The sequence below is a fragment of the Lottia gigantea genome (genome assembly GCF_000327385.1).
Source record: "Lottia gigantea unplaced genomic scaffold LOTGIsca_8, whole genome shotgun sequence".
In the NCBI taxonomy this organism is placed as follows: Eukaryota; Metazoa; Mollusca; class Gastropoda; family Lottiidae; genus Lottia; species Lottia gigantea.
In genome coordinates, this window is record NW_008710662.1 from 2,570,060 (window position 1) to 2,640,379 (window position 70,320).

The following is a 70,320-nucleotide window of genomic DNA, read 5'->3' on the forward strand; positions in this document are numbered from 1 at the left end:
TACTACATTGACATAGGTCACCTCTAAGTCACTGCAAATTGCATCAGTGGCAGTTTTGGGCACAGTGCATTTGTGTGAACTCTTTCATACATTTCTATGCACATACATAATAGCCAACTATGATAGACATTATTATAGAGCAATTAACAGTGGCATTTCAGATACGTTATGTGTGGCATATTTAGCCATTTGGTGTCGTTAATATATTGTATCCTTATAAACTGTTGATAAATTTTCGTATGGTCAAATGTACATTTGATATGTGGCATGTGGCTTACTTGTGCAAAAAAAGTTGCAATCAGAACGGCCACAAACAAAGCATCAAGATCAAGTACTAAATACATGTGACAACTAATTTATATATTCAATGTTAAATACTACTCACCTCTTTAGGTCCAAAACTATAAAGTTATATTGATGTAAACTCAAAATACCGCTGCGTCTGTTGATGTTGATAACAAACAGATCACATGACATGATGGGGGCGTGGCAGATCTTGTGTCTGGTTATTACCGTACTTTTAATATGTGTATAAGTATATGATTTATTGATACTTTGAGCTAGTTCGCATGAATAAAAGCTTTTCGGGAACATTAGGATGTAGAACCCACTCCTGGCTTCCGTGTAGGCTACTATCTGCTGATAGAAAGATGGTAATAAAAGGACATCACAATATGACTAGGCTACTCTCCGACTAGAAGTACAAAATTGAATTTTTTCCCGTAATTTATTCCCAAATGTATTCAAAGTAAAATTGTTAATGTTCGATTTTACTAAGACTGATTTCGATTCCATAGATTTCATTGGAAATAAACACTCTTCCCTCCCAGAAATTTCACATGATCCAGAATGACTCTCTCACTTTGGTGAAAATGCCAACAGATGAAAAGAATATTATTTGCATATGTAATTTTTACAAAACAAACTGAGGGGCATTATTGTGTGATTGGAAAGAAACATGCGTATAGAATGGTTCAACAACAAAAAAACGTCACTTTATAGCTCTTATTGTCATTTTATTAATGTGAAATTACAAAATGGTCAATATTGCATGCTGGTGTTACAATGAAAGTCAATGTAAAGTTTAAAACAATAAAACATGTTTATTTAATCTGGTTTTATTGTCATTTTATGCCATTGTATATATATGTGAAATTTACATTCTTGCCTAGTTCACAAGTTGTATTAGAACTGATTGTAAACTATTTCAAGGTCACTGCAACCATAACTTTTTTCATTATGCTATTTAGGATGGTATTCTAAATTGTTAAGACTGACTGCATATTTTATTACAGTAGGTTGAAGGTGTGAATAGATGAGGTGTACACGCTGTCCGGTGCGGTGTACGGTGTGGAATAATCGACACCGTAGAAAAGAGAAGAGACGAATCGTGTCCGGACCCATACCTAGTTTGTTCACTAGTTTCGTTTGTATCGTTTATTCCGCACCGTACACCGCCCCTCGTCTATTCGCGGCTGTGGACTATAGTGGGACGGGGCTCCTTCCCTGGGAATTTTATTAACAAACTTTAAGATACCTCTGTAAATGAAATTAATGTCTGTTAATGGAAGATTTAAAGATGTTCAATCCCTAGGTGATGTCCTTGGTTAGAGCCTCAGTATCAGTTGTGAACCATTCTTTTCCATGACAATTTTTCAATTAATGTCAGTTGTATATCTGAATGGTTCAAGGTCGTTGTTATTATGACTATATCATGTAAATTGAAGTGGTTTAAGTTCATAGCAAAATAACTACTGCATCTGTATATTTCAGTACTTAATAATCATGCACTATAACTTGCTATTCAAATTATGATTAGCTGTAGCCTATATTTCAGTGGCTGAAAATGGCATTGGGCCTACTGCACGACAGAGTTTCTCAACTGGCTTGCAGTGCCAGTCGACAGTGTCGCGCGACATAATTTGAAATAAAAGATAGCTTGCCATCAAGGTAGGTAACATACGCCCACTACAAGTTGTCATAAAAAAGAACAGTCTTTAGTGACTTAAATATGAATTTATTATATTTAATCCAATTTTTTAAAAATCAATAGCAATAACCCAAAATCCCTTCATCGAAAAATCATCGTATTAGAACTTCACTAAATTCTCATCAATATAAATAATCCCAGCAAATTTCATCATAATCGAATAAAGACAATAGGGCAATAACTCAAAAAATGTTCATCGAATAATCGTCAAATTTGAATCAGTCCAAGATCTTATCAATATAATTATATGATCACACCAAGATCCATTAAAATCAATTTCATCGAAATATTGTCAAATTTAAATCAGTCCAAGATCTCATCAATATAAATCATCACATTCAAATCGGATGAAAATCGTAGTGTCTATTAGCTCACAGACAAATTTTTACGCGTTTTTACTAATTCAAGGGCAATAATTTTCAAATTCGAATATATATCATTACACCAAATGTCATTAAAATCAACTAGAAACTGTAGTCTCTAAAGTGCTCACAAGAAATGTCGACGAACAGACGGACAGGGGCAACGGAAACGTCGCATCCACTTCGTAGGCCTATCTGTTGTCAGTGGTCTAAGAAAAATTCATCGTGGAAGTCAAATAGTCAAAGTTAATATCAATTCATTATACCTAGTGACAATTCCTTCAAAGAAGCACGATTTAAAAAAAAAATAGAGACTGACAAAATATGATACGTAGCGTGATTTATTGCTAAAAGTCACTGAAACAACATAAGAATATGGTCCACTGGTACATGCTCCATAGAAATTTTCTGCTGAGACATAGTTGATCACGTGACTTCATTCGTTGGAATATATCCTAGCAGACGACACTTGGAATTCCGATTATCGCTTGGGATTATAAGGAAATTCGGCCGATAAAAAATGGTGACGTTTGGTAATAAGTGAAATCCGCCATTTTGTATTTGTCAAAATATACATTAATACATTTTACCTTGCTTGAAACTACTGGATTCATTCTACTAGCTGATATTGTACAGAAAACCCATGTTTATTAAAACAAACTAATGCGGAGGTCGCGCAAGGTCGCTCATGTAAATTATTAATCCTTTCCGGAAATCCACGAATAATAGGTTACTCGACTGTATATTTACGGACAGACAGGCAAACCGACGGAAAGACAGACAGAGGGGCGACGGCTAATATAGGGTTTATTCTCGTGTGATTACAAACACACACACCAATTTTCGTCAAAATCCATCAAGAAACCAGCTCTCTATCGTGTCCACAAACAATTCAAGAACAAGGGCAATAACTCATAGTAAATATTTTTCGATTCGTCTGATTTGCAATAGGGTTCATCCTTGGGTGATTACAAACACTCACACCAAGTTTCGTGAAAATCCATCAAGAAACCAGCTCTCTATTGTGTCCACAAACAATTCAAGAACAGGGGCAATAACTAACAGTAAATATTTTTCTATTCGTCTGATTTTCGATAGGGTTCATCCGTGGGTGATTACAAACACTCACATCAAGTTTCGTCAAATCCATGAAGACACCAGCTCTCTATCGTGTCCACAAACAATTCAAGAACAAGGGCAATAACTCATAGGAAATATTTTTCGATTCGTCTAATTTTCAATAGGGTTCATCCTTGGGTGATTACAAACACTCACACCAAGTTTCGTCAAAATCCATCAAGAAACCAGCTCTCTATCGTGTCCACAAACAATTCAAGAACAAGGGCAATAACTCATAGTAAATATTTTTCGATTCGTCTGATTTTCAATAGGGTTCAACCTTGGGTGATTACAAACACTGAAGCAAAACTAGTCCTTGTCCTTTCCATCATGTAGGACGCATAACTCCATTCATTTCATTTTTATACGCCCACATGGAAATGATAAAAAGATTTAGTTTTTATCGAAGAAAGGAGTTCATTTAGGAGTTTTTTTGTAACTGAGACGGAATTTCCTTTAAAAACAAACATTAAAACTCAAGTTTCAGAAAACAAAAAGACACGGCCCGGTGTTATCTTCTTTCTTTAAAACCAAGACTTCTAGAAGTCCGAGGTCATTGTTTTTGGACGAAAAGATTCTTGAGATAACATTTCAAAGAATAAGTTACAGGCCGAACTGTCTTCCCCCTGTCGCTCTGTCAAAACATTAGGCTTAAGTAAAGGCTATTTGACCCGAGTTACTATCGAATGTCGGACATGCCCAAAAAGCCGACTAACCCAATTATGTTTACTAGTAAGCCTACCAAGTTGTAAGTAAGTGGACAATGTATTAACAATATGAAGTTTCGTTTCGATTTAAATTTTGTACAATTTGAAGAATTCCATTTTATTTCCGGTTAACACACGTGCGTTGATAAATGTCAACAAACAGTTTATTTTGAAGAAATTAGACAATATTGTGTTGATTTTTAAGCTCTAAAGTTTTACTGTTTTCCATCAACATGGGAAGAAACAAAAGAGTAAGTAAATATTAAGGAAATTATTCTATAAACCTGAGAAATATCTCAAACTTCAAACTCATCTTTGACTTTGGTATCTGTGTAACGATGATAATTGATATTCTGTTCTTGCCTACCTCAGTCCACACACAGTGACACACACTGTTGTCATGCTTTGTTTTATGAATTGCCTTTCTTCATGCAAATAAAGAAATATTTTGCGAAGAAATAAAGAATTTTCTGTGGACTCAAATCTATACTTTTCATTCTTATGGCTATGGCCTGAGATGCTAAAATCTTAAGATAAGAATTACAAATTTTAGCTCACATGTCCTCGTGTTAAAATGGCTACTGGTAAGACAACAAACCTCCCTATCCTTAACGTCTTACCATATTATGAAGAAACTAAACTAAGTGCAAATTTATGCTTCAATTTTTTTTAGGCCAAGTCAGTTAGGAAAACTAAGGCACATCAACAAAAATTACAAGAAGAGGAATATACAAAGACACCCCATTCTATGGTGTTTCATCGTGGTAATGTGGGTAAAGTACTGGAAGAATTAGTTAAGAATATGAGAGATGTTATGGAACCATATACAGCAACAAGTTTGCAAGTATGTTAAAACAAAACTCATTTTAAGTAGATAGTGTTTTGCAATAAGGCATTAAATGATAGAAGACCTTATTAATATGAACTACTAAACTTAGCAATACTGTAGTGTTTATATTAGAGTATTGATAGGGATATAGTTCTCTAACAATCAAAATCCAATCAATTGTTTGATTCCATTCTTACTAAAGGAGGCTTATACACACTTGGTTTACCATCCTGAATACTCTTCTTTGATCTTGTTATTTTGAAGTTATAACATCAAACTCAAATGTATAATTTTACTATTTGTTTTAGGTGAGGAATAAGAATACTTTAAAAGATTTCTTGTCTGTGGCAGGAGCATTAAATGTGACACACTTTATGGTCTTCACCAAAAATGATTTACATACGAATTTGAGAGTATTAAGAACACCTAAAGGACCTACACTGACTTTTCAATTACATAAATTTACATTAACTAAAGATGTGTTATCCTCATTACGTAAACCAGACTTAGATAAGTCAGTGTATAGACATCATCCACTGTTAGTGTTAAATAATTTTGGAGGAGAAGGTATGCAGATGAAGTTAATGTCCACCATGTTTCAAAATATGTTTCCTTCCATCAATGTCAATAAGGTATTTATTTACATGTTGATAATAATATTAATAAAAAATATGTGATTAATTTTTTCTATCAATTTACTTGAGATTGCAGTTAATTTCCATTCATTTCCTTGTCGATGTAATTGACACTCTAGTGCTTGGAATACATAAATATAGTATTTTTATCATTCATAGTCATTAATATTTTTTGGATAGCTTGATTCAATAAACTTAATCACAATAGGACTTGCTGCTTTGACTAGGATAGTATAAATTGAGTGAAGGCAGATGAACAAATGATTATAATGAGGTACGGTAAAGAAGAATTAAATTGATTCTTTCAATCCGTACAGAAAAGAAGAAAACAATAAAAATTTGTTGTGAAAACAAAGATTTTTGATGTTGTAATAAAACATTTGTAGTAATCCACAAATTTATGTCCTCACGTTTATATATTTAATGTTCATTTATTTCCCAAAGAGAATAATTCATGTTATTTGTAGGTTAATTTAAACACTATCAGAAGATGTGTATTAGTTAATTATGATTCAGAAACTAAACTGATAGAATTTAGACATTAGTAAGTAGAAAGTAGTAATAGTGCAAACTCGATCCGGGTTAGATTCAGTGAAACAAAATGTGTAAATGTGATTCTACCTTATTATGCAAATGTGTTTATTTGTCAGTGAGGAGATTGTTTTTTCTATACAGATTATTCAATTTCATTTATCTCATAAATGCTCTACAGAGTTCTGGTACAGCTCTCTTAAGAACTATTTAGGTAATTAAAGTCTTTAATGTATTAAAATAACACCAAGTTGACATGGAAAGATAAACTTGGATGTACTATTTCAGTTCAGTTCGTGCTGCACCAGTAGGTGTCAGTAGGGGTGTCAAGAAATTATTAAAGTCACATATACCAGATTTAAGCAGATATGCTGATGTCAGTGAGTATCTTGCCAAGTAAGTAAAGTTTCCAACTTTTGTCCTTTTTGATGGCTGACATGGGAAAGCATCTTGTAATTGGGAATTGACAATAAACCACATAAGTAACGTGTTCAAGAGGCTGTGCATATTGAAGATATTTGGAAAATAAAAGAGTAGGCTTATTTTGCTATTGTGGCAAAATAACTCAAATTTAGCCTGTATTGCAATCAGCTTCAATTGATTTTGTTTGAGTATTTAATATTATACTGATTGTATATTTCCTATGTCCTTTTATTCAACATGAACTAGTATTTCCTGTGGCTGAATTAAATCTGAATATGTAAGTATATGATTGAGAAATGCATTTGTTATTTTAGGGGCTGTAACTTATCTGAAAGTGAAGCAGAATTTGATGGTCCACACAATGAAGTGACTTTACCACAAAATGTATTTGGACGTGGTAATATGAAATCATCTCAGAGTGCAATTAGGTAAAGACAAATTATTTTAACTTGATTATTTTATGTTCAGTGGTTTTGATACAAACCAAGGCACCCCATTTGCCATACTTCCTTGTGGCCGTGGTAATGCAAGTCAGAGAAATTACATATTCATAGCTAAATGTTGTCCTGCAATCTTTCTAGAAAATCTCAACTAATCATATTAAGCCACTCGTTATTACGCTATGCTCTCGAACGTAAACAAAAGAAAAGTAGCATGTCATTAAAATAAATGTTTTGATTAATATGGACAGAATTAAGTAAGATGTTCAGTAAAGAATTGAACAGATTCTACCCATCTGATTGGTCGGATTTAGCACCAATCTCATTTCCACAAGACAAAGTGTAGTGGGCTTAGTTTAGTATGGGTTAATATGACAATGCCAATCCCGTATATACAATGGTTTTGATAGTACTTCTTGAACTGAAGTCAGTTGTCAAGGCATAGACTGTTATTTAACTGTATTTGCTATTACTGATTTATTAAATCTACAATCAGTGTAGTCAAGATTTTCAGTAAAGTTTCATAAGATAAGCCCATTTAGTTTTAATTTCTTGCAAATTCTTTGACAGAATTGAGCCCTCATTCACTCTATATTATGTTAGATAAACTAGCCTGTAAAACAATAAAAACAATATTGTATGCTAGCCTTATAACATTTCTATGACATTTCTTATTTTTCCCACTTAATTTATTACAATTTCTCTTTCAGATTAAAAGAAATAGGACCCAGGATGACTCTTCAACTTATAATGATAGAGGAAGGTTGTTGTGATGGTAAAGTTTTATTTCATGAATATGTCAAAAAGACAGAAAGAGAATTAAAAGAAATACAAAAATTAAAGAAACAAAAACAGTGAGTTCCTTATTAAGATATACAATATTACATTTTGTATACTTCTCCCTTTGTAGACTTTTTGACTTGACTATGTTGACTTATTATGTTTATACAAAATCATATATACAATATTGCTCTAGCAATGTATGTCTGTTTATTAATTAAAAGGGCAAAAGGAGCAGGTTGAAATTGAAAAATATTTGAATAGCTTTGAAATTGCATATTTCAGATCATTAAAGGAAGCTAGGAGAAAACAACAAGAGATTAATATAGCTAAGAAAGCTGAGCTTAAAGCTCAACATAAAGAGAAATCTTTAGAGGGTATAAGAAGATCAACACAAATGAGGAAAGAAGCTGAATCATTACTTGGTGACATAGGTATGTCTCACTTTCACTTTTGCTGCAAGGCAAGATTAATGCTTATGGAGTAAATAAGGGTTTCTCTTTATTTTCTTGCAAATTGACTTCACCACTTTAATTGACTTTCAGAAATGGCAGAATTAACTTACCCAGATGAATTGGCTTATCCAGGTCAATTTACCCATGGATAGTGACTTATGCACATGAATTAACTTATCTATGTGATTTAACTTGCCCATGGGAAATTCACAATAAATGGTGATATTGATGAAAACTGTATCATTATGAGCACAAATATGTTTCAGATCAAACTAAAAAGAGTAATGATAATGAAGATGATGATGTTGACTATTATGAAAGAGAAGTTGGTGTTAAACCTGCCCCAGGTAACCACAAGTATTTTACTATACTGTTCCTACTGTTGACAGTCTAGTTCTTGCATAGATGATGTTGAAATGTGAAAAAATAAGTACACCCTTGTTTGAAAATTTATTCTTTATTTGTTTACTGTATGTATTAATATAATTTAAGGTTCAATCTCCGTATTGCACAAGTTCTTCGTGAGCTTAATCTAAAGCAAAAAAGTAGTAGATACAATGATTTATTTCATTTGAGCTGAATGATTATTGAAAAATCATAATTATATAAAGTCATCAAAATATTTGCTTTTATGACAGTGTGTCTTCCATTTAGCACCATTAATCTGTTAAACCAGGGTCATTTAACACCCACTATTCACTTTCTCCATGTTTTCAGAACTCTTCAGTGGAGTCAAGAGGAAACATCATGGTGACACCAAAACACATTCTAAAAAATTCAAAAAAGATGAGAAATATTCTAAGAAAGAGAGTCAATATAAAAAGAAAGGAAGACAGAACACTGACAGTAAAACTAAATTTCGAGTGAAAGCTAAAGCTACAAAACCAAATAGGAGACCTACAACTGTTTCTGGTGGAAAAAGAACTACTGTCTTCAGACCAAATAAAAGATCAAATAAAAAGTGAAAATTCCTCAATTTTGTTTTTTGTATTATATAACTTAATTTTATACGCCCACATTGCATTTTGGCATCACCAATGTCTGTTGGTCCATCGTTCCACAATTGCTCATAACCTTTGAAACCTCCACAAAGTTGCCCCATTTTGAAATACCCCAAGTTTCGGGAGTCTGATGCGCTGAATATGCTAGTGAAGCCGAATAGTATCATAGTTCCTATAGCTGTGTACATTATAGAAATGTGGAAAAATAACATTGATAGGCTAATTTGACAATGTCAAAAACAACTGTGTTTAATGTATTTATTAGTGTTGAAAAAAAACTTTACCAGTCTCATGATTTTATTGCAGTAGATAATCATTTTATCTTTAGTTTATTCATCAAAAACTATGGATAATTTAGGTCTTAGAAAGTTCAATATCAATATTAAGGTAAATTTGTCAAAATTTCCCGAGTGAATATACAGCTAGTAATCAGTCGAAAAGAAATAACTCTAAATTACTGAAATATACAGCGAGATAAAATAAGAATAAGCTTGAATTACTGAAATATACAGCTTGTCATAATGAAAATAACCTTGAATCACTGAAATATACAGAGATATAATAAGAATAACCTTGAATCACTGAAATATACAGAGAGATATAATAAAAATAACCTTGAATCACTGAAATATACAGAGAGATATAATAAGAATAACCTTGAATCACTGAAATATACAGAGAGATATAATAAAAATAACCTTGAATCACTGAAATATACAGAGAGATATAATAAGAATAACCTTGAATTACTGAAATATACAGCTTGTCATAATGAAAATAAGCTTGAATCACTGAAACATACAGAGAGATAAAATAAGAATAACATTGAATCACTGAAATATACAGAGAGATATAATAAAAATAACCTTGAATCACTGAAATATACAGAAATATATAATAAGAATAACTTTGAATCACTGAAATATACAGAGAGATATAATAAAAATAACCTTGAATCACTCAGATACACAACAAGATTTAATAGAAATAACATTGAATAACTCAAATATACAGCTTGTCATAATAGAAATAACATTGAATCACTCAAATACACAACAAGATTTAATAGAAATAACATTGAATAACTCAAATATACAGCTTGTCATAATAGAAATAATATTGAATAACTCAAATATACAGCTAGTCATAATAGAAATAACATTGAATTACTCAAATATACAGCTTGTCATAATAGAAATAACATTGAATAACTCAAATATACAGCTTGTCGTAATAGAAATAACATTGAATTACTCAAATATACAGCTTGTCGTAATAGAAATAACATTGAATAACTCAAATATACAGCTTGTCATAATAGAAATAACATTGAATTACTCAAATATACAGCTTGTCATAATAGAAATAACATTGAATAACTCAAATATACAGCTTGTCGTAATAGAAATAACATTGAATAACTCAAATATACAGCTTGTCATAATAGAAATGACATTGAATTACTCAAATATACAGCTTGTCATAATAGAAATAACATTGAATAACTCAAATATACAGCTTGTCGTAATAGAAATAACATTGAATAACTAAAATATACAGCTTGTAATAGAAATAACATTGAATTACTCAAATATACAGCTTGTCATAATAGAAATGACATTGAATTACTCAAATATACAGCTTGTCATAATAGATATAACATTGAATAACTCAAATATACAGCTTGTCATAATAGAAATAACATTGAATAACTCAAATATACAGCTTGTCGTAATAGAAATAACATTGAATAACTCAAATATACAGCTTGTCATAATAGAAATAACATTGAATAACTCAAATATACAGCTTGTCATAATAGAAATAACATTGAATAACGCAAATATACAGCTTGTTATAATAGAAATAACATTGAATAACTCAAATATACAGCTTGTCGTAATAGAAATAACATTGAATAACTCAAATATACAGCTTGTCGTAATAGAAATAACATTGAATAACTCAAATATACAGCTTGTCATAATAGAAATGACATTGAATTACTCAAATATACAGCTTGTCATAATAGAAATAACATTGAATTACTCAAATATACAGCTTGTCATAATAGAAATAACATTGAATAACTCAAATATACAGCTTGTCGTAATAGAAATAACATTGAATAACTCAAATATACAGCTTGTCATAATAGAAATAACATTGAATAACTCAAATATACAGCTTGTCATAATAGAAATAACATTGAATTACTCAAATATACAGCTTGTCGTAATAGAAATAACATTGAATAACTCAAATATACAGCTTGTCGTAATAGAAATAACATTGAATAACTAAAATATACAGCTTGTAATAGAAATAACATTGAATTACTCAAATATACAGCTTGTCATAATATAAATAACATTGAGTAACTCAAATATACAGCTTGTCATAATAGAAATAACATGGAATAACTCAAATATACAGCTTGTCATAATAGAAATAACATTGAATAACTAAAATATACAGCTTGTAATAGAAATAACATTGAATTACTCAAATATACAGCTTGTCATAATAGAAATGACATTGAATTACTCAAATATACAGCTTGTCATAATAGATATAACATTGAATAACTCAAATATACAGCTTGTCATAATAGAAATAACATTGAATAACTCAAATATACAGCTTGTCGTAATAGAAATAACATTGAATAACTAAAATATACAGCTTGTAATAGAAATAACATTGAATTACTCAAATATACAGCTTGTCATAATATAAATAACATTGAGTAACTCAAATATACAGCTTGTCATAATAGAAATAACATGGAATAACTCAAATATACAGCTTGTCATAATAGAAATAACATTGAATAACTCAAATATACAGCTTGTCATAATAGAAATAACATTGAATAACTCAAATATACAGCTTGTCGTAATAGAAATAACATTGAATAACTCAAATATACAGCTTGTCATAATAGAAATAACATTGAATAACTCAAATATACAGCTTGTCATAATAGAAATAACATTGAATTACTCAAATATACAGCTTGTCGTAATAGAAATAACATTGAATAACTCAAATATACAGCTTGTCGTAATAGAAATAACATTGAATAACTAAAATATACAGCTTGTAATAGAAAAAACATTGAATTACTCAAATATACAGCTTGTCATAATAGAAATAACATTGAATAACTCAAATATACAGCAAAACATATTAAAAATAACATGGAATAACTCAGATACGCGCAAGCAAGATATAATAAAAAAGAATTGAATTAAAGCGGCAATGCATATTTTACTATCGGCTATAATCATGTCTGATAACGCATCGGCTTATTTGAAAAGAATAGTGGAGTCGACAACGAGGCCTTTTAAGAGGTATTGTAAAAAGTTGCAGTCTGACAGATTTAAAAGGTCTCCATAATCCGAATAAAATCTCTTGGAATCAATCAAAACGCGACCAGGTCTTAACGCGTGAACCCGCCATCTCCACTTCTTTATTTGGATAAGTTTATTGCGTTAGCATGTGCATGTACAAAACATAATGCTGTAGCATTGACAAAAAGTGAATACAAAAACATTTCTTATACAATATTTACAAATAACTATCCAGTGGATTAAATGATTTAGATACAATTATCGATTTTTATTAGTTTGATTAAATAAAGTTATCTTTTATAATATTGTTCACCTGTTTTCCAAGCATAAAATAAATATTTTGATAGGTATTTTTTATTCTAATTCTATTAAATTTAAATAAAGAGGTCAACTCCAACACCAACGGGATAAATATTAATATCTCAGTTTTCTATATAGCGGGCAACACAAAATAAAATGAAATTCATCTTCTAACATTTTGGAATTACAACATTCGCAAATTCGATCAACTTTTGGTATATTTAAGTATCGTGATAACGTTTCATATTATCTTATATAGAACTTAAGTTTACTGGAATTGTTAGCTTCGGAAAACCACACATGTATAAATTGATCAATTATTTGATTCTTTAGAATTGCAAAATCTGCCAGAGTAACCCGATCTTGATTACTCCATAAATATGAACATCCTAGGTTATCTAAACATTCTTTGATATTTGAAGCCCAGTTCTTGATACCTGTTTCGGTATGTATATAATGCAAACTTAAAACCACTTTTGTTTGTTACCAGCTGTAACTTATAAGTATAATCAGTCTTGTTACTACCTTTTTGAAAAACTATGATTTTTGTTTTATCGGGGTTGATTTCAAGGTTCCATTTCTCACAGTAAGAATAGATTTTGTATTTGAAGCATGGCTTTCGATTTTTCAAATAGAACAGTATCATCTGCATATAACAAATACGTGTTGACTTTAAAAAGATCAATGGAGAAGCCCATGTGCATATATTTTTCGATATTTGAGCATTCATTATTGTACTTTTTAACGTTGGAATATATTGATTTGATGATTTTAACAATTTTCGTATCAATACCTATTTCTTGTAATTTACATAAAAGCAAACATTTCTTAAGATCAATAGATGCACAAAATAGCCGTTCGTTTTGACTCAGTACCGATGATATGATGCCATGTAAAACAAAAATTGCATCTGTAGTGTTCTTTCCTTTTCGAAAACCAAGTGGAAATTCAGGAATTTTATTATTTGTCTCGGCCCATTTGTATTACCCTATTATGTTTGAAAATATTTTAGAAAACACGCTACTAAGATTAATTCCTCTAAAGTTTGAGAATACCTTCTAGCCAAGATTTCGGATATTGTGTAATGTCGAATATATAGTTAAATAATTTAGATATTATTGGTATCAAAAATGTTCCACAATCTAAAAAGAATTCAGGTGGAATTCCGTCGATACCAAGACTTTCCCCCGCTTTAATTTTATAATTGCTTTTCATCCTCGGTTATATTACTATCTAAATCGTTCAAATCATATTAGTCACTATTTACTAGCTTTAAGTTTTCATGTGCATTATTTGTTGGGGCTTTTCCTAAAATTCCCCTTGAAATGATCAAATAATTTGTTTATTGTAAGGTTAGTTCTTGTCTTTTCATTGTTTTGATTTTGAAGACCAGAATTGTTTTGGATTGCGCTTTGCTAACTTTGACACTTTTAAACCTAGACTTTTTTGAATATTTATATTTAGTGATTTTTTTAGTTTCATTGTACTTATCACTTTATGGTACGTTCTCCTATTCTCATCTGATTTATTTCTGTTATAAACATACCGAGATCTATTAAAAGAATGTATAAAATTTACTTCCAAAACATATTGTACATAGTTAAACGCAAAATTGAACCAGCTTTATATTTTCAAATAATTTTTATCGTCGTATCTTACTGAAAATAAGCAGTCGGCATTTTCGACATTCTCATTCGGCCATTTTTATCAATCGGCCATTAGGCCTACGATTTGACCGATTTTTTGTTTTTTCACCTCGAAAATAGGCTATAAATAGGAAGTCGATATCAATATATATCTGTACCGATTTAGTCGTCGGCTATATTGCTGAGTTAGCACGCGCTGATTAGTCACGTGATATTCGAGTATGGTCAGTCGTCATCTTGATCGCTATTTGAGCAGTGGGATTCGCTGTTAACCAACTCCTTCCCACCACCTCCATTAGCCTACCAGTTACGTCATCTTCACTGCTGATGCCACCAATGTTGTCTCTGGGAAAGACATTAATGATAACTCCTGTATGATTTCTAACAGTGTCAGCACTGATGGGTCGCTCATAGTAGTCAATGGTCTTACGAGCAGTCTGTGTCCCTGTGGTGAAACTGCCATGCAAATATTGCCGCAGACGATGTTGTAAACCGGGGACAATCACTGTATGGACGGCCAATAGTGCCGTTGGTTGGTTGGTTGGTGTCGTAACAAATCCAATGTCTTTCAATGGTTCTTACACTACAGTTAAAAGCATTGGCAATTTCTTGGGTACGTTGTCCGGTATTTATTCGTCCAATTGCTTGTTCAAAGTTTTTGGGAGATTAGATGGCACTCATTAGGTATCAGGTAACTTTTATATAGAACCCTAGTACATGTTGCACGTGCATCACTTGCAACTTGCTCCCACTGGCATCTTATTTGTCCCAAGGTTTACAATTACCGTTACACGAATCGGTATACGCTTATGACAGAAAATCCAAAACAAAAATTTTTCTATTCAGTATATAAGTATCGATTTTCCCTCACCCTGAAATTGTGGCAGTTGGAATAGCTCAGTTGTTGGCGAGTTGGATCGTCGTCTGCTTGGTTCCGTGGGTTCGAATCCTCCTTAAGGTAAGAAACATTGTGATGTCGCCCCTATTCACCCCCTGATACCCAAACCTGTATATTAAGTCATTGTAGCCTAAATATTTACTTTAAAAATTCTACTCCGCAGTTCTATTCTATCTGGGCTACGCCATTTAGAGTAGTAAACTAAGACATGTAGGTTTATAGGTGAAGGTTATATGCTAAAACAAATTTTATAAATATAGACCTAATTCAAACTATGTCATTCTTCTCTTATCTGTCTTCAAACACTTGTTTTCAGGTTTTAATGTTATTTACTTCGTTTTGGATAATAAAATGTGAGTATCTCGTTTGTGTTATGCAGGATTCTTTCTATTCTGTCCATTCTGTTTGAAATAATTGAAAGTCGTTTGCATGATGAGATGTTAACAACCTGTTCAGAAGTTCTATTTACAATAAATGGTTTAAGTAACTGTCGTATTAAAGATTTCCAATACATGTGGGAAAATAAATAACCCCTCCAATATCATACTGAGTGCGAGTAAGTTGGTTTCTTAGGTGAGTTGAAGTTGATGCATTTTTTGATAAATCGTTTTTGAATTATAGGCCTAACTTTGTTAAAATTTCTATTTGTTCCAGCGGATTTTAATGATGAAGCTGCGTGTGATCGTCTGAAATTAGATCTCGGTCGAGTATAAAATTGATAATTTGCGAGTAACCTTTTGTCTTAATTAGTCTTTGTTTTAGCCCAACAAATCCTTACCTACCAATTTCCCAGAGAACGTATGAACGTTTCAATATTGTAATGAAAATTTGTTATTTTATTAGAAAATACTATGAATATATTAAGTGAAATTGATGCGTCAACAGTGATAAGCGGTGCAGCTGTTACACTTACAACAGTTGGTGTTTTTACTTACTATATGACGTCAAAACCACAACCTATAAAATTAGCGTTAGATTTAAACAATCAGACCAGAGAAGTAGAGGTTAGTATGTCGTAAAGTCAAGAAATTGACTAATCTGACCAAATTAGACCAAATTTCCGTTTCGTTTTTTATTAGCTTTTATTTCTAATTTAGCCACTTCAGTTAGGACTCGTGAAACCCCGTGTACTGACCGAAAACTTTCCTCTATTTTAATTCGCGGCACGATTGAAATCGTGGTCTTTAATAATGAAGGTCGGTCGTGACAGTCGTAAAAACTTTTAGAACGATTCGAAATCTGGACTGGTTGTAAATTATAGTATCTTAGCAGTTCGTCAGATTGTGGATTGTTGTGAAATATTAAGAATCATCTGATAAAAACCATTAAGAAAGAACATTTGCCTAATTTGTACATGGTCATTTTCAGTTAGTAAGCGCCTTTTTAAATTTGGGTTCCTCCTCCATTCTTCAACGGAATTGGCCTAAGTTGTACAAGGTAATTATTCCAGAGTAGTCGCCTTTTCCTGTTTTCCACCGAGTTCACATAGTAATTAATTGATTATCAATTGGAAGTTAACATTTTACCAACTAATTACAGAGGCTCCGTTATTTTGAGTGTGATTTTGATCCTTTAATTTAGCCTGGTGTCAGGATCTCTGCTTATTTAACAAAAGATTCAGAATTAATGGAATATCTATATGAAGACAGTAAAACATTGTATGAAAGTTTTCAAAGAGGAATTCGTCTCTCAGGTAATTAATTACAATAGAAAAGTTCGAAAACTACCTAGGCTTTAAAGATGGGTTTCCTTATTTTTTTAGTGTCAAATTAAGCAAACTTTTTGACCTTTTTTGATTGGTCATTCATTCATGAACATGTGAGACAAACTGGTATTTTTCCAAGTCATCAGAACACCTCTACTTTCTATTCATATAAATATTAGCATTTCCATTTTCATTTTCATAAATGAACCCATTTTTAAGAAGGCTACATTTTTGATAGTGGCATTTCCATATCAAAAGGTCACTTGATAAGGTTTTGCTGTGTAATTGTTTTATTTATCACGAATAATAGCATTATTTTTAAACATACCATCAAGATTGTTGATGATTTACAAATTTTGGCATTAAAGAATACTAAATATTTAAAACATTGTATAATATACTAGATATTGTAGAATTTGCGGCAAATAGAAGTCATAAATTGTTTATCCGAATTCAAATTATGTAGCCTGAGTTCCACAACTGTCAAATTTAATTTAAGCTTGGTTTGCAGTCAAAATAAGATTTGTTTTCTCACACATTGTAATTTTGATATGATCTTTTGTTATGTAAGTAATGTTATACGTTAATTCGACGAAACTCTTTATTTAAGATAATGGTAATTGTCTTGGAAGTAGAAGTGGTCCTAATAAAGAATATCAATGGTTGTCTTATAAACAGGTATTATTAGAATTGTATTTTTGATTCTACACCATTCTCATCAGCCGTGGTCAGAGCCTGAAATATATATTGTTGTTGTTCTTCAGGGGAGATAAACATTAATAATGTTAATTGATGATATAAATGCTGTTCTGTTTTGAATACAGTCACGTTTTTGTGTTACAATATGATTTTCAACCAATATTGAAAATGTAGCTGTTCTAAATTACAGGTATATGAGCAGGCTTTAAATATCGGTGCAGGGTTAATAAATCTAGGGTTAAAAACCGGTCAAGAGACATTTATTGGTATATATAGTTCTAACAGAAAAGAGGTAAACCATTTTATTGAGTTTTGTGAGAATGTTCATGCAATCATTTTAAGGGATTTAGTTCGTAATTTTCTTTTGATTTGTGGAGCTAATTCCAAATTGCCTCAAAATGACGAATATTAATTACGAGGGAATTCTTAACTTGTGGAGGGTTTGTTCCAACCCTACAACCATACATTACTCAATCTTATCTAAAAGTATTTGATTATAGATATACAAGGTGTTTCGAACTTTGAGCCCTCTCCTCTAAAGCCTAAACTAAAATAGATATGAACAAAAACTAACGTAATTCTGAAAGGGTATTTATTGAAGTTTTAAACTCCCGGTATATTATGCAATTTAGAAAGGTGAAATGCCATGTGTCGTATATACGGGCATAGGTTTGTTATGTACACGGGTGGCTTTTTCGAATGATGTTGAAATATATTTCAAATGCTCACGGTTACGGATACGTCAAAGGGTGGGGATACAAATAATGTTATTATTTCAGTGGACTATCACGGAACAGGGATGCAATGCGTATTCATTGGTAACAGTTCCATTACACAGTATATTAGATTCATCAGCTTGTCAATATATTATCAATCATAGTAAGTTTTATTTATTATATGATACATTAGGAAATCAGCTTGACAATATATTATCATTCATAGTAAGTTTTATTTATTATATGATACATTAGGTTCTTCAGCTTGTCAATATATTATCAATCATAGTAAGTTTTATTATTTGATACATTAGGTTCATCAGCTTGTCAATATATTATCAATCATAGTAAGTTTTATTTATTATATGATACATTAGGTTCTTCAGCTTGTCAATATATTATCAATCATAGTAAGTTTTATTTATTATATGATACATTAGGTTCTTCAGCTTGTCAATATATTATCAATCATAGTAAGTTTTATTTATTATATGATACATTAGGTTCTTCAGCTTGTCAATATATTATCAATCATAGTAAGTTTTATTTATTATATGATACATTAGGTTCATCAGCTTGACAATATATTATCAATCATAGTAAGTTTTATTCATTATATGATACATTAGGTTCTTCAGCTAGTCAATATATTATCAATCATAGTAAGTTTTATTTATTATATGATACATTAGGTTCATCAGCTTGACAATATATTATCATTCATAGTAAGTTGTATTTATTAGGTTCACCAGCTTGTCAATACATCATCAATAAGAGTAAGTATCTGACGGCGAAAAATTTTCTCCACACGTCTATTCATAAATATCTTTTTACTTTTTATTGTAGCAAACATTACAACATTGATATGTGATAAATGTAGTAAAGCAGAATTAATCTTACAAGATACCAAGAATATAAAATGTCTGAAACACATGATAGTAATAGAAAAAATAACAGATAAGATTAAAGAGCTGGCTAAACAAGGGAATATTCACCTACATCAATTTACAGATATACAGGTAAACTTTTTATATACCCGTGAAACATACAATATGAGAAAGAAAATCACGAAATAGAAAGATTCTTAAGAGGTAGGGTGGTAGTGCAATCAATCAACGATCCTGAAAGTATAAATATATATTATTATGTATTTGAGAATACTTGGAGTTAGGTTTTTATTTCAGGAAAACGGTAAAATCAATCCAGTTGAGCCAGTGGTGAGTTTTTTTGTGAATTAATATTCTAATGTGAACCATTCAAATGTTATATTTGAAGAAAAACTAAGTCTTTAATATATGTACATGTAATAAGGTTCATAAAAACTGTTTCTTTGATTTTGATTTTACATATTGTCTGTGGAAGATCGTAAAACCCTAAAAACAATTTGATTTCCTGCAGGGGATTCTGGTAGAGCAAGTAGGATGTGTGGATGCGTCGCTCAGAACAAAATGTCTATCACAAGCACTGGACGTTGTTTTAGTGTAGTATATCCGAGGAAAATTTTTAAATTTTAATACAACAACACTATACAACTGAAAATATTTTGTATTCTTCATTATAGTTACCTAAACCCGATGATTTAGCTACTATATGTTATACTAGTGGTACGACAGGTAACATACAGTCATTTTATTTTACATATACATATTTATTGTCAGTTAAAACAGTTAATCGGAGTTTCACGCTATATGATCTTCAGATTTTATATATTATATGTGTTTTGTAATTTTAGGTGATCCTAAGGGTGTTATGTTAACACATAAAAATTTAGTTTCCAATATATCTGCTATAATAGCTCATGTTAAGGTAATGATATTTATTGAGCCGAATGCTAATTTTTTATCATTATCATTTAACTGTGATTGCGTTTTTTGTCCGATCAAGAATTCCCTACAGTGAGAGGAAATCGTATAAAAAGTGTTACCCCAATTACCGCAATAGTGCCTGTAAACAATAAATCACATTTACCACAAAAGGAGTTATTACCACATTATGGGTTTTCAGCAAAATTATCACATTTACCACAATATGGGTTGTTACCACAAAACATGTTGTATTTGAAATGAAATCATCTTTTTTTATTACTATTCTACTAAGATCGCATGAAAATTATTTTTAGAAATAGCAATTATTAATTCCGAACAGAACGTTGAGTAATGAAGACGGAAGATCCAATTTTTTCCCCGATTAATGAACAGATTCATTGCTTTCAGAGCGTAATAAAATTACGCATGGGAAGGGTTAAGATCGCATGATATTTCTCGAAATTTAACAAACTTTCGGCTTTAAGATATCATTTATATTTTCATGTATGTTGCAGCCAAATGTGGAAATGACTCCAAATGATGTTCATCTATCATACCTTCCTTTAGGTCATATTTTTGAAAGAGGAATGCAGGTAAGAATAATAAACAACCCCAGATACGACATTGTGTTGTATGTTCCATTTAAAGTCATAGACAATTCAAAACATAATTAAAAGCGATCTAATTTAGTATAATTCATGGTATTTGAAACTGCTCGTAAACCGTTCTTGTTCACATACATTTGTTTGATATATTGTACAATTTTCAAAGAACCAGGATAAAGATTTAAGACTATATTATTTAACTGGCCCTTGGAGATGACATCAATCCAAGTAATTGGGTCATCTTTTACATCTTTGTGGCATTACCTAGACATTGTATTATAATTTGATTTGTGGTATACTAGGACCACTAATTATGATTGTCTAAATAATCAAGAAATCTTCTTTGCAATTCAGTTATTAATGTTCATGAATGGGGCACAAATAGGGTTTTATCAAGGTGATAACAAGCTATTAACTGATGATTTACAAGCATTGAGACCAACTATTTTCCCTACAGTACCTCGATTATTAAATAGAATTCACCAAAAGGTAAGGCATTTTAAAGGGCCCTTACCAAAGAGATGTTATATAATAAGTATGTGTAGGCCTATTTTACAATGTCAACCTATTGGGATTGATTGTTTGACCCAATACAGCATGTAGTCTTGTTGTATGTTGTAAAAAGTTGCCTGGACTGGAGACAAAGATGTCACCGCTAATGCTATTACCTCCTGGGGTCGTAATGGAACAAAAGGGTATAGTACCATTTACTTTACTCTAGAATTATCTGGACAGGTCTATTGTTACCTATAAGTACTTACTATAAGATTAACATTTTGGGTATTGTAAATGAGTACTTGGTAACAATAGAAAATAGACTAGTGTCTCCAGATGTCGGCCCAAATTTGGAGTTGGAAAACGTTTGCTGCAATAAGAAATTGGAATGTTCTTATTATGTATGATCAAACGAAATAATAAATAATTTTTGTCATTTTTCAAAATGAAATTTTGTGATAATATTTATCGTATGCGTTTAGATAGCACCATGTTATTTCTTTTTAAATTCAACTTGGTCTATGCGATATGCCCTACCATTGAAATCTTGGATTCATATTTCGCAGAATCGTACCAATTTCTTCATTTTATCACGTTCCTTTAGCAACGGTACGATGATTATACACATTTATCATTATCATCGTACCATTGCTAAAGGAACACTAGTCCTCGTGGCAGTCAAGTTTGGTATAAATATATAATATATTATGTAATATTTCACAGACAAAAATGATAAACGGTTAAATCTCAAGATAGTCCTAGATCTGTATAGGATGGTTTAAAGATAAAAGGGCCTAAATTTAAATTTCCTCGAATTTTGTGTATTGCAAAATTCCAATATAACAGGAGCATCAAGATTTTCTGTCTCTACGCTAGTCTAAAATTGTCAGAAGTAACTGTTATGGTATAGGTAGGCTATGGGGTAGTCTAGTATGTATCATTCTGATTTTAATTCTCACCAAAATGAACACAATCCAGTATAGTTAAAATTAGACCCTACTTCGGTGTCTTGGTTTCTCCGACATCCTCCGAATCCACCGCCTCTCCGACAAGTCTAGATATTCGCTATAATCAGGAAAACACGCTAATAACGTTACATTAATTTAGTTTTAAGTAGGCTGTCATGTGGGCGTAATCAACGCTTTTCATGCCAACGTTTATAAAGTTTTATTTGTGTCTATCGGTCATTTATTAAATGTTATCTATATTTAAGGTTATAAATGAACTAAACAATAGTAAACTGAAATCATGTTTATTAAACTGGGGTTTACAAGCAAAGTCAAAGGAAATTCAAAGGTGAGCTTTGTAATTTCAAGAATACATCTTTACCAAGTATTCAATGTAAAATGCGCAAACTAGTTGCAATATTTACAGCAATAAGATATAAAAAGAGCGGGATAATGCCATTGTCCGGCAAAATTTCCCTCATTGCACCCTGCATGGCGTCGCCCGTCTTCATTAGCCCACAAGGTGCAGAAAAGTAGGACGTAAAATTCCATTCACTTCATTTTTTTTACAGTGATATAATAACAAAGAATAGTATATAACTAACTAGTATTATTAGTATTGTTCTGTATTTACAGTGGTATAATGAGAAGAAATAGTGTATAACTAGTATTATTAGTATTGTTCTGTATTTACAGTGGGAAATTGAGAAGAAATAGTATATAACTAGTATTATTAGTATTGTTCTGTATTTACAGTGGTATAATAAGAAGAAATAGTATATAACTAGTATTATTAGTATTGTTCTGTATTTACAGTGATATAATAAGAAGAAATAGTATATAACTAGTATTATTAGTAGTGTTCTGTATTTACAGTGGTATAATGAGAAGAAATAGTATATAACTAGTATTATTAGTATTGTTCTGTATTTACAGTGGGAAATTGAGAAGAAATAGTATATAACTAGTATTATTAGTAGTGTTCTGTATTTACAGTGGTATAATGAGAAGAAATAGTGTATAACTAGTATTATTAGTATTGTTCTGTATTTACAGTGATATAATAAGAAGAAATAGTATATAACTAGTACTATTAGTGTTGTTCTGTATTTACAGTGATACAAGAAGAAGAAATAGTATATAACTAGTATTATTAGTGTTGTTTTCTATTTACAGTGATACAAGAAGAAGAAATAGTATATAACTAGTATTATTAGTATTATTCTGTATTTACAGTGGTATAATGAGAAGAAATAGTATATAACTAGTATTATTAGTATTGTTTTGTATTTACAGTGGTATAATGAGAAGAAATAGTATATAACTAGTATTATTAGTATTGTTCTGTATTAACAGTAGTATAATAAGAAGAAATAGTATATAACTAGTATTATTAGTATTGTTCTGTATTTACAGTGGTATAATGAGAAGAAATAGTATATAACTAGTATTATTAGTAGTGTTCTGTATTTACAGTGGTATAATGAGAAGAAATAGTATATAACTAGTATTTTTAGTATTGTTCTGTATTTACAGTGGTATAATGAGAAGAAATAGTATATAACTAGTATTATTAGTAGTGTTCTGTATTTACAGTGGTATAATAAGAAGAAATAGTATATAACTAGTATTATTAGTATTGTTCTGTATTTACAGTGGTATAATGAGAAGAAATAGTATATAACTAGTATTATTAGTAGTGTTCTGTATTTACAGTGGTATAATGAGAAGAAATAGTATATAACTAGTATTATTAGTAGTGTTCTGTATTTACAGTGGTATAATAAGAAGAAATAGTATATAACTAGTATTATTAGTATTGTTCTGTATTTACAGTGGTATAATGAGAAGAAATAGTATATAACTAGTATTATTAGTATTGTTCTGTATTTACAGTGGTATAATGAGAAGAAATAGTATATAACTAGTATTTTTAGTATTGTTTTGTATTTACAGTGGTATAATGAGAAGAAATAGTATATAACTAGTATTATTAGTATTGTTCTGTATTTACAGTGGTATAATAAGAAGAAATAGTATATAACTAGTATTATTAGTATTGTTCTGTATTTACAGTAGTATAATAAGAAGAAATAGTATATAACTAGTATTTTTAGTATTGTTCTGTATTTACAGTGGTATAATAAGAAAAAATAGTATATAACTAGTATTATTAGTAGTGTTAGGGTGTATTGAGACGAGTCTCAATGAAAGCACTGGCCTAGGTCACAGAGCAATAGATAAGTCTAGTATTATTAGTATTATTCTGTATTAACAGTGGTATAATAAGAAGAAATAGTATATAACTAGTATTTTTACTATTTTTCTGTATTTACAGTGGTATAATAAGAAGAATAGTATATAACTAGTATTTTTAGTATTGTTCTGTATTTACAGTGGTATAATGAGAAGAAATAGTATATAACTAGTATTATTTGTATTCTTCTGTATTTAAAGTGGTATAATAAGAAGAAATAGTATATGACTAGTATTTTTAGTAGTGTTTTGTATTTACAGTGGTATAATGAGAAGAAATAGTATATAACTAACTAGTATTATTAGTATTATTGTGTATTTACAGTGGTATAATGAGAAGAAATAGTATATAACTAGTATTATTAGTATTGTTCTGTATTTACAGTGGGAAATTGAGAAGAAATAGTATATAACTAGTATTATTAGTATTATTGTGTATTTACAGTGGTATAATGAGAAGAAATAGTATATAACTAGTATTATTAGTATTGTTCTGTATTTACAGTGGGAAATTGAGAAGAAATAGTATATAACTAGTATTATTAGTATTGTTCTGTATTTACAGTGGTATAATGAGAAGAAATAGTATATAACTAGTATTATTAGTATTGTTCTGTATTTACAGTAGTATAATTAGAAGAAATGGTATATAACAAGTATTGTTCTGTATTTACAGTGGTATAATAAGAAGAAATAGTATTTGGGACAAGATATTATTCAATAAGATACAGAATTTACTAGGTGGTAGAATTAAAATGATTATGACTGGTTCAGCACCATTATCAGAAGAAGTGTTAAATTTTGCAAGATGTGCTTTTGGATGTATCGTACGTAGATTTCCATGCTAACACAATTTTATTTGTTAAGGGATATGTTTGTCAAAATATCAATTTTTACCAGCTGATAGACATTATTGCAGCTATCTGTATCACATTTCACAATCAAAATCCGTTGTCAATAGATCGCTTATCATTAGAAAATATACTGTTAAAGTTTAGATTGTTTTCATTTCGAGGATATTATTAAAGGGATTGCAAATAGGTTTTCTTAACTTTTTACTGATAGCATCGATTTGCACGATTCTAATTTCGTGTTAAACATTTTATGACGTCACTATCGCAAAATAACTAATGGCCTTTGCAATAGGCCGACGCCATAATTGGCTTTTTTAAAGTAGCATTCCAACAACCATAGACTTACTTGAAATTGGTGCTTTCAGTGTCCCCGACACCCTTACATGGTTTTAAAAACCTCTTTACAATCCCTTTAATTTGATATATATGTGCATTATGTATTACAAACATATTAATAAGAGATATTAATAACCCTTGGAAATAGATATAATTTATTCTCGTAGTGATACAAACTGATCATCATTGTGTAATTATGAATAATATAGGTTATTGAAAGTTATGGTCAAACAGAAGCATCCTCAGGAATAGCATGCAATATTCCTGGAGAAACAGTTCCAGGTAGGAAATGTTTAGATTTTAGTTAACCTGGACTTAAACAAGCTCAGTGCCAGATATATTTTTTTTACCCCAATTATTTGTTTTCAATTATAAATCACATTTTATACCCCACAAACAATTGAACACATTTGTGCTTATGTTTCACATTTTTTTGTAATGATCCCTTCCATGAATTTAGTCTTATGTGAAGAGGATACCATATCGCAAGTTTTTATCCGTTTTTTCAAAATGAAATGAATGGAGTTTTACGTCCTACTTTTCTGCACCTTGTCGGCTAATGAAGACGGGCAACGCCATGCAGGGTGCCATGAGGGAAATTTTGCCAGGACAGCGGCATTAGCCTGCTCTTTTTCGATTTCCAACTGTTTATGGATCTTTAATGTGCACAGCCTGTAGCACATGGGGCCTCGGTTTATTGTCCCATCCGAACGACTAGACGCTTTTCCATGTCAGCCCCTCTTACCTGCATCACTGACAGGAGGAAATCGGGTTGAAAAATCCGAAGGTATTATCTCGACCTATGCGGGGATTGAACCATGGACCTTCAGGTTAGCGAGCAACCGTCTAATTCACTGAGCCACCGCGGCTCCATCCGTTTTTTTTTTCAAGAGCAATATCAACTATCAGCTACTGAAATAACCTCTGTCTAAAAGGCAATGCTTTGTATATGTATATTTAATGGTGGCTGTTGTTTTTAGGGCATGTTGGTGGACCACTAAAATGTACTAAAATTAAACTGGTTGATGTACCAGAAATGGATTATTATGCTGCGAAAGGAAGTGGTGAGGTTTGTGTTAATGGCATATTTAACCAATTTGAAAGTATTTGGTCAAAATTAGCCTGTGTAAAGTCGAAATTATTTTGCCAGAATGTGTTTTAATCTTGAAATGAATATCAGAGCATAAAAAACGAAACCTATGTACAGTATTAAAATCCACATATTAAATAAGAATAATAACTTGCCATTAGACCTACAAAGTACCCGAATCTGTTCAATATGTTTATTTTGAATTTTTTAGATACTGTTCAAAGGTCACCATATGTTTCAAGGTTATTATAAAAACCCAGAGAAAACAGCTGATACTATAGATAAAGATGGTTGGGTCCATACTGGTGATATTGGTACATGGTTACCGGTCAGTAAGGGTCTTGTTTTCTCCGTAAAAATATAATTTGTTTGTTAACGTTGAAAAGAAACACATTTTTCTCCAAGAAATTTCACCAAAAAATTGTTTTCCTGAAAATTGTGCGCTAAACAAAACAAATTTTGAAGAACAATTTATGTGTGCACATTTTTATATTTTACATCATTCTAGCAGTTCTTTATTTAGGCTGACATTCCAATTCTCTTAAAAAGTATAGAAAAACGTTAAAAATATTGACATAGGCTTACAGAGCTCTTTAAATGATATTACTTTTTTGTAGAATGGTTGCCTGAAAATAGTTGATAGAAAAAAAAATATATTCAAATTAGCTCAGGTAAAATTTACAAATGTGTCCTTTATTATCTAATAGTATAATTATATTCTTTTTTGGGCAATAAAAATATTTTCATGATACTATTACACAGTAAATTGGACTTACCAGGTGCCATGACTAAAGAGTATAATCTGTATATTATACCAGATATATCCATTGAATTAAAAATTTATTAAAAACGCCTCTAAGTATGTATCGAAATTACTTAGTTTTATGGATTATTACTTAGTTTTATGGATTTACTATCGTATAGTGTTGACAACAAGTAAATCCACTGATGAACAAAAACTCATTTCGGCCAGGTTTAAAAATTTAAATTAAGTCTTTAAGCTTTCTAACTGCTATTTTATAAGAATCACTAAGAATGTTTCGTTTGCTTCATATTAAACCGCACAAGGGATTATTTTTATTTGCAAGATAAAATTTACATCTTGTATATTATATAGGGAGAATATATTGCTGCTGAAAAAATAGAAAATATTTATCAAAGAAGTCCATTTGTTGCTCAATTGTTTGTGGATGGAAACAGTTTAAAGGTACGTTTTGTTTGAAATTAGATGTTTATATTGTTCAAATTTCAGATGACACTGAACTAAATTTGGTTATACTTTCTTGTTGTTATTAAATCGAATCAAAATTTCCGCTCCCATGTATTTCGCTCTTCTGTTCAGTTGACCTTCTGTATGTTTGTACATTGATATTTACTTGTAAATACTCTATAGTGAGCATGTCTGGATGAAACTTGGTACAAAATCAATTCAAAAAATACAGTTTATGATGATGTTTTGAAGTTAGTGTTGCTCCTTACTATTTCGAACATGAGTGTAAGTGTGTCCGATCACCTTACGTTTTGAGCCAGGTTTCATGAAATTTAATGAAATTGCACGTTTTATCATGACGACGAGGACGTGGACCATTATGCTTAGGCCTATCTTTAATATTTCCTCCAATAATAAACCAAAAATATAATTAGTATGACAAATGGTTTCTATATAATTTGTAGAGTTGTGTTATGGCTGTGGTTGTATTAGATGAAGAATATATGTCTCAATGGTCCAATAATAATAATAATAATATTACAGATGAGGTAAATTTATGACAGATGGATAACAAACTTAATATACAGAACTACCGTAACATCTTGTTATACTCAATTGTTGCTAATGGTTACTGGAAGTGATCAAAACCACATAATAATCAATATACAATATAACAAACACACCAATTCAAAAGCACATGAACATTACTATAAAGGCAATTGAACCAAAATAGTGGGTTCATATCAAAGTAATAAGTATACCACTTGTCTCAATGCTTTCAATAATTTTCATGAGTAATTTTTTGTATGGGACACTGGATATTTCTGCAATCCATATTGACATAGATTTTGATGCTGTTGAAAAATACAAAACATGATTACATGTATTGTTTTTACCAGGATATAAAGCAAGTAGTATATAAAGATATGATAAGATGTGGTAAAGAAGCACAATTAAAAGGTTTTGAACAGGTAATTAGCCAAACGAATCACAGAGTCTGGGAGGGTAGAAGTAGTATGTCTTTTCGGATATGACGCATTTCACTTCTGCGCATGCGCAGCTTTTTCAATGCGTCATATCCGAAAAGACACAACTGTTAAAATGTATTATAACAGACTCCCGAAACTGTTAAAAATGTACTATAACAGACAAGAATCACTATAATAATACAGTAAAAAATAACCGCATTAAAAATGTCTTAATTTTAAAACACGAAAAAAAAAATTCGAAGGAGACGGTTTCTTCTCTGCGCTAACATCTCTCATCCCCAAAGTGGCCAATTTTGTCTCAAACAACAAATCCCTCATTTCCTCAGAAGCGCAAACTCTTGGATCTGTGGCAAAAGCAGGAGTAAATATAAGCGATGCAGTGAAAAAATCTGACGAACTTAAAGAACTGCAGCTAATAAGAGAACTAAGAAACAAGAGACTAGAACGACAAGCCCTAGAAAAACAAGGAAAAGGGTTTAAAATCATTGGATAAAAAATGGCAAGCAAAAATTACAGATTGGATCCAATGATTTTAAACCCTTTTCCTCAGGAGTAAATATAAGCGATGCAGTGAAAAAATCTGACGAACTTAAAGAACTACAGCTAATAAGAGAACTAAGAAACAAGAGACTAGAACGACAAGGAAAAAGGATTAAAATCATTGGATAAGAAATGGCAAGCAAAAATTACAGATTGGATCCAATCTTTCAATTATATGATCCGATTCAATATTCGTTCAGTGAAAAAATCTGACGAACTTAAAGAACTGCAGCTAATAAGAGAACTAAGAAACAAGAGACTAGAACGACAAGTCCTAGAAAAACAAGGAAAAGGGGTTAAAATCATTGGATAAAAAATGGCAAGCAAAAATTACAGATTGGATCCAATCTTTCAATTATATGATCCGATTCAATATTCGTTCAACAAGAAGAAAGAGGATTATATTATCATCTCACCGACTGTTGGTTCTAAATCTCAATTGAATGATGGTGGTAGAATTACCTTCGAAATAAATTCATTATCGAATTGGTTGCTTCTTTCCGATGCTTATTTCAGATGCGATTTCAAAATTAAAGAAGCCACTCAGAATCAAGTTCCACAAACCAACACAACATTAGAAAACAACTTCTTTCCATCTTTATTTAGCGAGATGGTTTTGGAAGCTGGTTCAAATCCGATAGAAACCATCAAACACCCTGGGAAATTCGACACAATGTTGAAAACAGTTTTATATCCTAAAGATTTCGATTCAGTTTCAGGCTGGATACCCGATGTTGGTGATGGAAATGTTTTAAAAGAACCGGTAAGAAATCTTGCAAATGACGCCGATTTAGCTAGAGTGAGATTTGTTGCTCGAAACACGATAGAAAGAGTAGGACGAGCAATTAATCATGGATTCGAAAAACGAGTACTTCAGTATAATAATGTTGTTGAGAATAATAGGTGGGGTAATTACGTAAATTGGAAATTATATCCTTTATTCGGTCTGTTGGAACATAGAAAAGTTTCCATAGGCTTACCATATAAAATTCATCTACAAAGAGAAATCAACAACGATAAGATATTCTTTGGAGAGAATGGTTTAGATGCAAAATTAAAAATAACGAATCTCCAACTTTACATACCCGTAATAACACCATCAATTGAAGTAGAAACGAGAATATTCAACTCATTAACTAAAGATATTGAAATAGCATTTCTTCGGCGGAACACAATAGGTAGCATGACGATTACGGGAGAATCCACCACGTGGCCAATTACAAACAGCGTCAAACCAGCGAGATATCTAATAGTTGGTTTCAAAAACTTGCCAGACTCTCAGATAAACAACAACATCATTTTCAGAGTGGCAATGAACCAAACTCAAGATCCTTTAATCCATAAAGTTCAAGTAAGATTGAACAACGAAAATTATCCTAACCAACCTTTAACAATTAATCCAACCACAAAGGATTATAATGAATTGTATAAAAATTACAAAAACATGTGTGAATTATTCGGTAATCTACCTCAATTCGAGTATGTAGATTTTGCCCTTAATCATCCAATCTTCTGTTTCGATCTTTCAGCTCATCAAGAAGATCTTTTCAAAACAGGGGTAAACATAAATATTCACATCGATAAAACATCGAGATGTGACCGCCTACTGTTTATTGCTGGAAGAAGCAAAACATTTGATTAAAATATCAGATAGAAGAATGATAAGAATTGAATAAAAAAACACCCTTTAAAAAATGAAACCAGAAACTTTAGTTATGAAAATAATAGAAGCTATGGAAACGAATTCACCGACTCTAATAACTTACAACGGTAAAAAAGTGCATATAACCCAAAAGATTATCGATAAATACAAACATTGCAAAGTCAGAGACGAGACTTGGAAAGAATTGATGAGAATTTAACTAAAAAAGGTGGATTTTTACCTTTCTTACCTTTAATCTTTGCTGGTTTAGCTGCAGCCGGTGCAACTGCTGGTGGAGCTGCTGGGATAGCCAAAGCTGTCAACGATAAGAAAGCTGAAGCCGCTGCAAACGCCGAAGCACGTAGACACAATTTGGCAATGGAAAGAGAAGCACGAGGAGGTTCGGGAGTAGGAGATATATTAGGGACGGTTAAAGAATTCGGACAAAGATTTGGCGAAGAAACCAAGAAAACCGTTAAAGAGGGATTAAGCAAATTAATAGATAAAATCGACACCGGAGAAATGAAGGTCAAACACAAGGGCAACGCCCTATTTTTTAAAAACATACGTTCGGGCGAGGGAATCTTCCTTTCAAAGTATAAAGGCAACGGGGTGATTTTTGGTACGAAAATGTAATAGATAAAAATGGGCAAGAAATTCAAACATTCGGACATATTTCCTAGTAACCCAATGCTCATGTGTATTTGCGGTAGTTCAGGTTCTGGGAAAACTCATCTCACTTTTAACATGTTGACAACACCAAACCTTTTAGATTTCGATTCTCTGTATATCTACACAACAACACCAGAGCAATCGTATTATCAATTCCTCAAAGCTTTGGAATATTTACCAAAGAAAGACGTTCAAGACATATTTCAATATTACGAAGAAAACGAAGAAGAAGTGGAAATAAAAGATATCATAGAAAACTTCATTAAATCAAAGAATCCATCTTTCAATCCAACGGATATAAAAGTTTTTCTTACGAAAAATGTTAATGATCTAGACTTGTCTAATATTGATAGCAATCGAAAGAACTTAATATTGTTTGACGACTGCGTAGCGCAAAGAAATCAAACTGTTCAACAAGAATTCTTCAACAAAGGAAGACATCACAACTGTCACTGCATATACCAATCCCAATCTTTTTACGGGATGGATTCTATGTTCATTAGAAAAAATGCAAATTGTTTTTTATTATTTGAATTAAACGATAAAGGTTTATCTCAAATCATTCAGTCTATAAATCACGGAATGGATAGAGATACATTTAAAAAGGTTTGTAAAGCTCAATGGAGAAACCCAAATGATCATGGATATGTATTTGTAAATACTAGAAAACCTGCGGGAGAAAGAGTTATGATCGATATATGTTAATTTTATTTTTTTAAAAATGACGGATTGGAATAATATTTTAAAAAGAAATAGAGAATATATCAAAGCTAAGAATAAAATAAAGACCCAAGTTGAAAATAACAGATTACAACAACTCGGATTAACGAAAAATCTACAGACTCTATTTCAACCCATATTTAAATCTCAAGAAGATATTAAAAAGAAATTAGCTTTAGAACCCACATCTCATATAGAACCCAAACCGATTGAATATAATGCTATTATAATTAGGACATTAGATGATATAAAACGTCTTTTTTCAAACCCTGACCCAGATTTACCAAAGAGCATTTCACCAATCGTTGATGATGAGGGTTTGTTGTTCAATGGTTTTAGAATAAGATTTAGTGGAAATTCACCACAATTCAAAATCGACACAAAAGACTTTATATTTACATTAACGAGAGGGTTAATAGATTTAATGAATGGCGAGGATGTTGAAATTGCCGATTACAAGGATTTAGTAGCATACTCAAAATTTCTACATGCGATCAGAAACAAGAAGATTGAAAGAAGTTGATTTTTATATAACAAAAGTTATTCCTGAGGAAGAGGAATCAGTTGATTATGCAGAAGATTATCCACCAATCATACAAGAAATAGACGAATTCGATGATATGGCATAACGTTTTTATCCGACGACAATAAAGAATTGCTTAATAGATTAGAAATAATATTAGCGGCCATGAAGGAAGGTCGTCGATCGGACAGACAATACAACGAAGTCAATGCCATATTAAAACGACTTTTGGAGAAAGAAATCATCACTAAAAAAGACTATATAAACGTCATTAAAAATGTCCAATAAAGAACAATTGTTCGTTATCACCTCGAATAAACCAGACATCAAATTGTCTCTAGACTACGAGTATGAACTCGATCGCAATAAACAGTACGAACTGGGATTAAAGTATTTCTCCGTTTACAATTCCATTAGAAACATCAACGAAAAAAACAATCAACTAAAAATATCGACGGATAACGGAGTTACGTTCGAAACCATAAGCTTACTACCGGGGAGCTACGAATACGTAGCCATCAACGAATACCTATCCTAATACGCAGGAACCGTGAACGGCAAAAACAATATCGAATTCGAAGGTAATTTGAATCTGAACAAAATAAAACTGATCTTGAGAAATAACAGTCAAGTCGATTTCAACGTAGAAAATTCGTTGAATACGTTACTGGGGTTCGATAAACGAATATACGCGCAATCGACATTGGCGCCGCACAAGGCCAACATCGAGAACGACATCGACGTGATCAACATTCACTGTAATTTGATCAACGGTGGATTTTTCAACAAGCACAAACGCCAAATCATATACAGCATACCGACTTTTACGGTGCCGATCGGATACAGAATTATAGGGAAACCGTTTCAAACGACCTATTTACCAGTCAATTCTTTCATGATCAAAGATATAAATCTGGAAATCAAAGACGGTAAAAACAGGTTCATAGACTTTGGCAACGAAGAAATTGTCATTCAACTTCATTTAAAACAATCTCCATTCTCTTCTTGAATAGTAAGATAATCGAAATCATCAAATTCATAGTTTTCGTCAAAACTATACTCATCTTTGTCGTTGTAAGGATACATAATTCCTTCACTGTTTGGTGGTTTTCTTTTAACATTATTCAAATAACTTCTAAAAACTTTAGTTTGTTTATCATTTGGAATAACTACTCCATTGGTGAAACTTTTTTCCCATGGTTTATTAAATTCGTTCGACACATCATGTCCGCTTGCTAACTGAACGTAATCTTCTACACTTATCTTATCATTAGAATAACCTTTAAACGTTTTCTTTTCTTTTAAAACACCATCAGAAGTCAAAACGATGTTGTATTTGACTTTTGGTGCTAAATATAAACCAAATAGTTGTGAATATATCTTTCTGAATTGATTTACCATACAAGGAATTACCTAATAATTTCATGCAATTACTACCCACAATATTACCTTCTCGTTTATATTTATTTCTTAAATCTCTCAAAATTAAAATATAATCTCTATAGGGTGGAGTTTTAAAATTTTCTTCGTAAACTATACCATCTAATATTCTAATAATTCGTCCACCGGCTTTCACTATTTCTTGAATATCGACCGATGTTAAAACGTCGTGACAGAAACCATTTCTGAACCTGATTTTGTTACCAGTTTCCTTTTTACCTTCTTTATTCGTGAAAGTGATTTTATCTTCAGCTGGTATCGGTTGGAAGAATATGTTTTTGGGATAGTCAAACCACACTGTTAAAATAGCTGTTCTAGATCTGAATTTTTGTTTGTTGAAGAGTTTTACAAATTCTTTTTCTTCTTCTGGTAGAAACAGTCTTCCACTTTCCGCTCTCGGATATTCACTGTCTAAATCCGACATGGCGGAAGCGTATAAACCGTTAGCATCAAATGCCATTAGTTTAGTACATTCTATTTTTTTAAGTCTCGAATGAACCTCCGTTTTGTCTTTTGTGCTTGCGCTGTATTCTTTGAATAAATCTATTATTCCTTCAGTGTTGCTTTCATTGTATTCTTTTAATATGGCGCAGATCTCATTCATTTTATTCGTTTCAAATGATTTTCGATTTGCCGAAACTCTTCCTCCTTTAATAGATCGTCTGATAAAATATCTTATAAAAGGGTGAGTATGCGAGTAAACTTTTTCTACGTTTTGTTTTTCGGTATGTTTCGCAACCATTCTAGTAGTTTCATACCATTCTTCTTCGAACAATTCTTTATCGTAATGATATAAATAATACCAACCCTTTAAAGATAAAGATGGAGCCGTTAGATTATTGGACATATTCTGGTTTACAACTTCTTTCGTGACTTGGTTGTATTTTATCAAACAAGCTCCCAAACAGAGGGTGTCTCTCTTGGCGTAAGGTTCCCATTCGTGTCTCAATTCCTCACAGTTGTCTTGCGTGTATTTAGCGATATCTACGTCGGCAATCTTTCTCAAATTCGCGGGGAGATTGGAAGAATTTCCCTATGCAACAAACTAGAGGATTCGTGTTGATAGGAACACGTGAAATTAATATGTTGTAAATAATTACCCTTTATTTCTTTCTGTCTTTTCCATTTTTTCTGTAAATCTTCATCCGTGTATGGATTAGATAAAGGAAAAGATAGAATTCCTCTGGGTGTTTTTAAAGGGCAATGCGTTAGTTTTTTTGCATTTTTAAGCACGATCCAGTTGTCGAATCCACTGCCGTTATGAGAAATTAATATTAATCTCTTTCTATCATATTGACCTAAATATTTCAACATTTGATCGATGCAATCTGTACCTACAAATATTTCTACTACATTCATTAGTTTATCATAAAATTCTTCTGGAAGGGGATCTGATGACTTTAAATCTGGAAAGAGATTATTTATTCTGTTTAACATTTTCCTTAGTTTTTCTAAATTAATTAAAGTGCAGGCATAAGGAATTGCTCTTCGACTGTTTTTTTCTGAATACGTTTCGCAATCCCAAGCGAATAACGCATCATCACTCATACTCGAAAGCACGTTTAGTTTGAGGGGTGAAACCTGTGTTACTGCGTTGTCGTCTCTACACGTTTTCCACGCCTGTTCGTAATTGTCTTCTATTTCTTGAATTCCCAAACTTTTTTGGCTTCTTCTAATCAGACAGAAATGCGAGTTGTGTAAGTACAAAACCCAATCTAATTCATCGTGAACGTCTCTGGGATGAAAATGTCTGTTTGGGATTATAAATTTGAAACGAAGTGTTGAATTTCTTGTTGAATTCCTTCATTCTAGCACAAGTCATCACTCCTTTTCTATTTGCTTTTGAAAACCCGTTGATGTATTCTTGAAATTTACACGTTAAATCTTTGTTTAAAACACGATTGACGCATTTGATGAAACAGTGACCATCTGTAAGTATGTAACAATTTTCGCCTTCGTATTCATTAATCTTTTTAAGCAGATCAGTTCCTCCTCTGCCAACTCTCGATCTTTTGATTTCTAGGAAATTGTCTTTCATTAAAATTATTTTTCCTGTAAAATACCAATCGGAAGCATCGGATTTTTTGTCCATATTTGAAAAGATATTGTGAAAAGTTTTGGCATTGAAACCGAGGAGTGACATGTATTGTCTGTGATTCCCTTCCTCGACTATCTCTCCATCTATTTTAATTTGTCCTTTGAATGTTTTAAATTTATCAGAGATAGCCTTGATAACATCGGAAAATAGGGCGTTTTCTATCATTGTTTCATGGTCTGCAAGTTCGATTTTTTTCATATTTTTTTAAGTATATATTTTTAATTATTTCTTTATTTTGACCGCTGATATTTCTGTATGGAATTTGTCCAAAATTTCATTGAATTCTTGTAATTCTTCAACTGTTATGTTCTTGCCTTCTCTCGATCTTTCGAAAAAGATGTACAATTGATTAAGATACATATTCAAGATATCCGTTTTCTTTTTATAATGAGCTTTCTTTTTACTCGTGAAGCCTATAGCAATCAAGCCACAAGATGAAGTTTGAATAGCAGTAAGTGTGGCTAATACAGTTGGGACAAGTACAGGAACCATTAATCCACCAGTCACGGCCGTTGCAAGTGTTGTTCCTATCGTTAGAACTACACTCGCTGTTTTGAAAACAGAATCGATTCTACTCCATGTTTTCCTGCATGTATTGTACTGTCTCAACTTTATTTTCAACTCTTCTTGTTTGTTTATCATGTATTGTTGTCTGCTTTCGAGTTCCATTTTTTAAGTCGTTAAATTAAGTGAATTTCCGATAAAGGGAACCACGGAATATCGTATAGAACGTACTTGTTTGGCCTAGCATTATTATATTTGCGGGTATTAAAAGTAAAAACATTTACGCGTACTAACGACATTTCTTTTTTCGTATGGTCCTCGTTAAGATGATAGGAATATTTTATTTTTTCTTTTTCGATGTTTATCTTGAAATAAAACCACCAGCATGAAGGATGGAGTCGGAACCTTCGGCAAACGTTAAATGTACTATAAACTCTCGTTCTTGTTGACTTTTATGAACATCGATCGAGGTGTATTTTCCACCTAAAACAAAATACAGTTTTACGTATTCAAAGTCTGTTGTTCGTAAAAACTCGTGTCTGCTCGATTCTATTTTTCCGGGTACGTGTAAGCGTCGTGGAATTTTGATTATTTTAGATGATGGTGGATTTTCCGTTTCCAATATCATATCCAAATCTTTGATTCCAATGATATTCATAACATTTTCTACTTCCAATTTAAAGGTGTCTACATATTTACCATTTTTCGTTTCAATTTCCTGATCCCTTTTATCAATCAAACGTATATTCTCTTCCAAATTACCATCATTGAATAATGAAATATGTTTGACGGCCTTACCGGTTTGTTTGAAGACTACTTTATTGACTTTAACCTTCATGGGAAACTCTATTTGAATCAGACAATTACCTCGCTTCCGTTTCGCCGATATCGAATACGTTTTTAGGTTCTCCGGCTACGCTAGAATTCACTTTTATTTCTGATTTGAATCCGTATTTTTCTGATTTATAAATTTCGTCTTTTCCATCAAAGACAGTGTCACTTTCGAATGGAAGATTGAAATAATACGATTTGACCGTGACAATAGCTTCTAATTTGCTCAACTTTCTCTCTTGTCTCAAAAAATCGTCATGAATTCTAGATACTAAAAGATTGACCTGTTCTTTAATATAATTTTGCATATCATCTCGAAATTTATTTTGAAGAAAGTTTTTAATCACACCCACTTCTTTTTCTAATTCGTCCGTGATTTTAGTATCCAAAGCAGTCAATTGTCGTTTCAACGTATCTTTGTCTATGGGAAGTGTGTTAATTATATCTTGAACATCTGATTTTTGCTTCGCGATCTTTTCGTTCAAATTGGATATCGAATTTTGTAACTCGGTTTTGTCCGCGGTCTTGTCTAGTTCTGCTAGCATTTCGCCAAGTTTTCTTTCCAAAGCGGTTAGTTTTCGTTTCAATCTATCCTCGTTTACATTTGGGTTGTCTATTAAACGTTGGACGTCTATTTTTACCTTCGTAATCTCATCGTCTAATTTAGATATTAAATTTTGCAACTGACTTGTTTTATCCACTTGAATAAGACGTTTCAAACTCGTTAACTCTTGTTGTAGTTTGGGTTCGTCCACAAGATTTTTAATATTTCGTCTGAGGTATCTTTTCACGTCATTTATTCTATTTTCAACATGGTCCTTATCTATTTGAATTGCGTTTATTTGATCCAGTAAATATTTCTTGTTCACGGCATCGTTATCGTTTCCTGGAAACTTTAAATTGGTTATTTTGAAATTGTTCATATCGATATCCCCTTGTATAAGGTGTCTCCGATTTGATCCACGAAAAAAGCTTTCGCTTTGTTTATAAACGCCGTAAAACTCATGGGATTTTTAGATTCTAGAGGTAAAGACCCTAATCCAAACTTGTTTGCCATTTTTATTGAGTTAAATTTATTATAATTTCTTCAAACTTTTCTCCCAAACTCAACCGATATAAAACCCAAAGCGACAGTTGTCCACACAGCTTTTGTCCTGGCATTTGAATTTGAAACGTAGAACATTTGATTGGTTTGCTAGTCAATTTCGTTATCTCTTCTGTCGGTTCTAGACCGAAAGAATCAAAGAAATAAAAGTTATTCGAAGAATCTTTGTGTAGAGCAGAGTGATGAACTCCTTTTTGATCCGACGTGTGAATGTTTGTGATGGCGTAAAATTTACCTTTCTTGTATTTCAGTTCATCAATTTCATCTCGCATGCAATAATTAAATGGCGAGACGTTCAACTCCTTGGCCCATTTCACAAGTTGAAAATTTGTGGTCGTGTCTTTTCCGTATTTATCGAGAAATGCATTCATTTTTTAATTTGATTTTTTTAGGTGTTTTTCGAAGTAGGCGGAAAGTATTGCTGAAGACCCAATTGACGAAATATATACGTAGTTTGTGTTTGAAAAAACTTGTATAACATTCTGATAAAACACATTCAGTAATATTTTGAAGATAAATTTACATTTAAATTTAAAAAATCTTAATTTAAGAGAGCGTAAATGCTTGTCGACATCTAAATTTCTTAACCTTTCATCTAAATCTTCATTTTCGAGATTCATTTTTAAAAGTCAGTTTTTTGAAGTTCATTTTGATAAAACCTTCCTCTGATTTGTTCTTTGTCTTGATCGATCAATTCATACGTGGGAGGTGATGTGTTGTTTACTTTATCAACGATGAATATCTCGTTAGTCCAATAGCCGACGTAACCTTTCTGAAACAATGATTTATATTTAAAAATACGAACTCGATCTCCAACTTTGAATTTGGGTTTAATATTCAAATTGCTAATCTCGTTTTCAAAGTTGTTTCGAGTGTTGACGGACTTTATGATATTCGGGTTATTAGAGGATTGGGATGGCGTCACACCTATAGACGAATGTATTTTGTTATTGTATTCGTCGACAACAACCGGTAATATTTTAAGCCATTTTTGAGATTTCAATTCCGTGAATTTCTTGAATAATTTGCTTTTAATAGTTCTGTTGAATCTTTCTATCACTACGGCTTTACCTTCGTTATGCGTGCTGTAAATTTCAAACCCCAGAGATTTCACATTTCTGTTGTAGAATTCGCTTCCTTTATCAACCCACAACTTTAGGGGTCGTCTGTCGGATTGTTTCATTATGGTTTCGAATGCTTGTTTGACAGTCAGACCCGATTTGTTTTTCAAGGGAAAGACCCAAGCATATCTCGTGTATAAGTCGATCACCGTCAAACAATACTTGTACCCTCTCTCGACTGGCATGTTGATTAAATCGGCTGACCAAATTTCATCTTTATCAAAAACTTTGACTTTGAGGTAATGTTTGTTTTTTCGGAATTCTTTGTGAATCTCGTCTGCTATGCCCATACCCAATTTCAATTTTGCCTTCAAGAGTTTTATGATAAGAGCCCTCTGTAATTTCTCTTTGAAAGTGGGATTGGGAATATTTTCGAGTTCGTCTATCATTTGTTTGTCTGCTTGGTGTCTGAATGTTACGTCTTTATTTCTGTACAGTATGTCGTGTTTGAGTGCTGCTGCGTCAACTCTATTAACGGGTTCTTCCCCTGGTTTGGGAATATCATATTCGTCTAAACGCAGATCTAACCTAGTGCCTGGACCTGTATAATTGTGACCTGGGAGATGTTTTTCTCCGGGATATTTTGCCCATGGGAATCCAGGAAGAGAACCCAATGACTTTTGAATGTCTCCCGCACCGAAATACGTTTTAGGAGGATGGACATTTATTAAAGACATATTTGTTCAATAAACACCATATATTTTTAATACGAAAGATTTAATACAAGGAGAAAACTATTCAAGCGATAGAAATGAATCACTTTACGAAATGTCACGAGCGATCCTAATAAGAGCGGTCATATAAGAGTAGTTTGAAAAATGAGGTCACGAGCGATCCTTATAAGAGCGGTCATAGTTATCTCCCGTCTTACACTATTGGCAGTCATAATTTAAAGGTCACGAGCGCTCTTATTAGGATCGCTAGATATGCGTCATCCCTTTGTTCTTCACCACTTGTTCTATTTTCGAAAATCTGTATCAACAATTTTGAAACCTTAGATATTTTCACAGAGTTTGGTAAAAAATTCTTGGCCTTTTTCTATCCCCTTACCGATGGTTTAAAAATCTTCGTGATATGAAATGTTGGCGTCTAATAAAACTTGTGACTGGAATAAAACAAAAATTGATATTTTGAAAAAAACAGCAAATTAATCTTAATTCCACCCTGTCGTCTTATGATTAAATCAAACAAAAAAAGAACATACCTTGATTTTTGTATGATTAAATTCCTAATCTTCAACAAAAACATGGCTAACAGTTGAGAGTCTAGACTGTCTGTGCTGACGTTGCACGCGTGATATGTTAATTATAGCGTGACTGTTACTAGGCGTTAAAGGTAATTTATTAAATCAATAATGGACTCACTCCACTAATTCATTTGCCATCTCTTCCCATGTTAAAACACGAAATTCAACCTTCTATAACTTTTTCCAGAAATCTCGTTGAAAGCTTTCCAATATGTCGAATGAAAGCCTGACCAATTCTCAATGTCTCCTAAAAAATTCATTATATGATGACCATGAAAATTTTGAGCTACTAAAATTGAAAGTAGACTACTACCGGTTATACTCATCCGCTAGAGTTTGGCACTTCACAAAACGACTATTTTTAGAATTAGCCTTCCGCCTTTAAGTCTCTCATCATCTCACCAAATCTGAAAGATAATGCAATTTCAGACATCAAATTCCAAATCTAGACCAAATTTTACCCAAAAATAGGCAGGCAAAAACCCCAAAAGGGAGAGAGAAAGAAGATTTCTAAAAATAGCCTGGACTACATTCCTTTGCATAAAATGTTTTAGTGGAGTGAGTCCTAATACTCTAGACTACTAACTGTGTATAAACAGTGTTACCTCCCATTAATCAGTTGAGGTTTTTATTTCGCATTTCTCTTATATGTTGTAATTCTTTCAACTCGTTAGATCTTTTCACTGCATCGCTTATATCTACTCCTGGGGAAATTTGTTGTTTGAGACAAAATTGGCCACTTTGGGGATGAGAGATGTTAGCGCAGAGAAGAAACCGTCTCCTTCGAATTTTTTTTTTCGTGTTTTAAAATTAAAGACATTTTTAATGCGGTTATTTTTTACTGTATTATTATAGTGATTCTTGTCTGTGGTTTGGGTAATTTATAATACAGTTTGGAGGAGTTTGTTATAATACAGTTTGGGGAGTCTGTTACAGTACATTTTTAAAAGTTTCGGGAGTCTGTTATAATACATTTTAACAGTTGTGTCTTTTCGGATATGACACATTGAAAAAGCTGCGCATGCGCAGAAGTGAAATGCGTCATATCCGAAAAGACATATACTACTGGTAGAGCACCTAATCTAAATGGGCATATGACATTCTGGGCCTAATTAAAAGCCGTGGTTTCTCACCAAGTTAGCCGCATAATCCATAATCTGAAATTTTAGCGTTGAATTCCAACATAAATCGACGTGATACTTTCAAATTCAACCTTTTTTGAGTTTCGTAGGTGTTGACATGGAAAATACATATACATATAGTCGTGCGGACTGGACAATTACTATCTGAGTAGGTTTGTGTCGCTGTTCTGGCAACATTTCACACATCGCACACACTACATGGCGTTGTCAGTTTTCATCAGGTGTGCATGATCGGACGTATACTCTAATTGGCTGTATTCGTTACCGTACAATACAATCAAATTGCTACATTTACAAATTTCCGTAATATAAGAAGGGTGCCGTCAAGGTATAAGACAGCTTGACATGGTGATGATGATGTGACATTTGGTTGATGAATACAATTTAGTTATGTTTCTCAAGGCACGTGATGAGGGTGGGGTAAATATGTCAATAATGATATGTGTAAAAACTTACTTCAATTATAATGTTATAATTTGTATTTTACAGGTGAAAGATATCTATCTACATTCTGAACAATTCTCAGTAGAAAATGGTTTACTAACACCAACATTTAAGAATAAACGACCAGCATTACATAAACAGTTTAAAAAAGAAATTGAAGAATTATACAACAAATTAAATGAATGATGTACATTGTACATGTATTTAGTAAATTGAAGCCATGGTTTGCCATTTTTGGGGGTTGATTTGGGCCTTGAATAAAAAAAATATAGAATCCATTTTAGAGTAGGGTGGGGGTCAGACAGACAAATTTTGAAAATAATGAGCTTATATATTGCATTAAATTTATTTACATAAATTACAAAAATAATGCATATCACATATCCAGATAATATCAGGTGCCCTGGTTCCTTACATTCTAAATTCCCCGTGTGCTATTAATATTAAAAATAATGCTATAGGTTGGTACCCCTGTTCTTCTTTAACCTAACAGGGTTCGATCCCCGTACAGAAAGTACCTTCGGAATTTTTCAACTCGGTTTCCCCTTGTCAGGTTGAAGGTATGCAAAGGGCTTTTAATCATACGGAATAGGAAAAAAACTCGAGACTTGGTGTGACATAAACTGTGCATAGCAGTAACTTATGAATAAAAAAAAGTAGGTTATTGCCGATGTCCAGGACAAATTTCCTTCATTACAGACTGCATGAGGTAGCACCATGAGCCCAAGCAAGTGCAGGAAAGTGTAAGACATAAACTTTCGTCCACCGGGGATGAAATGCATTAAGGTGCACCATCACCAAATAGGGCCTATATCACCTAAACCAATAGAGTTAGATATATAGAATTAAAATAGCACGAAGTCAACAGACAAAATAAAACGCTGCAAAACATAGATAAAGCAATATCACAGAACGAACACCATAAGTGGTAATAATCTATGATAAAAAGAACAATAAGCCACAACGTGACATTAAAGAAATTGGCGGTTGGATCCCGGAAGCAAAGGAAAACTTGGACACTTCTGGCAGCTATCGAGGGATTTTCCGCCGTGCATAGTCTGCCCGCTACAGCACTTTTACTCCAGGACACTTCCAGCGAGCAGCTTTCGTGTGATTTTCCTCTTAAAAATAAGGGTGATACTTCAGAGATGTACAGTTTGAATTTGGACTGCATATTAGCACAGATCTCAAGTTGTTCTATTCCAAATTTCAAGTTCCTTCCGTGCATAGTCTGCACTTTTACTCCAGGACACTTCCAGCGAGCAGCTTTCGAGGGATTTTCCTCTGAAAAATAAGGGTGATACTTCAAAGTCGAATTTCTCGAAAGTTTGAAAAAAATCTGATTTTCTGCTTTTGACTGAAATAGACGCAGAGCATGATCAGCTGTAATTTGCAACAAAAATTATACCTGTAAGGTCATAACTGGTCGACATATGGCCATTTTAGTGTGGTCTGACACCAGCCTCTACCGTTTACTACAGTCCTGTTGCACAGGTCGGGGTAAAAACCAAAACTGTGACAGGCTGCCATTTAAAAACTATCAGAGATGTACCGTTGGAATTTGAACTGCATATTAGCACAGATCTCAAGTTGTTCTCTTCCAAATTTCAAGTTCCTACCGTGCATAGTCTGCCCGCTACAACACTTTTACTCCAGGACACTTCCAGTGAGCAGCTTTCGAGGGATTTTCCTCTGAAAAATAAGGTAGATACTTCAAAGTCGAATTTCTCGAAAGTTTGAAAATAATCTGATTTTCTGCTTTTGACTGAAATAGACACAGAGTATGATCAGCTTTCGTTTGCAACAAAAATTATACATCTAGGGTCATAACTGGTCGAGATATGGTCATTTTAGTGTGGCGAAGGGGTCTGCAAGCAGCTTACAAAGGATTTTTCTCTGAAAAATGAGGGTCATACTTCAAGTCGAATTTCTTGAAAGTTTGAAAATAATCTGAATTTCTGCTTTTGACTGAAATAGACACAGGACATGAAATGGATAGAAGACATATTGAACTTTCGTTTGCAACAAAAATTATACCTCTGGGGTCAAAATTGGCGAAGTTATGGCCATTTTAGTGAGGGGGTAGGGGTCGGCAGTCTACCTATAGTCTAGTTGCACTGGTTGGGGTGAAGACCAAAACTTTGACAGGCTGTCGTTCGAAGACTATCAGAGATAGAAAGTTGAAATTCGCACTGGAGGTAAACATCCATCGGAAGTTGCTATGTTCCAAATTTCAGCTCCCTAACTCTGCCAGTTACAGCACTTTTGGTCTCAAACTTTTTCCCCAAACCAAAAATTTCCTCTGGAAAAATTCGGGTGAAACTTCAGTAGATTTTATCGAAAGATTTCAAAAAATCCGAATTTCTGTTTTCGACTAAAATAGATAGCAGACATGTTAAACTTCCGTTTGCAACAAATTATACCTCTGGGGTCAAAATTGGCAAAGTTATGGCCATTTTAGTGAGGGGGGGGGGTCGGCAGTCCGCCTATAGAGTCTAATTGCACTGGTTGTGGTGAAGACCAAAACTTTGATACACTGCCGTTCGAAGACTATCAGAGTGGCATCAAAGCAAACACCCTGCCTGGAACCATTTAATAGTAGTGTAAAATATAATCACAAAAATGTATTACAATTTTTTTCCAGCTCTGCTCTTGAAATTTGCTCAAATTATTTATGTTGGGTAAATTCCGAGGCCAAAACACTAGCTGAGAAATTTTTTCTTGAGTATTTTTGTACTCAATCTGAAAATTTTTAATCATAGTCCATATATATTCTTAAGTCATAGGCATGTAATGTAGGCTAGAATAATACCTTTTTGATATATTGATATCCTTTTTCTGTGGTCCCACAATGAGGATCGGATGTTCGGATTATAATGATATTTAGCGGCTTGATAATCGTGTACAAAAATAGCTGGGTTGTGTCCCTTGACTATGTGTTGATAAATTTAGAAAAACGAAAATAAATATTTTCATGAAATCATGAATTTAAGCCCATCTAATTCCTATGGAAATGGGCTACTATTTGCAGGATGGAATCAAGATCAAGGTATCGATAGATATGTCAATATTTTGCTTACTTTGGGACTCAAAACGTGATGTTGATGTCAAAAACGTGAAGTATAAAACCCGGAACTCCTCCCACTTTTTTGTTTTATTTTTGAAACTTTTACATTAAAGCATAGAAATTGTGAATATCCAGTACAAATCGGTAAATTTTTTCAGGATGTTTTGCATGTGGAATGGAAACAGGTTTTAGAGTTTATAATGCTGATCCATTGAAAGAAAAGGAAAGACAAGGTACATTTATTATATTAAAATACTGAAGCCTAGCCTTAAGCCTTTTATGAGTACACCTTAATAAGTTAAAAGCTTACTATGCCTAATACTGGACCTAATTATGATAATAATAATTTATTACAAAATAGTACAAAATTATACCATATGATACCAAGATCAGATCCTAATTACACACCGCTAGTCAATATGTTTACAGAATATTGAAATAACCCTAATAAATACGACTTGAAGTCTTGATTGTCTTTGGGTGTTCAATTACAGTAAAGTAAAATAATCACAGATTATATGAATTAAAGATGGTCTCCTTAAGATGGTTTAATCAGGTTCTTTCTCATTTCCCTTAAACCCATCCTCAGTTATCCATGACAAATGTTTTTGGCCCTATACCAGTTGAGACAAATTAGTGTCAACCATATTCAGACAAGTCAAATATAAGCCAAATTATTATGATTCCCTTACCTTGTAGATTTTGCTGATGGAGGAATTAATCAAATTGAGATGTTGTTTAGATGTAACTATTTAGCATTAGTTGGGGGTGGTAAAAATCCAAAATATCCTCCTAATAAGGGTAAGTTTTAATTGTAAGCTTATGGATTCTTTGAAAATTATTACTTTTTTGATTGGTATATTCCAGGATAATATCTGTTTCTGCCAGTGATGCAGAGAGCTGGCTGATATAGAAAAGTCGTTCAGTCATACAATAAACTGAGGCCTTTGGTGCTACATGATGTGCATGTTAATGATTTTACAGTTGAAAATCAAAAAAAAGTAGGATTATGCACACTGCATGGTGTTTCCAATCTTAATTAGTCAATACAGGTCTATGAAAGTAGGAAGTAAAACTCCATTCATTTCATTCCATATATTTTTGAAATGGTATATGCTTTAAGCCTCTTGTTAGTAATAATTTTAAAATGTGATAAGGATTGCTGTAATTCAGCTCTGTCTGTAAGTTGGTGTAGCAAATATTTAGACTTAACATCTTTGATTATATTTCAGTGATGGTATGGGATGATTTAAAAAAGAAACATGTGATAGAGCTAGAGTTTTCTTCTGATGTTTGTAGTGTTAGGTTAAGACGTGATAGAATAGTAGTCGCTTTAGATACAATGATCAAAGTTTATACTTTTACCCAAAACCCACAGCAATTACATGTTTTTGAAACAGGACAAAATCCAAAAGGTAAGTTAGACATGTTAACCACTTTTTTTTCCTCTTGGACCTGTCGTCTTCTGTCATCTTATTGTTTAGTTCATCAAAACAAGACCGAGGGGTTTTCATTCAATTTACTGTGGATTTAAATAGATTTTTGTCTCATGTCATAAATATCTCAAACAATTACTTGGCTTTATCTATTACATGTATATATGAATTTAAAAAACTGATATTGTAGGTCTATGTGTTATGTGTCCCAATAGCAGTAATTCCTTCCTATCCTATCCTGGTAGAAAACCAGGTCATGTTCAAGTTGTAGACTTAGCAGACACAGAAAAATCACCTTTAGATATACCAGCCCATGAGGCACCATTAAGTTGTATGGCAATGAACTTACAAGGCACAAGATTAGCCACAGCCTCAGAGAAGGGCACCCTTATCAGAGTATTTGATACCTGTACTGGCACACAATTACACGAGTTAAGAAGAGGAGCAAATAGTGCAAATATTTATTGGTAAGCCACATTATGTTTTATAACTTGTTAACAGGATGCTATTTTTCTGATCAATTGGTCATCAGAATATCTAGTAGGGCAAATCACAGGCTCAAATGACATTTTGTTTGATGAAAATAGTAGTCCACTTTTACATTGTATTTCATTTATCAAAGGGAAAATCATTAGTAATTAGTCAAATTGATAAGATTTATAGAAGAATTTCATTCAATTGAAAAACAAATTATTTTGCAATTTTTATGAGATTTTCATTGTTATTTTTGTATTATTTCAGTATAAATTTTAGCCACGATTCATCATTGTTATGTGTATCCAGTGATCATGGTACTGTTCATATTTTTTCTACAGAAGATCCCAAGAAAAATAAGCAATCTAGGTGATAAGAGTCTAAGAAGTTTATATTAGTTTTTATCCTGCAATAAGTAACCTGGCAAGTGTCACTAATATAATGAGGAATGTCTATCCATGCCAAGCTGATAAAAATTCTGATCTTGATGGCAAATTGATCACATGCTCGAAAGAAATACATTTTGCATTTTATACAGGTGGTACCCATACAATATACCTGTGGCACACTGCACTGTTTTCCTCAACTATTCATTTTCTTACCAAAACAAACGCTGATGTCATTTTTCCTTGTCATTTTCTTTCAGCCACTTCAAATAATTTTTTTTTTTTCAGTCTAGCCTCAGCGAGTTTTCTTCCGAAATATTTTAGCTCAAAATGGAGTTTTTCCAAATTTCAAGTCCCTGGTGGCTCTCAGTGTATTTGTGCCTTTGGTTCTGAACCAAACTCTGTCATAGGTAAGGTCTTTTGAATATTCAAGAATATAATCGTCCTGCAGCTTACCAAATGAACAGCGAAAACATTTTGTCCTTAATATTGATGCATATTGAACATACAATATTTTCAATAATTCACATGATCTGATCAAGAAATTAAGTATTCTAAGCAGATTTTTTAGTTGATACAAAAACACCATTACGGAAAGTATACTGGTATATATATTAAAAAGATAATCATCCATTCTTTTTATGAAAACATTTATGTATTTAAATATTTTCTTCTCCATTTCAGTGGTTTGTGCAGATGGTAGTTATTATAAGTTTTTATTTAATCAGAAAGGAGAATGTACAAGAGATGTGTACGCTCAGTTTTTAGAAATGACAGATGACAGATCATAAAGTTTTAATGGCGGAAAACTTAATTAAGTATTCCACCAAGTAGTGCTATAGTATTCTGTTTTAATCAAGAACTGAAATATCTAACAGACACATTTTAAAAAAGCAAAAAGTTATCAAAATATAGCTCCAGATCATGTACATGAACCAATAATGTTCAATTTAGCCTGACATACCTGGTTTGAAATTTCTTTTTAAGAATAATAATTATTATTGTGGTCCACAGAATTGAGGATTTTGGCTAATTAGTCGTCTTTTTTAAGAATATAAAATTTCCGGTGAGAATTTCTAGAATTTCAAATCTAAATGATTTGAAATGAAAAAAAACCAAAGAGATTGTTAATATTTACAGTTGCTGGCATTCCACAAAATTATTTGTTTTCTGTGTAGTCCAAAACATACCACCTATTGAATGCCTCCATAACCTAGTTATGACAGAGGTTGCATTTATTTAGTAATTAAAGGTACCGGATGTCTTTGGCAATACCTGCTTAGGACAATGTTTTTTATTGAATTGTAGACAAACCATTAGTCACATTTTTACTCCGAAAAGCTGTAACTGTTTGTCAAGCAAATATATCATAAACTGTATTGGTTAGTTAAAGATTAAAATTAAAAATTGTATAATTGTGAGGTCCTTTTCTTAACCAGTTTAAGAAATCATTATATTGTGATTTTGTTAGCTGTCTCAGTTCCATTTCTAAACTTTCCCATACAGGGTTTCAAGAGCAAGCCAATTCAGTAAACTGTGGTGTTCATCTGATAAGTCAATTTTTTTTTCAATATTGCATGAATTTATAATCAGGATAACTGTATTTTTGGCATGTGACTTTGACTTTTAATTTGTTTAAAAGTACTAACAATCTAAACTGGGAAGCAAAATCCAAAATAAGAGTTTGGCAACTGGTATCAGTTCAAAGTGGTATCAGGTGTCTAGAAGAGTAAGTATTCCTGAAGTCCATTACAACTTAAGATTTTGAATTGAGACAGCAGTTGATTGTATAAATTGTTTATAATAAACTATTTGTATATTTTATTTGTACATATATAGTTGTATAATGTATATATATATATGATTTGTTATGATAGTCATATCTTTCAATGAAACATTGCAAATAATAATCAAACTAAGAAAGCTTGTATATCCTCCACAAATATCTTTATATCACTCATACACTGTTATTGCATTCATGGTTATATAAATAACTATAATATCATACAAAATTGGATTTTGATGATCCCTTGAAAACTGATATGTTCATTATCAACATTATAATTTTCAATGGTGAAAATATATTGAAACTTGCACCTTGTACCAAAAAGAATTCATTAAAACAAGGATTGTATACTCTACTGACATAAATTATTGCATACATTTCTTTAAGATCAAAAGCAAAAGTTATTTTTGTCATTTGCATCATTGTAAATTCCTATAGTAAAGTACCCCTTCATTCCGACCATGTCTCAAATTACTTAGATTAAATGCTCATGGTTTTATTTTGGATGGCATTTGTTTAAAAGGTTTCATATCAATTGAACATTTAGAATTTGTTAGTTTTAATAAAACCTCATGTGACACATTGTTAAATTCGTATTCACAAATTATTTTAGTTAAGTATAAAACATATTAATTGAAACTAAAATCAAACAATGAATATATATGAATTTGTTTATGATTATTGTCATGTGTAATAAACAATGTAAATGTGTAATAATTTATATAATAAATTATCAGCCATAAGTGTGTTCATGTGTTAAAGGTTCTTTTTTAGCTTATGGGATATTGTCCCTAAAATTGTCCATATTCATGAACTCCGAACGGTGGTACAATCTTTTGGTACAATCTTTCTGAGCTCAGGGCAACAATGGTTTGAAAGGAGTGTTAAGGTAAAGTTTAGCTATTGATGGATTAAAAGTTTAAAGATCACTTAAATTTAATGAAAAGTGTGATTAAAGTCCTTTGATATATTGAATAGTGTTAATTCCTTTAAATTATTGAACAGTGGAAATTAATTATCTCCATAAATGATCAAACGAAGCCCTAAACTTCATTAATTGTTAATTTGTAATAGATTATGATATTTCCTTGGCTGGAGTGACAGAATAAAGGGGACAATTCAACAATGTAGCTGCTGAGATGATGTATTAAGGTTGATTTATACTTCTGACACCGTCAACCGCTATTAAGGTGGATGTATACTTCTGACGGTGTCAACCACTGTAATACGCAAGCAAACGTTACACCGTCAGCTACCGTGCGCTAGCGTCATTATCCAAGTGTAAACACACGCTCGCATGCGCCAACCTATTTTCAAGATTTCTTTGTCTCGATAGAATTGTAGAGTTTGTGTATTAGGAATTATGAGGTGTTCAACTTACCCGTGTTACGACTAGCCCCGATCTCCCCTGATAACATTAGGCTTCAATAAACGCTTAAAACCCTTTTTGATAACATTATGCCTCAATAAATGCGGACAAATTTATCTGATATCATTGTGCCTCAATAAACACTAAAAACTTTATCTGATATCGTTATGCCACTATTAGTGAAGGCATATTTGTCATGAAATATAGTTTCGTCTATTTTTATTATTATTGTTCTATTTTTCTTTTTTTTCTTTGGTTAAAAGCAAAAACTCGCTTATCTATTAGGGGGTCTCCTAAGACAATTCAAGTCCCGCGTCACAGTGAATCCCCCAGAGAAGCTAACTTTTTTTTAAATTTGAAGACTGAATTTGCGCGATTTTCGTGTGCTTGGATTTAATACTACTTGCATCAATATTGTTCCCTATATACAACACAATATCAGTTTCAACTATATGCCTGTATCGTGGGTTTACGGGACGTGTGGACGTTCTACATCGATCTGTTGCCAACAAATGGATTCGAAGTATACCAGTATATATATTGCTAACTATTGTGTAATAATCTGAAATCGAATATTCTGAGGCTTTGAGTCATTTCGCCTGTGTGAGACTTCCCGAAAATTCAGAAATTCTCTTGAAGGCACTAAGTCTTTGCAGCTTATCATTATCATTTTTTCAGGGAATTGATGGGGTAGGCTAACAGCATTTCAGATGTATTTAAAATGATTAAAATGGCATCTTTTTGGTTTCTGAAAAACCATATAAATTGTTAACTGCGAGGTATACAATGTTGTTGTTAATGATACAAGTACAAATGAGTTGAAAACTGCAATATCTCGTGCAATGTTTCAGTGAAGAGAAATATCGGGATATATAGCACTGTAGATTCTGCCATTTGCTACCAGTCTTTGAAATCCAGATTGTTATGGACAAAAGTTAACCAAGGTCTGATACATAATGGGCTGTATGCAGCGCTCGTACTTTGACTAATGTTAAGTTTTGACTAAAATAGGACTTAATCTTAGCCTTTTTTGATATGCACAGCTTCTTCTATAGCCAAACGTGTCACTCATATCACTTTCATTTGCGCTATAATATAGTACGCAATTTTGGGGAGTTTAATTTAGTCTTGAATATATATGTAAAAAATCTGCAGAAGTACTAGACATGTTAAAAAATTCCATAATTCTTTTAAAAAATACTTCAAAATAGGAATTTTACTAACTATTTCTATATATATCTTTCTATATCTCACAGAATATTTTAAAATGACGAAATAAATTAAATGGCCCAGCATACTTATCAAAAGTTGTAACACGTTTAGAATATAAATAGTTGGATTGCAGCGTAGATGTATCATGATCTCCTATACGCTGCTTTTTAAAAACAATACCTATCCATAATTGAATTTTGTATCATTTAAAACATTCAAATAAACAGTTCTGTGAGCAACCGTGTGTTGGTGAAGGTCTATTAAACGGATTAATTGATCTATAGAATTCTCCATTTCGTGTATAAAACCAGTAAAGTTTAGCTACTACCTTCTGAGCCAACTTAAGTAAAACGTTTAGGGATTGTAAAGAGGTTTACTTAATTTTTTTATGTGTATCGTGGATAATGATACCATTATTTTGCCCCATTCCAATTTTCAATCAGACGTCGATGGTTCATAAAATTCCACTAAGACTACGTGACGCCACTAATCCAACAATATGCCTATATATCACAATATAAGGCCTTCGCGATTAGTGACATCATCAAACATTGAGTTTTAGTGGAATTGCAGGAACCACAGATGTCTGATTGAAAATTGGAATGGTGCCAAATGGTGCTATCAGTGTCCCCGATACACATAATTTTTTAGAAAACCTCTTTACGATCCCTTTAAATCACACTAATGTCAAAGAAAGTATAGGTTATAAGTACGGGCTCTGAGTACGTGTCAATAGATTGAGGAAGCAACAACTTTTCATTTTCTTCAGTTAAAATGAAAGATTACAGTATATTTACTGGAGAAAAGAGGACGTTTGGAATGGTAGATTATGTACTTTTGGGAATTTCTGTTCTGGTTTCAATGTGTATTGGACTGTATTTTGCCGTGAAGGATCGCAAAGCGAAAAATGCTGCTGGATATTTGATGGGTAATAGAAATTTACCAATGATACCCGTTGCAATGTCCTTGATGGTCACTCAACTGTCGGCAATTGGTATTTTGGGAGTTCCAGCTGAAATTTACAATTACAACACAGTCTATTGGTGGATTTGTGGTGGATATATTATTGGAATGATAGCATCAACATTTCTGTTCATGCCAGTTTTCTACAGGCTCAAGATTTTGAGCATTTATGAAGTAAGCATGATTTACTGTAATTATATAAGAAAAATACACCCGAACAATACACTTGTCACGAACAAACATTTTTAAAGTTTTCAAACGTCTGTTTTGTCATTTCGAGGCTATTGGGGATGGTAACTGAGTTCTATTGGAAATTTCTTTAATATACTTGGAATCCCCATCGTTTATAAGAAAATTGACACAGCATCATTTGCATTTCCAGTTGAAATGGAAGGTATTCTAGTGTAGAATGTCAGAAAAACTGGGTTAAAAAAATTATCGTCTCCTATGCCAATTTGTCTGTAAATCGAAATGATAACTAACGAATATTTAAAAAGTCATTTCCCCAAAGTTGAAACTTTTCAAATGACTTTGTTTTATTCTGAACAGTATCTGGAGATGAGGTTCAGCAAGAGTGTCCGGGTTATGGCGTCGTTGTCATTCATTTTATCATCGGTTCGTCTTTTTTATTCAAGTCTAATTTCGTTTTAGATCTTTACCAGTGTATTAATCTGCACTTTTAAAATGGGTTAATGCACGTTTAACGCAAGTTGAAAGATCATCGGTGATAAGTCACATTATTTTGTAAAGTGACATTATGTTTTGTATGTCGAACGAATTTTTTGCTCAATTTTACCAAACTATCAAACATTGATATAAAGAACAATGTGTCCCTTGACGTATCTAAAACTCTAAAATTTTACAAACAAAACGAATTAAAATTTACAAGAGCTCTCTAAGTTTGTTATGCTTTTGGAAGGTGTTACATAGCTACTTTATACGGATTTAAACGAAAAAATATAATATTTTAGAATATATTCTCAGGTATAATTTACGACGTTTTTTTTATGATAAAATTTTTGCCTTTGCCTCTTTAAGCAAGCGTCCCAATAAAACCAATGGCAGCGGTGTAGATCCGATTTGTTCTTCATTGATGTATAGGCTGAACTTAAAAATACATGTAGCTAGATTGCTTTGATTTATTAATTAGTTGTACCTTACTAACAACTACATATATTGTTTTTGTTTTACTACCTCAAATTTAATATTTCCATGTTTTGTTTTCAGTTAATTTACTGTGGAATTGTATTATACGCACCATCCATAGCATTAACTACAGGTAATGTAGCAGAATAAACTACCCTATGATAATTATGTTAATACATGTATTCAACTGCAATTCTTTACGGCAAATAACCACATTGTTAGGCAAATACTGTATTCTGTTAGGTTTAAGACCAAAATTTTGATAGACTATCAGAGATATTAAGTTGCAATCTGCACTGAAGGTACACACTCATCTGAAGACTGTGTGTCAAATTTCAAATACCTACCTTGCAAACTCTGTCTGCTACGGCATTTTTAGTTTCAGACTTTACCCCAAACCAAAATATAATAATGCGATTCTCTCTTGAAAATAATGAAATGAAACTTCAATGTCGATTTTCTTGAAAGTTTGAAAAAATTCCAATTTCTGTTTTCGACTGAAATAATGTCAATAGAAACAAAACATACATCTGGGGTCTGGCCAAGTTATGGCTATTTCAGTTTGGGGTGCGGTCGGCATTTAGCCTTTGCAATCTAGTTGCACAGGTTGGGAATTCTAGATAGTAACATTGCGGCTTAGTATTGTTTTGGAGCTACTGTTTACAAACTATCAGAGATGTAAAGTTGCAATTTGCACCTAAAGTACACACGCATCTGGAGTTGCTATGTTCCCAATTGAAAATAAGGGTGTAACTTCAAAGTCGATTTCCTCGAAATGTTAAGCTTTCATTAGAAACAAAAATTATACATCTTGGGTCAAAATTGGCCGAGTTGAGACTATTTTAGTTTGGGGGTGGGGTAAAATATCTTTAGGATAAAAATATTTTCATTGACAACTTTGGTGTTATATTAGTTGAAATTTCTAGATTGTCGAATGTTTTATTTCAGTTACTGGTGTAAATCTTTGGGGCTTAGTTTTAACCATTATAACTGTCGCTACTTTATATACTGCCCTTGTAAGTTGATATCTTAGACATAGTACTTATCTTTACTTTTTAAATATTGCTGTGAATACCCTTATATAGTTATAATGCTTACCTTAAAGGGGGGTTAGTCATAACGTATTTGTTTTACTATAGTTCGATTTCAGCTGTCCATACAACACACGACACTTCCTTTGGGAATAGCTCACTCCCAAATATTTATTTTCACAAGGGTGGTATGAAAGCTGTGATCTGGACTGACACTTTCCAAGCTGTAACAATAATAGCTGGTCTGTTGGCGATATTGATACAAGGAGCAACTGTTTCAGGAGGGTTTGCCGAGGCATGGAGAAAAGCAGAGGACCGTGGAAGAGTTTTGTATTACGAGTAAGTTATATGCAATTATCTATCTTATCTTGTACCATTCTCAAAGTTTTTTCTCATTCTACTATTCTTCATCGAATAAGTGTCTTCTATGCATCAGCGAAAACTGATAAAATTTCTAAGATACTCATAAGTAACCAAAGTCTTTGGGTAATGAGTTGTCATGGATATAAAGTACCATGGTGTTTAATACTAGCTATTTTGACACTCCGACGAACTTGACAAACAAAGTTACAAGGTGCTCTAGATCTATTGCTTCGCTATCGCCAATCGCCACAAGAATTTATTTAGTGTCGTGTCATCAAAGCAATCAATGTTTAAATTGAATTTATACTAATGTAGTTTCAACCCAGATCCAACCACAAGACATACTGTCTGGTGTCTAGTTATTGGTGGAGGTATTTACTGGACCTGTATGTTTGGTCTACACCAAGCCCAGATACAACGTGTAACAGCTTGTAAATCATTAGTTGTAGCTAAAAGGTAGGAGTAAAATTGATACAAACTAGAATTCGATTATGTAATTATCTAGGTATGTCCAGACGAGGGTCTTGAAAACTCTTTAAGAACTTTCCAGAAAAGTACACATATTTATTTTGATAGTTCAACAATTCTTAAAATTAATTGGCACTATTGCTAGGAATCGTGATAAATTCAGACCAGCAGTGTAAATGGTAGTGGTAAATTTTATTCCAGGTCATTAATTATAGCATACCTTGCATTTATTGCCATTGTATGTTTACAATGTATGATAGGAATTGTCATGTTCGCATTCTATAGTGATTGTTATCCGGTAGATTTTATGAATCTTGTGTCAAAGTCAGATCAGGTAAGTTACTAATTTTAATGATTAATGTTTTATGTTGCAGTAATCAGAATTAAATTTTCAATGAGAAATGAGCAATGCGTTTTCAATTACATGTACAAGTAATTTATATACTCTGTTTTCAGTACAGAATAAGGCATACATGGCTTTAAAAGCATGCATTTCATACAATATATTTCCAGATATTGCCGTTATTTGTAATGGATATTTTAGGAAAGATTAAAGGGGTACCAGGGTTGTTTATATCTTGTTTGGTCAGTGGAAGTTTAAGGTATTGTCAAAATACTTAACCTCATGATTGAAAATATATATAGAAAGGAAAGAAAAACATCATTTACGTATATGAGCAGAAATCAATTGACATAAGATTATATTTCAAATGATTTATGGTATATCGGCGACAGATGATTGAACATAAATTGATTCTATAATAGGTCATGCATCTTAATGAAGAGTGTGATAGTAATGATTGCAAGTCTGTAAGCGAATTTGATCAAACCTAATACCCATTTTCGATTCTTGTCAACTTAAAATCGGAAGATTTAAACTTTTAACGGCATTTCTTATTCCATTCAGTTCATTATCTTCATCAATGAATGCAGTACCAGCTATAATATATCAAGACTTTATAAAGCCAGTTTATCCTAATTTATCGGAGAAAAGATCTGTAATATTGGCAAAAGTAATAGGTAAATTATTTCTTTATTTTCTTGCCTTTCTTTTTTATTAATTCGTATATGTAACGGGCCGTGATCATTTTAATTCCTATATTGAAATACCTCTGCGAAGTACACTGAAGGATGTGACTCACCTTTATAAGGACATATAGAGCGTAGTTTTTACATAAATTTTCTCCATCTATTTGACAAATATTACCAGTACGAAATGTTTGTTGCTTATTTCCTCTTATGTGTTTGGTAAAAAAAAAAGGACATTCCGCGAACTCTTATGATGTAAATGTCTTTTTCAGTTTTGGTTTATGGGGTGTGTTGTTTTGCATTTGCTTATCTTGTATCTCAACTAGGCTCAGTCCTTCAGGTATACTATTTCAAAAAGCCTCAAGTATCTTAACAATCTAAAATTTAATCGTTCATTATCTTGATATCTTTTTTTTAATTGCATGATTTGTCAACTGAACATTAACAGTGTTTGTCGAATTCTATTAACGACTTTATTGGCTGAAGACAAGGCATTCTTGGTCACTTAAACCCCTACTTTGGTGTACTATAGCCAATTCAACAACAATCCCTTCTAAGATGCTGTGATTTACTGCATTTGTGTTGAGCATTCCACTGATACCGAAAATGTACTCCTCTATTGAAGGTTACCTACACTCTGCTGATTGTTACAATAGCTCCTATGTATGGTTTTTTCTATGTTGGAATGTTGTTTCCCTGGGTAAATAACAAGGTGAGTTAAGGGGTCTCGGGTCAAATGATGATTTACAGTATCGCATAGTCGATAACGTGCTCGACTAGCAACAGTGATCATCTGGATGGTCCCAAAGTCCCAAATCATGACAATCCAGTATAAACATTTTTAAAGCTCTAATGTGATTTTTCATAAATCCACTAAAGCTTTAATTTCAGGGAGCTATAGTAGGCTGTTTTGTAAGCTTTGCGTCTATCAGTTGGGTAGCAATTGGTTCTTACATAAACAAAGTAAAATCGCCAACATCGTCTATGAGTACTGCGGGTTGTAACTGGAATCTAACAGAATTTAACATGACGTCAACAGTTGCAGCTGTTAATACTTCTGGTATTGTGGATGATTCAATGAACTCCAGGTCAGTTAGTTTAGGAATATAGTCCAGAATTATTTGCTTTACCATGATAAAGCTCAACACCAGCTGTTTCCAGAATTATAATTCCATGCCGTGTTTTCCGGATATTTCAACAGAAACGTACCGTTTTGACTATAATCCACTTCCACGAATGGTATAGTCGATGACGCCATATCAAAAAGAAAATCTGCACTCGAGAATGTTAATAACATTCCGAAATTCATGATTGTCTGAACGTCTGATGTGGCCATAAGTGCACCAATTATTATTAGTCATTAAAAAAGTAAAGCTGCAATACATGCAATATGGGAACAATTTCAACCCATTCTTCAATTTTTATGTTTTTATTTCAGCAAAATTTATTTAGACCTCTATAATCTGTCTTATATGTGGTATGGACCTTTTACTATAGTTATACAAATAACAGTTAGTCTGCTTGTTAGTTTCTGTACAGGTCAGTACCGGGTGCCAGGTCAGCCATTAAACCGGGTGTCTGATGATGCCAAATGTTATTTGTAATTTCAGGTTCTGAAATCATGTTGGGCATCTTGTACAACAGTGTGTTTTATAGTTTAAAATACTTTTGACGCTGTTTCTGTATTTCATCCCATGACTAAAAAAGTAAATGAACTATCCAATAGTAGTCTGATATTCCCAGACTTAAACTTTTCCTTTTTGAAGCCGTAATAGTCAGTTTATAACTGCTGTGAAATGATGCTTCCATGATTATTTTTTTTAAAGGATACACCAAGCCATCAAATCTAAATCCACTGTTATTTTGTGATCTTTATGGAATTTTGTTCCCATGGCTTCCAAAGCCAGTTCTGAAGTTGTTAAGATTCGGTGTGTCCGATGGAGAGGTATTTTATTTATTTTTATTTAGCAGTCGAGTAGAGATATATTTGTTTACTATAGTCTCGAGATCAATGCAGTAAAATGCAATCGAATTGTGATCTGTGGGGCCCAGTGCTCCTTAATTAATGCTTAATTCTTGTGTATTACTATTACATTTACTAACCTTAATTTTACCCCCTGGCCTTGTCAGTCCAGTCATTCAGCCGTTATTCTCAAATGAAAGGAAAGGAACTGCTTTAAAGAAAGAATCCTTTGAAGTTCGGTAGAATATGAAGGTTTCTTCACTGCCTGTTACCACATTGATATTCTCTAAGAATAAATCTTGCGTGTATCAATTCCCACTTAATACCTAGATCTTTCTACTCCTATACCAGACATATTACATTTACATTTTCAGGATTTCGATAAAGATAAGAATAGAACTAACATGGGGCGTGAAACAGAGAATTTTCAATTAGTTGATAAAGCCCCAGTAACACATAAAGACAACTTTTTTAGGGATAAAGACAAACTATAGTTATTATACAAATTATAGGCAGTTTATTTGAAAAGACATGGAAGTGATTGTTATAATATTGCAAGTCCTTCGGCCTAAGGACAAATATAACATACAATTAATATTACATAGTCTGCCAGTGTAAGAAACTTGAAGATTCCGGTATATTATTGCAGTATTTATTTCAGCTTAATCATGTAATAAAACATAATATACCAATAGGCAGGTAACACATATTGTAGGAATACAGTTTTGCAGCACTGGCGTCGTCCGATTATTATTATGATTTAGTATTGTTTATTTCCTCATTTCAAGAACAATCGGTGGTGGTGCATATTATATAAATACATCCGAGACACTGTAAATTTGTATTCATTTTATTGTAGTCCGACGCCATAGTGTAATAATAGAGTTACGCACCTTTACCTATATATCATAGCGTGAAGGTCCGTCCTAATAGTGAGGAACCTTTTAGTGTTTAGATTTTTCCAATTTCATGGGAAGTAACATGTACCAAAATTATCACTTTATTTCAAATAAAGGTCAAAAAGAATATTTTACGGAAAATAAACTGTACTTCATCTTCCTTTTTATACTAAAATGTTCATTGCCAATTGCCAATCCAGATTCATTAGCCCAGAACCAGAAATAGACAAGCTTGTGTAATGATCTTCATTATGTTTCCCCGACCTTGACTGTAGCAGTGAAGACACAATCATATCTATATTACCGTGCCCAAATAGAAATCCAGGAAACCAAGAAATTTCTTCAGGGGTTATGCATGCTAAACATGTACTAAAGCTGCCTTGGTTTGGTAGGCTAGTTTATTATCAGATCATTAATCTCGAATGCATTTAGGGACCACTCTTTCTACAGTCTTCTCATGTTGGGGTGTCAACATGAACACAAGTTTCATACTTTGCTTATACAATGACATAACATTTGGGAAATGTTGGAGCTCTGGCCTGAAATTGACACAACAGGTCTCAACACTTAATCCCTGTATCGCTGAGCATTCGGGTTTCCTTGGATGATAACCAGCCACAATTGCCACTCCATACCATGTCATAAAGCTCTAACTAACAACAGCCAGTGGTTGTTTTATGTCGGTGTTAGCTTGGAACTAACACCAACCCACAACAGTCTCCAAATTACAGGGGACATAATTATATCGTATGTCCTGTGGGTCTTAGTTTCAGGTCTTATCGACACGATTTTTTGGACGTTTTGGCACTAATCTCCATGATTCTATTTGGAGGCTTCTATGAGTAACATATCAATCGTCGGATTGACTTGAGCTTAGTGTACCAACGAAAGCAAAAATGATTGGTATGGTAATTTCTAGTAGAAAATTGTATTCTGAGCATTTGGAATCCATGATCATCATCAGCTATCTGTTATTGTCGTCTGCGACGGAAGTTTTGAATCGCTGGAGCCCGCCTTAAAAAATCTGATCAGGTAGGGATTGTTTCAGGGTGGTCGAAAAAGATTTTTATTACATAAAATATTATATTATATATTATATATTTATTATGTATAATATACATGAATATATGTCTGGAAAGACATAAAGAGAGAGATTATCTGAATCGGTGGGCATGTCTAACAGTATTGATTTTACTCGTTTCCTTGTAAGCATCTTGGTTCATTTAAACGACTTTTCATAAACACAGTTAAATGTTCCCATAGAAAATTTTATGATTTATTGTTAAAGGTCACATTCCAATTTTTCTCAGACATGGAAATATATTGATTAGTTTCATGTAGTCATTAACTTTTCTTTCAATTTCTTCATGTTATTTCATTCTTTTTTCTCTTGAGAGAAATTTATTTGATTTAAATAAGTCTGAATTCTATTCCTATTTTGGTTTGGTACTGATAGACATGAGGATTGCCCATTCTTTGTTTAAGTTATTTCGATAGATAGCCAACGAGTGACATTTGGCTCAATATTCAACGGTGTTTCCATGTATTTACTGATAATGAGTTAGGAAACACAGCAATTCAAAGAATACCTCTTTGTTATCTTTTGAGCAATGTATTCCTTGAAATTAGATCAAACCATTGCTAATGAAACCCATCGCCATTTAGAACAAATGTCGTTTTAAAAGCAACACGATTAAGTGAAATCTAGAATCAGAAAAGAATTGAACTTTGTCCTGTGAATTATATTTATTCACCCTACCTTAAGTATCCCAGAATCACACAAAAACAGCTTGATTTTACATATTTACCTGATTTTCTCATTGTTATTTCATTATATTTATGAAAATCTGAAGAAAATGATTGGGATTTAAAATTACTTTAACTTTGATAAAATATTTGCTTTCCGCTATATTATTTTTGAGTATCCACTGTATAAGACAGCTATATGCTTATTTCCTTAGCAACTCTGGAATTGGTCACTGATATTTTTGATATCCCAATGACCGGTATGGCCGGTTGGGGAAAGATCATTTAACTAACCAGTAGTTGCTAATGGACCGTGGATTAGAAGCTAATGGCTACCTAATATTGTTATGTGATCATCACTCTAATTTCTTCTTTTAATTTAACCTAACCCATGCAACGTTGTTTCAAGTGCGATTAAGAAACGCGACATATTAGATAAGTAGTATTTTAAGATTCTGAGACTACAGTGCGGTCATTTCGATCAATAACAGTTTTCTGTATTCCGATGTCTAACATTAATTGACATAAAATCAGTTATTATATGATTTTAGAATCGGCTTATTCTAATCGAAATAAATGGTTGTTCCTAGTTAGTTTATTGAATTTCCATTGTTAATGATTGATATTTGAGCCATATAGCTATTGTATAATTAGACCTAGATATCTAGAACCTATTAATTGTCTGATATTGTATATCCCATAATATAGTCTTCTTAACAATTTCCCAGACTAAATATTGGCTGTAGACTCAAATCAGGGCTTTAGACCAGGAATCCGTAGCAAAATATTGATATATTCCATGTCTTTAACAAATGGAAACTTTTATCACTTTTAACACAAAGAGTGTGCGTCATTTCGGATAACGAAGATATTAATCGTCATAACTTGTACATAGAGGCTACTGTGCAAACACTGTGACGTTTCCAATTTCTAGCTGTCGAAAGATCTTTTGAGTGCCCATTCTACACCTCGCCCTTCATTACTTAACATAAAACTCCATTCATTTCATTTCATTATTTAACAAGCATGCCAACTTTCCAAGTGTTATAACAACCAATTAAAAGGTGCAATTCCTTTTATATATTCGCTGAAAAGGGTGATTTTGTAATGCTGAACGCACAAGTTTTAACCTTGCCATTTATTTTCTGATTATCAATGCATTCGAAATTTCATTAAATAGGTTGAAAACTGTAGTTACGACAATTTTCTGAAAAAAAATGAGAACTGGCATGATGTAGATAATATTGGGCCATACATGCACACAGATAGACAGCGTTTGATACAATACAAAATATCTATACCTTCCACAGGAATTGTGAACTACTTTTACATTAAACTCGTGGAAAACAAAACCCCCTTCTTGACGACTTATCAGTCTTAATTTTCCTTCAAGTTATAAATAAGAAAACGGATTAGATTCAAATCCATTTCAAGTAACCTTAAGCTTAGATAACCCCGTTAAAGCAAGGGATACTGAATAATGGTCGTGGATCAATTCCAAGAAACTTAGTAACCAATGCCCTGGGAATATAAGCATTAACAGACATATTCCTTTTCTATAAACTTCATAGAACTATTTAGAAAGAGACGGTGCTAATCGCATTTCGTTAACAAATTTCATTGTCAGTTTTTCAAGATAATTTGCCACCATAAATAAGAATGAAGAAGGGTTAATTCAATATTAACAATGATTTAAGATGTCTGGGTATTTATTCACTAGGTTTATAAGGATTACCTTCTTCAGACGAAACTAATGTACTGTTGATGAAGATTTTCTCATCAATTTAATATCTGGAACTAGGTTATTTTTCATGATGATGGGACATTCTACTCTATCACCATAATGTTTTTCCCTTCGGATGATATATGCATCTCTGAGTTTCGTATTCTTAAATTAATCATGATGGACTTCGAAAGAGATGGCTGGGGACATCAGAAGTTCGGGAATAGTGGTCATGAAAATATCTGAAATATTCTACATTTACTACAAATTTTTGAGATTCCGTTTACATGCACACAGCATAACATCGAAACAGTAAGCTGAATATAGCGTAATTCGTCATTTCTTTTACATAATGTCAATCCGCAGAATATTTCCCCGAGTAGGATAGATTGAACAGAATCATCATAATTCCAATAAAGTTGAGTTATTAGTTTTATTAATTTTTTATAGTTAATGTTTTTGTACTCTTTATTGACTTTTTTGTACTGATCATTATGCACTTGTAATGTGAAACAGAAATGTTCATGATCAGATATAATTTGTAACCGAGGTACGCTATCCCAAACCAGCTATACAAAGCTATCTGCTTGTTTGAAAAAAAAAACAATAGTGTTACATTTTATGTTGTGAATTATTTATAATCATATGATTCTATTTATTCATCTTAGGATAGGAGGGCGGCCATCTTATTTTGTCAACAGCAAAAAGAGTCCTTGCTATACTATTTGGAAACCTATAAGTTTCAGATGACAGTCATATTTGTATTCTTCCAGTATCAGATTATCAGTGTCGTCAAATGTCAAAAAATCATACGTAACAAGGTCTTTGGCCAAGCACAGCAACTTCGCTGTTAAACATTGTGATGGCAAATCCCAACAGCATTTGATATGGTGATGTTAAAGGATTAATTCATCCTAGGATTGGAGGACGACCTTCTTATTTTGTCTGATCATCTTTATACTATTTGGAAACGAAAGTTGCAGATGGCAGCCATATTTGTACTCTTCCGAAACGGTCAGTAACACATAACCAGTGTCGTCGTAACCCAAAACCTCCGGTTTACGGGAAGTCAAACATGGCGAAATCTTTGATCAAGCTCAAACATTTCTCTGTATAAGATGGCGGTGATAACTCTAAAAGTATTCGATATGGTGATATAAAAAGTAAACGTATTAATTGTTTATAAGGCTACTGATGATAAAAGATGAAAATAGTTGCAGTATCTATTTCCAGCTCAGTTTCTTAGCGATTTTCTGATATTTCTTGAGGAGGTTAATCATCTGGATAAAGTTTAAATTGATAAACTTTATTGGATTCATTGACAACCAATTAATCAAACTCGTGGAGCATCTTCTTATATTATTATTTTTTTAAGAATTTATTTTCTTCTAAAATAATATTTCTAAATATGTACTGAATAAATACACAAGCTATTCAAATCACTCGTTATCACTTTTCTTTTTTAGATAGTTAAGTCGTATTCTAGTCATTAATCTGTGAAAAACATGGGAATGAAATATTATATTTTGTCATATTTTCAATTACAAATGATTTTCCATCTGCCAATCTACCTATCAATCAGTATGAAATGATGAGCTTTCCCCCATGAAACCTTCTGAAGTGGATTAGTTAATCAAATTGAAAGTGATTCACCATCATTATTATGTAACTCTGACTTGTTTGACTAGAGGTTTTATATTTGTGGTATTTGATAACTTGTATGTCTTTTCTAATCAATCCTAGTCAGTAATAACGTTGTTCAATACCAATTTTCATCCTATTCGTGTCTGATTATAAGGTACAAATCAATGGACTAAACTACCGGGCAAAAGAGAGTTTTCACTTTAAAAATAGTTGTAAAAAACGCCTAAAAGCTGGTTCAGGTTTGAAACCTTGCAGAAAACATTCGCCCAATGACTTCAACCAAAACGGAGATTTTCGAACGCAGCTTTCAACATCCTGCATTGTTAAAAACGTGCAAAACGATTTTGAGACATTGGTCCAAATGCACGTGAATGATTGTGGTAAAAATACCGACTTACACAAGCACAACGAAACAGAGCGATCGTATGGCCAATATGGGGGCTATTCAACTGCTCCCAGACCACCATCAGCATATTACCAACAGACAGGACAGACTCAAGATCGGGAAGACCAAGATTGACTATACCGGCCGAGGACCGCTACATCCGGCTGATTCGCCTACGAACAGATGGGTGACGGCGACGTCAATTCATCAGCAGACGGACTGTCCTTCGACGACTTAGTACAGCTGGTTTACCGACCTCTTCGTGGAATGGTCCTGACCAGTCTACTCCGTCAACGCAGACTGCTATGAGCATGAACGTCGGTAGCAGCGACGTGACTGGGCGAGAGTGCTTTTTGACAGATGAAAGTCGGTTCTGTCTGTTCAGGAACGATGGCATAGTTCGAGTTTTTCGACGAAGAGGGGGTGGGGGCATTAGCGCCAAACTGCATTAGGTAAGTTCACTCGTATGGAGTTTGAGGTGTCATGGTATGGGGTGGCAATTGTGGCTGGTTATCATCCGAGGAAACCTGAATTATCAGCGATAAAGGGATTAAGTGTTGAGACCTGTTGTGGTACCCTTTCTTCAGCATCAGCCAAGCGAATTGGTGATTCTTCAGCAAGACAATGCAAGGCCTCACACCGCCCGAATTGTTCAAGACTACCTGAACAACAATAACGTCAAGGTATTGCCCTGGCCACCATGGGAACAGGATCCCCGTTATTCGCCGACTAACCACGTCAATGCGAAGGCGTGTTATGGCGTGCATGGGCGCCCAAGGCGCATTCGCATTCGCTATTGATGACAGGTTACCTGATTATTGTTTACTTTTTACTTATTTAGATTTCTGAATCAGGATCCTGTTCTTCAGATATATAATTCCGTTTCCGGCGATGTTTATAGTCGTTAAAGAGAAGATCGTGGTTGCTCCAGTATCTAGGCCTATCAAGTCTATTTTTGAATGTGTTAAATGTTGGTGCTGTCACTATTGATTCAGGTAGACTATTCCATATTTTGGATGTTCTTAACACAAAGACGTTTTTTCGTAGTTGTGACTCTTTTACATTTTTAAATAAACTCTGATTTGTGTAATTTTGTATTTGGACCCTTTGACTCTTACTGTTTGTAGGCTATATTGCGGAGAATGAAATATCGGCTTTACAATAGATCAAGGAAAATGATTTACATTTATAAAAAAAAATCACAACAAATCTCCCACAGCCCTTCGTTTTGTTTTTTGCTAAAGTAGAGTCCGCGAAAACGTCCTTTTTTTTGGTAGTTTAGTACTGTTTGTGTAAGTATTAGATAACAAGTTTCTATTATTCCATCAATCAAGCTAGACAGTGTTGAAAACTGTTCATTATCTACATTCGTCTAATTTCAGTAGTATTCGATAACAAAGTAGTGCTCTTCTACCATCCCATTAAATTGTAATTTCCAGACAATCAGATATAGATTTTATAACTCGTACTCGGACCAGTCCTGATCAAAGCTCAATTTGATAAACTTTCACATTTTCAAATGTGTAATATGAAAATACTCCTTTGTAAAATGACAATATAAATTAGTCCAAAAGAAACATTCATGAAATAAATGATATTTAAACCCTGACGGAATGTAAACAACACCGGATAAGACGACTATTTCTGCAGCAATAAATATGCGAATTTTATTCAGTTCGCGGTTATTGGATATTCATGTGAAATTAAACAATCTGAAACATGAAAAAATGTTCACTTAACCATATATGGTTATATAAGCTATAGCTTTTAAAATATATTCAATAAGACAAAAATAACCTATTTAATTCTTGTTAAGAATTTCGGATGAATAAAATGTAATAATGGAACGTGGGCATTAGATAGACCTTTTTTTTATTTTGATAGTTTATTTATCTGTAAGGTTAATATTGTAAATAATAAATATAAATCACAATATTTATTGTTTAATTAAAATGGCCCCAAAAAAAAAACTTCTTTGTACCATTATATACATATATGTAAGTAACCACCGGTTGATTTCCCGTATAGAAAGAAGGATAGAGTGATTGGGTATCGTTTCAATTTCCCCTATCATTCTTCCCTGTGATTTTTCTAGCTAGCATGAGAATTACTTGTGGTGGCTATAAAATTTATGAGTTTATACTACAGTAATAATTTCAATACAAAATTTGTAATTTTGTTATCCGAACATTATCGAGTTGAATAGATGTCTGTTATAGGAAAGTATAATTTCGTTCTGTTTGTTTAAGAAACCAAATGTGAATGACAACCGTCTGAGTATCACAGAATCTGAAGAATTCAAAGTTGTCAAAACTTCAATTCATAGTTCAATTTTGTTTGTGTAAGAAATTAGTTTAAAATTCCAACAGCACTGCCTCTTAGTGATTTCATTTCATTTCACGCAGCCCTAGTTTATGAAAGTTTATTTAAAAAACAAAACAAAGTGACACTTTCTACGTTTCCATGATTGTACTTTGTTTAAATCGGCCTGTTCCAAACTTTTGTTTGGCTCGCTATCACTTTTTCAATTCAGTTCAGGCCTTGGAGTATAGATAATCTATACTCCTTAGTTCAGACGGCTCCACCGTCATAAGACCGTCTTTATCCCACCACCCGACAGTATGTCTTTTACAATCACGATATTATTATTCATAATTAAGGTAATTTGCATGAAGACCAGGGACTATTATAAAATTGAAGAACTCTGATTATATTAACGAAATGATTAAATTGTCCATAATTCACTATGCCAAACATTTTTAACAATAATTTAAAGTGTACTAGACTGGATATGCCAACTTTGCGGATGATAATTTATGTAAACAGCTTAGATATAGAACTTTTTTGGAACATATTATGTTGGCTCCAATCTTTTTCCGACTTGTGTTTTCGTTGAACAGATAAGACACACGTATTGGTGTGATTTTTCTACATTGCAAAAAAAATAATTCGTGTTGCCTATAAAGTTATGACGCAAATGACACTTGTCTTGTTGCCAGTATCGACCACAATCTCTCTATACTGTCACCAAGTATCATCAAGTGATTCCAAGTGGAAGAATCATTTACATGGTAAGTGAATAGAATTACTAACAAAATTGATTGAATTTATTCCACCCAGTTTTTCCAAGGATACTTCATTGTTTCTAGTGAAAACAACTCGTATATTGATTTCTAATAGTTTAGTTTAGAATAAAATTATCCCGCTGTTTTCTATATCACAAATTGTCTTTCAAAGAATATTTGACAACTTGTATATTGAGTTATTACTTTTTATTTACATAAGAGTTAGGGACTATCACACTAAACATTTTTGATTACCCGGTAAGAAAAATTCTGATTCCAAGAGTCGGCTCGGTGTCGGCTTTCACCTCTATAATACTTAATCACTATGCGACTCCTCCCATTTTGGAAAAAATATAACTTTTATTTCAAGTGGAATTATGCAAAACAGAAAGAAAGCACGTATTGGAATGGTATGCCACTGATTTGAAAAAGGTACACTTTCAGCAATGCGCTTTGATTGGTTTGTCTAAATAATGAAAAAAGTCACGCCGAAGTCTGCGTTTAATACCTTTGCAGATCAATTTTTAAGGTAAAACAAAAAACACTTCTAAATGTCGTTCAAATCTTAATTTTTAAGGTTATACAGAAAATGAACGCTACCCATGTCCATTGTAATCAGCTCTTACAACTATAACAGATCAAATTATTTACAGGTTAATAAACGTATAATAGTAATTATTTCTTTAATGTCACATTTATTCTGGATCAGGTCTTAGCTATAGAGAATACTAATTATTTCCAGACCAATTTAGTTAGAGGATATACGATGTTTCTTACTTCATTAGATCACCGATATTGACAAGTCTTACCTAATTAAGATCGATTTACAAATTTGTATTCATCATTGACAGTAACTTGAATATTGCTGGCTATATTAATACATATCTTTGTTATTTCCCATCAGAATTACTTGAAATCTAATTTCCCACTCTGTGTCATAATGTTGTTGCTGATTTGT

General features: G+C 32.6%; 8 protein-coding genes across 8 annotated transcripts; 6 read left to right on the plus strand and 2 right to left on the minus strand.

Annotated features, from left to right (window-relative positions):
* Window positions 1–4,353: 4,353 nt before the first annotated feature.
* LOTGIDRAFT_184139 (hypothetical protein) lies at window positions 4,354–9,245 on the plus strand. The gene is made up of 10 exons (XM_009066975.1): window positions 4,354–4,429; window positions 4,852–5,022; window positions 5,316–5,639; window positions 6,110–6,186; window positions 6,462–6,569; window positions 6,911–7,024; window positions 7,747–7,890; window positions 8,102–8,250; window positions 8,538–8,618; window positions 8,989–9,245. Exons 1-10 carry the CDS (start codon window positions 4,412–4,414, stop codon window positions 9,234–9,236), a joined length of 1,434 nt encoding a protein of 477 aa, XP_009065223.1. The 5' UTR covers window positions 4,354–4,411; the 3' UTR covers window positions 9,237–9,245.
* Window positions 9,246–15,796: 6,551 nt separating this feature from the next.
* LOTGIDRAFT_211044 (hypothetical protein) lies at window positions 15,797–29,224 on the plus strand (the record flags this gene model as incomplete). The annotated part of the gene is made up of 20 exons (XM_009066976.1): window positions 15,797–15,825; window positions 16,316–16,476; window positions 17,054–17,165; window positions 17,788–17,855; window positions 18,067–18,168; window positions 18,656–18,755; window positions 19,439–19,611; window positions 19,777–19,809; window positions 20,154–20,205; window positions 20,325–20,398; window positions 20,913–20,990; window positions 21,357–21,561; window positions 25,358–25,527; window positions 26,100–26,172; window positions 26,871–26,965; window positions 27,192–27,308; window positions 27,598–27,651; window positions 28,098–28,187; window positions 28,655–28,738; window positions 29,090–29,224. The coding sequence occupies exons 2-20, from the start codon at window positions 16,324–16,326 to the stop codon at window positions 29,222–29,224; spliced, it is 1,968 nt and encodes a 655-aa protein (XP_009065224.1). The 5' UTR covers window positions 15,797–15,825; window positions 16,316–16,323.
* Window positions 29,225–30,035: 811 nt separating this feature from the next.
* On the plus strand, window positions 30,036–31,997 carry LOTGIDRAFT_155420 (hypothetical protein; the record flags this gene model as incomplete). The annotated part of the gene is made up of 2 exons (XM_009066977.1): window positions 30,036–31,277; window positions 31,548–31,997. 2 exons carry the CDS (start codon window positions 30,036–30,038, stop codon window positions 31,995–31,997), a joined length of 1,692 nt encoding a protein of 563 aa, XP_009065225.1.
* Window positions 31,998–32,754: 757 nt separating this feature from the next.
* Window positions 32,755–33,276, plus strand: LOTGIDRAFT_155421 (hypothetical protein; the record flags this gene model as incomplete). Its single annotated transcript, XM_009066978.1, has 1 exon — window positions 32,755–33,276. One exon carries the CDS (start codon window positions 32,755–32,757, stop codon window positions 33,274–33,276), a length of 522 nt encoding a protein of 173 aa, XP_009065226.1.
* A 978-nt stretch (window positions 33,277–34,254) lies between these two features.
* Window positions 34,255–35,563, minus strand: LOTGIDRAFT_155422 (hypothetical protein; the record flags this gene model as incomplete). The annotated part of the gene is made up of 2 exons (XM_009066979.1): window positions 34,255–34,625; window positions 34,726–35,563. The coding sequence occupies 2 exons, from the start codon at window positions 35,561–35,563 to the stop codon at window positions 34,255–34,257; spliced, it is 1,209 nt and encodes a 402-aa protein (XP_009065227.1).
* Window positions 35,564–37,679: 2,116 nt separating this feature from the next.
* On the minus strand, window positions 37,680–39,072 carry LOTGIDRAFT_155423 (hypothetical protein; the record flags this gene model as incomplete). Its single annotated transcript, XM_009066980.1, has 2 exons — window positions 37,680–38,043; window positions 38,186–39,072. The coding sequence occupies 2 exons, from the start codon at window positions 39,070–39,072 to the stop codon at window positions 37,680–37,682; spliced, it is 1,251 nt and encodes a 416-aa protein (XP_009065228.1).
* Window positions 39,073–46,144: 7,072 nt separating this feature from the next.
* LOTGIDRAFT_205870 (hypothetical protein) lies at window positions 46,145–49,361 on the plus strand (the record flags this gene model as incomplete). The annotated part of the gene is made up of 8 exons (XM_009066981.1): window positions 46,145–46,256; window positions 46,433–46,507; window positions 46,974–47,075; window positions 47,507–47,689; window positions 47,901–48,177; window positions 48,452–48,553; window positions 48,859–48,980; window positions 49,255–49,361. The coding sequence occupies exons 1-8, from the start codon at window positions 46,190–46,192 to the stop codon at window positions 49,359–49,361; spliced, it is 1,035 nt and encodes a 344-aa protein (XP_009065229.1). The 5' UTR covers window positions 46,145–46,189.
* Window positions 49,362–53,711: 4,350 nt separating this feature from the next.
* Window positions 53,712–59,541, plus strand: LOTGIDRAFT_108194 (hypothetical protein; the record flags this gene model as incomplete). Its single annotated transcript, XM_009066982.1, has 13 exons — window positions 53,712–54,074; window positions 54,450–54,515; window positions 55,128–55,179; window positions 55,995–56,062; window positions 56,262–56,416; window positions 56,756–56,896; window positions 57,110–57,242; window positions 57,422–57,510; window positions 57,816–57,928; window positions 58,210–58,277; window positions 58,563–58,649; window positions 58,829–58,997; window positions 59,390–59,541. The coding sequence occupies 13 exons, from the start codon at window positions 53,712–53,714 to the stop codon at window positions 59,539–59,541; spliced, it is 1,656 nt and encodes a 551-aa protein (XP_009065230.1).
* Between the last annotated feature and the right edge of the window lie 10,779 nt (window positions 59,542–70,320).

What these genes read in the sequence shown, in the direction of transcription:
- LOTGIDRAFT_184139 (XM_009066975.1), top strand. An exon ending in ATACAGCAACAAGTTTGCAA is followed by an intron (nt 5,023 to 5,315) that starts GTATGTTAAAAC and finishes TATTTGTTTTAG; the next exon opens with GTGAGGAATAAGAATACTTT. An exon ending in GTCAGTGAGTATCTTGCCAA is followed by an intron (nt 6,570 to 6,910) that starts GTAAGTAAAGTT and finishes TTGTTATTTTAG; the next exon opens with GGGCTGTAACTTATCTGAAA.